Here is a 67627-nt window from a genome sequence, read left to right as displayed (position 1 = left end):
TTGATTGATGGATTGATGGATTGACGGATTGATTGATTGATGGATTGATTGATTGATTGATTGATTGATTGATTGATTGATTGATTGATTGATTGATTGATTGATTGATTGATTGAGTGATTGATTGATTAATGCAGCCCCAATAGGGAACAAGCCAGTGTCCCATTTGTGCCGGTCCCAAGCCCGGGTAAATGCAGAGGGTAGTGTAAGGAATAGATCAAAGGAAAAGACAGATATATGGATAGAAGAACTGTCATGATGATAGCATAGTTTTCTATGCATTTTAGGGATATGGAGGTATGTGAAACCCAAAAAATTATTTTCCAGACCTGCCCCCCCCCCACCCCACCCCCCCACCCCCCCGATATTCTACCTGCACCCCTTTGTGGGGCTGGCTAAATCCGGCCCTGCTGCAGAGCTAAAGGCAGCAGCGAATGGCTTATCACAGGCTCCACTTGTAACTCCTGAGTGTGGTCGCTCATGACCTCAGTTTGCTGGTCTATGATTATAAATAACATCCAGCACATCGCATCATCTCTGTGCATTTCTCCCATTTCCAATCCGGAAAAAATAAATAAATAAATCCACTCGCATTCAAATACTAGTGAAAATTGCAAATCAAGCACTGAAAGAAATGCCTTTTTACTCTGTTGCTGAAACTAGAATTCAAACAACTTTACATGGTTGCATGAATGTCTTTATTTTTTATTTTGCTGAAAACAAAAATGCTGTTGTTATTTATTACTTGAATACGAGTTTTATCAGTGTAAAACAAGAAGTAGGTTTTCGTGCGTTTGAGCTGATTTTGTAAATTCTGTACTTCCAAAAGCAATCTGCTTGATTCACGCGTGATTACCCTCAATGTTGTGTTGACTGCATCTTTCCAAAGCAGGCGAATATCATGCTGTGAATGTTTGCATTCTTGTAATTTTGACTCATGCACCATTAGATAACTCTAGGGTAGTAAAAAAAAAAAAGCATCCGAACCAATTAGGACGAGTGTTTTCCTTTATTTTAGAGAAAGTGCTCACTCAGCTACAACAGACTAACTCCAGTTGTTCACAAGAAACAAAGAATTAATGAGCTGCATGACTCTTCACGGGCAACAGAAAGGAGTCATTGTGTACGGGAAAGTCACACTGTCTTTGTACAATGTGAACTATTTTAGTTTAAAATGATGTATTTCTGATGTAGTGAATATCTGCATTTTTCTGGTGATACTCTGCTGCTGATGAAAAATGTCAACTGTGTATTTTATTGATTCATGTTCTCAGGTCCCTCTGATGCATTTGCTGTTTACTCCCTCTCCCTCCCTCTCATGTTGGTTGAAACCTGCAGCTTCACGCTCCAGTCTTACGTCAGTATTCTGCTCGGTTTGGCAGCCAGACTCGGTTCTGTCTTTGAAATGTGTTTCCCCAACTCCTCACGGCAACGGCAAAAGAACGTTTAGCGGTCCTTACCAACTGATTCCCAGCGTGGTCTGCTCAAAGAACAGGAGACCTGCATGCTCTGAGTTTTAACATCTTGATAGTGCAAATCAGCACTTAATACTGGAGCTAATTCAGTTGGTAACGCTATGTGTGCCGTCCCTGTGTGCGTATACACTCAGAAGTTGCTTCTTGATGCCAAAGATATGGGATTGCTTAGCCTTGTACTTACTTGCACTTGAGTAAAAAAAATCATCAAAGTATTGTTACTCTCGTAGGAAGATCTAGTACTCTTTCTACCTCCAAACATTTCCACATTGTGGAGAAATTTTGCTGGTGCACACAGTGCTAAGCACCGTAAAATTTGTTTTTAGAGGTATGGTGTGAATTAGCTTTTAGTTTATGTTACTTTAGGCTAGTGTTAGGAATAAGGAATAGAACACTATTGTTTAATGTTAGGGTTAGGGTTAGGCATGGTGGAGTCACTAAAATGAATGGAAGTCAATGGAGGTCCACACAAGCGTATAAATAAGTGTGTGTGTGTATGTGTGCACGTGTGCATGCACATGAGCGTGTTGTGAGCAAGCATTGTGATTTAGCACTACTTATTTGTAGCCTTCCTTGCGTAGCCAAAAAAGTAACTAAGTAACTTTTACTTTGAGTACTTTTAACTTGAACTTGAGTAAAAATGTTGGCAATTACTTATATATATATACGTGTGTGTGTGTGTGTGTGTGTGTGTGTGTGTGCGTGCGTGCGTGCACAACTCGGGTTCAGATAAGCAGAATAATCTTCTCTTCTATGTTTTATGTTTGTTGCTGTAATAAATCCCAAAAAGTGTCCAAACTAAGTCTAAAGAATGTGTAAACTTTAACTTGAGCTCAGCAAGCTGGAAGGCCATCTGAACGGGTAAAGCTGGCAAGTGTCTTCAAAATTCATGTCAGTTTAAATTAAGGAAAAAACAAAACTCAAATCTTTCATGTAAAACCAAGACTAAACCAAACATGCTTTATTTAAAGCTCATTGTGCCACACGCAAAGGAAGACTTGGATGAAATAAACATCTCCGTCTCTCTTTCCCCCACAGTTTATGTCTGTTTCAGTAAATGCTATCAGTCTAAAGTTTATCAGATACAATACTAGCAATCTAGTGTTAGGAGCAGTTTATATAGGTGTCATTTTTTGGATTTGCTGTTTGATGTGGGGAAATTGTTTAAAGGTTTACAACAAGCAGAACTGTCAGAGTGTCATTTTTTCACCAGGTTTTGGTGAAACATATAGTTGGTGGCAGTTTTAATGGTCTCCAGAAATGAAATATTACAGGAAAAGTGTATTCCCTATTGGGTAGTTTTATTTGGACCAGTGTAAAAGTATATGCGATGAATCTATACTTATTTGTTTATTTAACCTTTATTTTACCAGGACGAAAATCTCTTAAGATTAAAAGCTTTTTTCTCAAGGAAGATCTGGTCAAGATAGGCAGCAGCAACCAGTAGTGCACTATTGCCTGTTAACTTTGTTGCCAACATTTACGTTCATATAGAGAATAATGTGAAGTTAAAATCAATTAAAGCCATGGATTTGATGGATTTCCACATATGTTCTCATCATTGTGGGTTAGCAAAACTCCAGTTAGCCTCCAAAAGAAAATGAAATAACATCTAAAAATTACTTTTTTCCAAAATGTGTAAAGGTCATTGAGACACTTGATTCTGACCTTCTTTGGCTTCCCAGCAATGGGCCTGTACAAAATCCACTGGTTGTTGATAAGAACACACCCATCAATCAGACACGCCCCGGCATTTAATGATGAAAGAAGTGTTACAAACACTGCATTTGCTGCCATTAGCAGGAATACCAAATTCAAACATTTTATCGTAATACTTCAGGGCTGGCAGTCGCAAATGTCAGCACTTAAAACGGGAAAATATTATTCATACAGCAGGATATTCTGTGTTTGATGGCTTTCAGGTTGCAGTGATCTGGTGAGACACGAGCAGTTCAAAAACCTTGCAGAGTGAAAAACCAATTACATATCTGTTCCCAGAAAAGCATTAGGGTAACAGCATGGGCTTTCCCAACTGGAGAGCATGGTCTGAGTCACAACCACATGCTACTGGCAAAGGTTATGTGGCTGCATGCCACCTTGATGGCTTTATAACTGATCAGAGAGCAGGGTAAAAGGAAACCATTAAGCTTTGTTTCCTTCCCTTATGGAATAAAAACAGCAGCTCTCTCTGGGGAACCAAGTCTGAGGGAAGAAAATCCCAGCTGACTTAATTCACTCGGACCAGCTGGATTACAGATTCTAAAAATAGATAGTTTTGTAGGAATTTACTTGCAGACTTAATAGAGAAACAAAAATTGAAAACATTTTCTCATTATTCAAACTTGTTGTCTCTCAAGTATGTTCCTATCAAATTGTAAAAGTTGGTTAATTAAAGTCACCCCTAAATCAACATTCTGTTGCTGATAAACTATATAAATGTGTCTAATTGTGCTGCAGACACTTGTAGTCAATAATTTGGCACTTTAGTGCATCTTAGTTCAAATTTAAATACTCAGCCTAAAACTGTCAATGCACTGTATTTGAATTTAAAGCTACCATCGCTATCGGCTAAGAGGTACACAATGACATTAGCTGGTACATTATGATGTCACAATGTCATTGTGAGCCTGTGTGTGTATTTGTTAGCGGCTTCGCCTTCTTGGTCTGCCAGGCATTTTTCAAACAGGAAGTGGGAGTGGAGTTGGTACCACCAGAGTATTACTCCACTCCCACACACACACAGGCTCACAACGACATTGTGACATCATACGGTACCAGCTAACATCCTAGGGTACCTCCTAGCCAATAGGGATGGCAGATGTAGTGCAGAGTTTTCACCTGACAACAGCACAACACTGAGTTTTAGGCTGAAAATTTAAATTTTAGCTAAAATGCACCGGGGCAACGGTGGCACAGGAGTTAAGTGCTTGTCCCATAATCGGAAGGTTGCAGGTTCGAGCCCCGCACAGTTTGCTGCTGTCGCTGTGTCCTTGGGCAAGACACTTAACCCTCCTTGCCTGCTGGTGGTGGTCAGAGGGACCGGTGGTGCCTTTGCTCGGCAGCCTTGCCTCTGTCAGTGCGCCACAGGGCAGCTGTGGCTATATTGTAGCTCATCGCCACCGTGTGAATGTGTGTGTGAATGGGTGAATGCCTGATTGATTTGTAAAGCGCCTTGGGGAGTTTCAGGACTCTAAAAGGCGTTATATCAAATACAGGCCATTTACCATTTCACTAAAGTGCAAAACTATTGACTACACGTGTCTGCAGCACAATTAGACACGCATTTATATAGTTTATCAGAAAAAAAGGTGATTTGGGGGGTGACTTGCTCTTTAAAGATCAAACATGTTGAATATCCTTGAATAGAATGCCAGGCAGTATCTGATGGAACCATTACAGTCTCGATATTTAAGAGCAAAAAGCCTGTTTTGTATTCAGATCAGGATTTGCACTCATGGCTACAAAGGCAGAAGAGGCCCCTGATGATGGAGTTAATTCTCTCTTCTTCACTCCACTGCTGAGACATCGACTATCACACCCCCCTCAGTGGAACACTTACTGTACGAGCTGCAGGCAAACAGGCCAGAATATTAATGTACTGATACATCCTGGAGCATAAGAAAGACCACAGATCAGGTGCCTGGGCTTATTTTTTCATATATTTTTACACAGACACATCATTTATAACAGATGATGACTTCCACAGAGTCATTAGTCTCTAATAATGCTTCTTTGGCTGTGCCCTGCCACCATTAGCTTAAAGGTAGGTAATTCTAGGTATTTTACCTCATTAGGTCTGTAAAATGTATGTTGTTGCACCAAATGTGTGGCAGAAAGCTTTGAAAGCTCCTTTTGCATGAAACATGAGGCATTTTTGAATTTGTGTCACTAGAAGATCCCCAGAGTTTGGATCTTTATTCTGAAGGTGTTCTATAACCATGCATTGCTTTTGATACAGACTGTGCTGCAGAAAACTGAGGGTAAGATAATTTTCTTATAACTTTTATCACTCTGAGTAAGCATTCACACAGCTTCTCAAAATCGTTTCTATTTAATGCCCATCTCTTATCCCTCAGCAGAAATTTTTAATTTTGATTTGCTAACAGTTATAATTATATAGCAAATGCGTGATTATTATTAGATTGCATAGGGACACTATGAAGGCGCATGAGTGCTAATGCAAATTCACTCTAATTTTCATTCAGCACTCAGAACACTGAGCTCCTCATTAACTGTAGATCAGATTTTTTTCATCAGAGCGTTTGGTCTCACTCAGGCAAAACTATCAACAGATGAATCCAATTAAGTTTGTACACAAACATTCGCAGGTCACAGAAAAGCTTCAAACACATGATTCTGTGAACTTCTAATTTTATTAACATTACTCTGAGTCAGACTGGCAGTGTGCCTCATTGCACAAAAAAGTGTTTTCCTAAAAGGAACTCTGAGATTCCTCTGTGCATCTGTCCCTTCCAGTTCATCATGGGTAGCATAGAGCAGATTTCCTGGGTTTTCTCCAAGGCATCATTCATGTGGGACACTCAAACATGCTTCAACTGAAGTGGCGCAGCCTATTTACTCAGGGCCTCATTTAATCAGTCAGCACTGGAAACAGAACTTCAGCTAGCATCACTAAAAATATTGGTACCCCACAGGGCAGTGGTCTTGGCCCATCCTGTAATGAAAGTCCGCCACGTGTTTGTGTTATATGGGTTGACCTAAATAAAGGTCTGAATTCTGTAAAACACTGGGTCCGCACACGCCCGTGTGTGTGTGTATACTACGACACTATAGAAAATGGTCTCTGCTGGGGATAAACTTTCAATATTTTAACTCAGAAGCTGGGACTTGTTCAATAACTTCAGAAACCTGCTGTCAGGGCCTTAGAGATGTTGCACACCATGACTTTAACCTTGTGAGTCATAATGGTGGAAGGGACTTGCGTGGGAAGAAAATCTTAGTTTTTTTTTTTCATCCTACGAGTTTGAGCCAAAGTGTTTACTGTGTGGGATGTTTGCACTGATGAGCATCTAGAGACAACTTGTGACAGTTCTGCTGCATCACACAGAAGTTTCTCCTCCTCCCAGTCCCTGCATCTTTATACAATTTATCATTCACTGTATGCTTCCATATCTGAGAATTTTTCATCTGTGCATGAAACGATGAGAACAAAGATGGAAAAGCATCGGACAGCCATTAAAATGACTGGCTGTGGAAAATGTAAATACACAAAATGTACGATGCTTGACAAGGTGAATACATTTTCTTGTAAATCAAAGTCAAACCAAAGGGATACTTCTGGATTCTTTTCTATACCCACCGTTTATAAAACCTGGGCACAGTTGGTAGCACTGTTGCATCGAAGCACGGAGGTTTCCAGTTAGAATCCTGTCTGTGGGAAGTTAGCATGTTCTCCTGATGCATGCATGTTTTTTCTCTGGGTAATCCAGCTTCCTCCCTGGCAAGCTAGACTAAATAAATAGATATTTAGCCTGGCAACGCTCCATTGACGGTTCTCGGTTGTGGGTCAGGTTCTTCCATTGTCTCTCAAATGATCTCCGCATGCTACTGGAACACAAACAACGTACTCACCGCAACGAATGTCGGCAAACGAGGCAGTCTGCTGTTGAAGGCGAAAATACGTTTTTTTCTAAATAAAAGATTTGAATACATCTATCTGCTCCCAATTCTAATAAAACCCAAATCACAATAGTCCAAATAATCTAAAATTGATGTAAAAGCTGTTTCAAACAAGCTGTCGCCATCTTGTTCCACTCCATAGGATCATCTCGCCCAACAAACCAATAGTGCTAGGAGCATTCCACAAAACTGATAACACTGTGATTGGCCCACCATTGTGGAGAAATGACAGCGCTCTATCAGTTTGATAATATAGAGAGCTGTTTGGCCTGCCAGAATGCTGCTAGGTGTCGCAGAAGTTCCAATTGAGTGTTCCTAGACCAAATTTTGCAAAGTAAGAATTTGGTCTAGTTCACTAGGCTAGCTTCTGTCCACACCACAAACATGCATGTTGGGTTGGTAGGAAACTAATTATCCCTAGGAGTGAGTAAATAGTTGTTCGTCCCGGTGATGGACAGAATACCTGTCAAAGTTGTCTCCTGCCTCTTGCCTGATGACAGCTGGAGACAGCATGGCCCTGCAACCCTACTGAGGATGAATCAGCTTAGGCTCTGTCCACACGTAGCCCGGTATGTCTCCCTAAATGAAGACATATTTCTATGTTTCGGCCTGTCCTCCACAAGAAAATGCAAATTTACACAACAAAAACGACCAGTGAAGATTTGTGTTTTCTTCGTGTTAAGTGTTTCTGTGTGGACAGAAAGAACCAGTTTTGGGTTTTGTCTGACAAAAAAGCTAATGGCACATTTGCGACCTGTGTTTACACTACAACATGGATACCCTCAGAGCTGTGCTTGCGTTATCAATCGCCCAAGTGCTCTTGTCTGTTTTTACAAGCAGAATTGCTGCTACTTGTCAAAGACCACAGGTGAAGGACGAGGTTAAGGATGGTTATTGCCCGCCACCTTGCTTTTTCCACATCTAAGGAAGGTTTCTCAGCAAAGAAACCAATGCAGGTTTGGGGTCAGACCGGAACACACTGCAAGCTGGTGGGAAAACTTTGAGCAGGAAGACTAAATGGATAGGCTTCAGGATAACTACTATCACCTACAGGTCTTACATGCATATGAATGTGCTTAAGGCCCTTATGCCCTGTGGATGGAGAATTTTCTAAAAACGAGGTGGTGTGGACGTTTTAGTTTTTTTGGGAGAGTGGATAATCGTTTAAAAAAACTTGATAGGTGTGGACAAGGCCTTAGATAATGGATGAACATGAAAACAAGAACACAAATACAAGAATGTTATGTTAACCAATTAGTTTTAATACAAAAATTAGCATTCACATGAATTGATTTTTTCCATAAACTATAATGTCTTGTGCAGCAATTCAAGTGTAACAGTTCTTCCAGCATTAAAGATTATTTATGAAAATCACATAAAAAACACACTTTTAAGTCTCAAATTAAGGGAACAACATGATTAATATGGTACAGCAGATAGTAAGACCAAAGTGGTTGCTCTGATAATAAAAAAAAAAGTTTTTGATCTGAAATATGTACCAGTGAAAGAAACAGTTCTTATATACAGAATAAAACCAACGAGTCAACACATAAAATGTTTGACTATAGTGCAGTGAGCGTAGAAGTCAAGTACGGTGTAAGAAATGGTTGTGAGAGAAAGGGATTCACCATAATCCAGTAATGATTTAGTCCTGTACCAGTGTCTCAAACACCTGATGTTAATGTTTACCTTTCTCCATAAACTGTTGATATGTTCATAGCCTCTAAGTGTGGACTCATCATTATCCCAAGATCAAGCTGCCTAAGACCCACATGTTTACTATTCAAACCAAAGTATCAGATGAAAAAAATACACATTTGCATCAGATATGTAACTCAATACTACATGTTTTCTAATCATTAACACTGAAAAGCAATAACATCCAACTCATATAGGCTGATAAACTGGAAGACAGTTCAAAAGTATTAACTACTTAGGCTCTGCGTCTTAGCTCTGTTAAACACAAAAATAAACTTGTCTCTATACAAACAACGTATTTAGAACAGTTAGTAAATAGTTACTGTTTCTGACCAAAATTTAGAATTTATAGATGACGGAACAAAAAACATATTTCAGCGTCAACGGACAGTAAAGTGTTTAACCAGATAAGGATTAAAGGTGAATGCATTTTGAAAATGAAAAAGGTTGACCTTTTGTTGACCTTAATAAATGCTAAACTTTGGAAGAGCAATGCTGGAACCTTCAGGAAGAAGGATGTGCCATCGATTTCACCAACATCCTTATAAATTTAAGTGCTTTGCTATAAAAAATGAATAACCTTTGAAAGTGTATTTATAAGATATGTTCAATCAGCTGTGGCAAATGTGGTGCTGAACTGCATCGGACCCCAGGGCTTAATTAGTCAGGACCATCTTATTGATCAGTTCTGACATTATTAACTCTGCTTTTGATACAGAAGAGTTTCTCTTATCTGGAGGCAGTGAGGATATCAGAGCAGATATGCTGGACCTTCGTTTACTTGCAATACATTATGACGTGTATAAATTACAAACTATCATATGTTGGTAAGTGGGTTGAAAAAGAATCAGGGTGGCCACTCTGTTAGGTACACCTTACTGGTAACGAGTTGGACCACTTCTGCCTTCAGAAGTCTTAGTTGTTCAAAGATTCAACAAGATGTTTCAAACCCTCTTAAAAGGTTCTGGTGCGTGCTGACATGACAGCATCACAGCTACATGCATAACAATCTCCTGTTCAATCACACTATAAAGGTTCTGAACTGGATTGAGATCTCGTGAACTCTCGTGAGTCCAGTTTTCCTATTCTAGAAACCAGATAGAGATGATCTGAGCGGACTCCACATTCTGACCCACCCATCTGAATGTTGCAGCTGAGATCCAGACACATACGACCAGGAAAAACTTTTCCAGTTTCTTCTGGTCCAGCTCTACGAATCCTGTTTTCTTGTTTTTAGCTGACAGAAGAGACACCTGGCGTGGTCTTCTGCTGCTGGAGTTCATCTGGAGCAGCTGTTGCTCTGCAGACTTTGGTAGGATCTGGGGGTTATCTGAGCTGCTATTGTCTTTTAATAATTTAGAACCAGTCTGACCAGTCCCTTCTTACCTCTACAAGACATTTCCATCTAAACAGCTGCTGCTCAATTGATCATTTCTTTTTCAGACCTTTCTCTGTTAACCCTAGACAACCCTAGTGTGAAAATGCCCCCTAATGTTCAGTTCGAACTGCACAAAACCATCTTCAACATGTCTAGATGTTTTAATATATTGAGTTGCAGCCATTAGCTACGCATGCTGACAAGAAGTTGAACAAGTGTACTCAATAAAGTAGACATGCACCGAAATGAAAATTCTCGACCGAAACCGAAAATGAGGAAACCAAGGCCGAAAAACCGAAATAAATTATAAAATGTTTCACTGGACCCCACTCATGTACATTAAATAACATATAATTAAGAAATAATAATAATATTAAATGTACAGTCTTATAACTGAAACGCCTGCTGAGAACTAAAAAATTAACACTTTAAGCACCAAAGTTGCAATATTACGTTTAACGAGCCACAGCAGCAAATATAATCCCTCACGAAGTTATTACTTTACACCAAAAGATAGTGGAGATGTGTAACTTCAATCTGAGCAACAGTTTTTGGTGTTTCTATTGATATTTTCATAGTTTATGGAGTTTCAAAACTGCCTCAACCCCCACCCACCCCCCGTCAGAGACACACGACTGAGGAGAGGAGACGAGCGGAGCAGAGCACACAGAGGGCGAATATTATCAATTATTAGAAGAGAAACTTACAATGCTGACAGATCTGTTCACTGTTGACAAAGCTCTTTGTCTGCTAATGGCTGACTGATTCTCACCCTCTGATTAAAATGTTGTTTCCTCACCGCAGTTCACTCGTCCAGTGAAAAAGAAAGTGATGCTGCTGCTGTGCGCAACATCAGAGAATCTGCATACTTCATGTGGATCACACATGATACAAAGCTTAGTTTACCATGTTCTGGACATGGTGGTTGTAGAAGAATGGTAAAAACACCGCTAATCGCAACAGACGTAGCAGGAACGTAAAGGAAGAAGAAAAAAATCCAGGCAGACGCAGTAGATGAGAAACTAAAAAGTGTCACACAATTGAAATGAATATCCAAGCGATCTTAATTAAACAGCATTACTAAAAGGGGAGAAACTTTACTTTTGAAATCAAAATCGACTGTTGTAATGAAGCAAAGAACAAGTTGCCAAATAAGGCGGAGCGAGATAAAACAAAACGGAGTTCGCCTGACGGTCTGTTTCTACTGTGTTTTCGAGGTTTTGACTGAAAACCGAAAACTCACTTTTGGGTCATTTTCGGAGACCGAACTTTTGGTGCATCCCTACAATAACGTGGCCAGTGAGTGTATGTCACCTACTGGCTGCCCAATTAATAATAATACAACTGTGTTGGGTACTGAGTACCAATGTTCCAACATAACTCCACCTACTCGCATAGAGAAGGAAATAATATAAGCAGGTAAAGACTCAGTATTGTACACATTCTTCCAGCTAAGTGAGGTTGCAATGTTTACAGCTTGAAGTAAAACAGTGTCGGTTGTTGCGCATTATGCCCTAAAACTCCAGCTCCTCTGAAAAGGTTGGAGGGGTTTCTTGAGGTTGAAGAGCATGAGATGAGGTTTGAGTCGTGGGGTTTTCTCTGGAATGACAGCAGCTTTGCTTTCCTCAGTGGGAAATCTTTCATGGTAGACCTTTGGGTAAGACCTCTGGAACTGAAAGATGAAAAAGAAAATTATTTAACAGCAGATATATGCAAAATCATAAAAATAATACTACATACATTGTTTGGTCATTTTGATGGTCACCAGAAGACATCCCATTTAGATTTTAGTTTAGAGAGATGAACTCTAAACATTTTTGCTGTTTTAAATAAAAAAGGAGACTCTACGTGAGATGCATCTTTAAAGATAACGTAGAATCTGATTTTTTTTGTCAAATGAACCAACAAAATTTCTGTTCCAGTACAACCTTTCCAAGAGCAGACATACAGTATAACACATAAAAAAGTACAGGCTGACTGGGCATGCAGCCACTTCACAGCTCTCCCATTTGTAGCTAATGAATCGGGGGGGGGGGGGGGGGATGGGCATATTCAGACAATCACAACATAATTGAACATGAGGCAGGCGGGAGGGTGCAAGAATCCCCATGCAGCCGAGGGAGTCATCAGTTATATCTGTGCATCCTCCACTGTCCAGGAATGGGAAGGAGAGTTTAGGGGGCAAGGAGAGCGTTGATAGAATGTGTGTGTGTGTGTGTGTGTGTGTGTGTGAGTGAAATGTTGTGTGTTCATGTGTTGCATCAGTAATAAGTGACATGGTGAAAAGAACTGTTAAATTCTCTAGACTACCATTATTATAATTGTTATGATTTTCTTTGGTCAAAAAGTTGTTAAATTAAGAGTTTTTTCTACATATTAAATGTTAAACTATTAGTGAAAAATAGGGGTGGGCTTGAATAAGCTTGGCTTCCGCCCACCCCCTTTCGAACATGCCTACAACAATGTCAGCTTGATTTATTATTGATTTATCTTGTGAGGTTTATTATTGATTTATATCCTGTTGTTAATTGTGATGTTATTGGCATGTTGGAAATAAATAAATAAATGATGATGATGCGTGGTGCATCAGTAATAAGTGAGTCCGTGACCTTTCTCCCAGTTCAGTCAGTGACTCTCATAAGATGTGGTATGAGTTCATGGCGAACTGATCCAATGAGTTCACATGCCCATGTGTGGAATGGGGGAGGAAGGGGCAGAGCAAATATCCAGAGGGATTATTGAAAATCTTCAGCCTTCAAGGCCAAGATCAGGGAGCCAAATTCAGATAACAGAAATTGTTTTGGAACAGCACAGAGATGAGTTTTCCTCTACCTTCTGTCCTTTTAGCCGTCTAAAGGCTGCATCCAAACAGCCACATTTAAGGGGGTCAGTTTACAACAAGCCAAGTTGAGATTTTCTCCCAAATGGTTTCCATTCTGCATATGAATTCCAAAACCACAACCAGTTTGCTGCTCAGAAAAAAAAAAATTCAAACATTGATCCTATTCACACTATGTTCAATATCCTTTTCCCAATTTTCAAAGACATTGATAAAAGCACACTACTCATTTTTTCCTTGGAAGTCATTATTATTATGAGGTCATTATTTCCATGTTTTTCCATTTGCATGAAAATCTGCACCTGACCTGATTTTGAGTTAATATTCAGTCCTTGACTTAAAGAGGTTGTCTTTGTATCAATGAGCAGCTGTTTCAGACAAAACCACTGTATCACCATCATTATTGAATCTGCTACAGTGGTCAGGCTGACTCATACCCACTAGTAATTGAGCTACATTTGAGTTACCGGGTGAGTATGTTCTCCTCTAAAAGAATCACAACCTATTTTTATCTATTTTTGTATCTCAGACAAACTAGTAAAGCTCCTAATTTTAAACCATCACTTACCAAAGACCACTAATCAAAATCACTGCCTTAAACAATCCAGCATAACTATTTGTCACTTCCTACAAATACAGATGAAACATGGAATTATGGAATATTGTGCAAAAGTTCATTTGTTTTAGCAATTCAACTTAAAAGGTGACACTAATATATGAGATAGACCCATTCCATGCAAAACTTGATATTTCCAGACTTTCTTTGTCATAATTGTGAGGATCATGGCTTACAGCTTATGAAAACCCCAAAGTTAAAATCTCAGACAATAAGAATATTGTGAAAAGGTTGAATATTTAAGGCTCAAAGTGTCACACTCTGGTGGAACCATTAGCCCCAGAGGGCACTATTGGCAATAAAAGTGTTAAACGGTTGCACAATCAATGTACAGTTATGGTGGACAAAAACAAATGGTTTTGAATGGTTTGATTAAAAAATTCATTGAATCATTTTTGACTGATTCAAACTTTTGTTAAATGCGTGCATAACAGCTGAACTCTAATGACACATTTTACTGGTGCACAACGTGCGATCATCCGTGATCATAGTCACAGATGAGGAAGAAGGAGAAAATTTTATAAAGACAAAAAATTTTGTAAAAGGCAAAAGCGGTCCAAAGTTTGGGACCATTTCAAACTCAAAAGAAGTGAAGACACGTCAAGTGTCTCCACAGTAACACAGAGTTGTCTTACCATAACAGCACAACTTCAATCAAAGCCAATTAAACATGAAACACCCAATGTCTTCAGCCAGCCTTCAATCAATCAATCAATCAAAGCTTTATTTATAAAGCGCCTTCCGCAACCCTGTCAGGAAGCCCAAAGCGCTGAACATGGTTCAGCTGAAGGTAAATATATTGAATATATCAAAAATAAAAGCAATTCAAATTACAAAATACAAATTACAAAATAGGTGAAACATTCTAGTACAGGACAAATGTGTAAAACAATGGATTGAGTGAACCAATGAAAACTGTGAAATAAATTCAAAATAAAAGAGGGCCAAAATCAAACATGTTCTGGAAATGCCAAGCGGAGGAGGTGTGTTTTTAGGTGACTCTTAAAAACTGGCAGAGATGGGGACAGCCTAACTGAGGGTGGCAACTGGTTCCAGAGTGACGGTGCTAGGACTGAGAAAGCCCGGTCCCTGCGAGTACGACACCTAGAAAGAGGGACAGCGAGCAGGCCTTGGTCAGAGGAGCGCAGAGCGCGTGATGGGGAATGTTTGTTCAGGAGAGTGGCTAGATAGGGGGGACCACCACCCTGGAAGAAATGATAAACAAAGACGAGGATTTTGAATTGTGAGCGATAGCAAACCGGAAGCCAGTGCAGGGAGGTCAGAACCGGACTGATGTGGTCCTGTTTCCTGGTCCCAGTCAGGAACCTGGCTGCGCTGTTCTGCACAACCTGTAGGCGACGCAGTGATGACTGACACAACCCTGCATAGAGAGAGTTGCAGTAGTCAAGCCTAGAAATTACAAAGGCATGCAGTACCCACTCCAGGTGGGCTCTCGACAGCATATGCTTGATTTTTGCAAGGCGTCTCAGGTGAAAGAAACTGGACCGGATCACACAATTGATGTGAGCATCAAATTTAAGTCCAGCATCAAGTTTCACCCCCAAACTGGTAACAACTGGTTTTGAGTAGAGAGAAAGAGGGCCAAGATCAACATAAGGATCCACATTCCTGCTGTTGGGGGGTGAAAAACAATGAGCTCTGTCTTTCCCTCATTCAGATGTAGATAGTTGGCCATTAGCCAAGACTTCACCTCGTTAACACAGGACACAAAGGACTGGATAGAGTGACCTTTCTCCTGACACAATGGAGAGTAAATCTGGCAATCGTCAGCATGGAGATGGAATGATAGGCCATGTTTACGAAAGATTGACCCCAGAGGTAGCAGATAAATGGCAAACAAAAGAGGACCAAGGATCGATCCCTGCGGGACCCCCAGTGGAGCCCCTCCCAAGATTAAAAAACATCACCCAGTTTAACGCAGAATGTCCTGTTGTGGAGATATAATCTAAACCAGTCCAGAGCAGACCCTTTGATCCCAACCCATCGTTCCAAGCAATCGAGTAGAATCGCGTGGTCAACTGTGTCGAAGGCTGCTGTCAGGTCTAATAACAGAAGCAGCACAGATGTTCCCTGATCTAGTGATAGATAGATGTCATTTAGGACCCTCAGTAGAGCTGACTCTGTGCTATGGCCAGACCTGAACCCTGATTGAAAAACCTCGAACAGATCAGAATCAGCTAAAAAATGTGAGACCAGTTGCTGATAAACAACTTTCTCAAGCAGTTTTGATGTAAAAGGCAGGGTAGAGATAGGCCTGTAATTTGCGATCACAGAGACATCAGCACCAGGTTTCTTCAGGGTCGGCCGAATAACTGCTGCTTTCAAAGCAGCTGGGACAACACCTGTGCTGAGGCTCCCATTGATAATTTGGCCAAGTGATGGGCCAAGACACGGAAAGGCAGCCTTCCAGAGACGAGGCGGCAGAACGTCAAGTGGAGAGCCAGATGGCTTCTGCCTCGCAACAAGCTTACTCAGCTCAGAGTGTGAAACAGTATTGAGGGAGTTCAGGGTGGGTGGTGATGGAGGAACTGGAACAGGGTCAACAGAGTTACCAGAAATAGCTTGTCTAATGCCTGATACTTTATGAACAAAGAATCTGTGAAAATCTTCAGTTTCCAGCAGCTGTAGGAGACATGGAGCTAGGCTCTTGATACACCAGAACAGAATTAAATGTTTTGTAGAGAATCCTGGGATTCTTGGAGTTAGTTTTGATGATGTCTGCAAAATATGCAGTTCTAGCAGCCTTCACAGCATCCTGATAACCAGTGATGCACTGAACAACTCACGCGAGACCTGTAGGCCATCCTTTTTCCACTTTCTCTCAGAGGATCTACACGTCCGCCTACAAGCCCGTGTGACATCAGAGAGCCAACGCTCCCTCCTAGGCCGAGACTTGCAAAGCTTGAGAGGGGCAACCACGTCCAGGACCTGATTACAAAGTACATCAAAGTGTTGTGAATAGTGATCAATGTTAGATGGATCTGGGTTAAAGGTCTCTAACCTTACAGACATACAGTCCACAAACTTTGAAATAGTTTCTGCATCCAGGGCTCTGAACCTAGTAGCTGGAGCTTCACACACAGGGACAGGACATGGCAACGTAACATCACAGAGTATAGGAGAGTGGTCAGAGAACACAGGAGGCAAAGTCACAAGGTTCATTACAGGGAGACCAAAAGAGAGAACCAGGTCCAGGGTGTGACCCTTGGCATGAGTTGGGGATGATACCCATTGAGTCAAATTGAATGAATCTAGCAAATTCAAAAAACCTTTAGCAAGCACATTGTCAGGACAGCAGATATGGATGTTAAAATCACCAAAAAATAGGACATAGTCATATTTTAGGATGCAGTCTGCCACAAGATCACAGAAATCATTAAGGAAGTTAGAGTCAGTCTTTGGAGGGCGATAAATCAGCACAACGACACACGGGAGGATTGACACACGGGAGGTGACATTGCCTCTCCTCTATTCATTTTCAATGAGATGTGTGCAACTAAGCGATAATCATGGGTCTCCCTCCTGCTTAGCAACTCACGAAAAATGTGCACGTGAAATTTTGTGCTTGTGCATGTGCTGTGCACAGGCGAGCCAGTGATGCGATCCCAGAAAGCTGAACTGTCACTGGGACAAGGACCAATCAGCAGAGGATTCATTGACTGACCAATGAGCAGACAGGATGCTTCTCTGTACATCTCAGTGCAAACATGAAGGAAAAAGTTAATACTTGCCGTCGGATTTCCCAGAGCTTTAAAACATTTCTACATTCTGACAACTTTTTATTTATTTATTTGATGGCCACCCTTGGGCTTTTTACCACTGGGCTTAGTAAGTTTTCTGGGGGAAAACCCTGGCTACACTAGTAAATAATGGCCAATAAAACAAAGGTGCACACACGAATTAAACTAAAGAACTGAATCAACGAATAAAAGGTTCACATTGGTGAAGATAACTGCACTAATAAATGAAGAAGAAAAAAAGGACGTAAAGGGTCTATTTAATGAAGCTGGTGATCAAATACTGGTTTGGTTTGAACAGAATGTCTGAAGTGTTAATGTTTAAGGGGAAATAAATAAATGAATTAAAAAAGAGAATGATGGATGGCAGTCAAATGTGTGAAAAATCATCCAATGTGGTTGAATGCTAAAAAGAACAATGTGAAAGGTAAAAGGAGATAAAATTACCAGAAAAGGCACTTTTAGCTACAATCTCTGATTTGGAAAAAATAAAAAACTTTGTTGAACAGAGTTTGCAATGATAAAGGACAGTTACTTGAATTGATGTATAAAAATGGGTCTTATGAAAAGGTCAAAGTTATGTTTAGACAATATGAGAGCGTTGTTAATGATGCCAAGGAAGCACATGAATGTTTATTGGAGTTTTTACCCATTTCTGAAAGGGAAAAGACAGAAGTCTGATTTGAAGCAATGCTGTGTTTCTGACTGTGTTGATTCTGTAACAATATATTTGATGGGTATGGAAAAAAAAAAACACCAAAATGAGCTTGAAAATACAGATGACATGAAACCAAATGTAAGAATTTGCAAAATTTGAAAATTAACACTACAGTCTAGTTACCAAGATCTAAACATGGAACTCCCTTAACAACAGATGTGCTGCACAACAGCGCCTCAGAAGTTTAAAATAATAATAATAACAATAAAAAGTAAAGAAATGAATTATTTCACAAAGGATACAATGTATTTTTTGGAAGACATATTAAATTATGGTTTTGCAGAGTTGGTTCCTAAACGACTGTCTCAGAATCAGCTTTATTGCCAAGTACATGAGTGAGACTCATGTTACCAGAAATTTGCTTTGGTGGAATGATGCAGAAATACAGATGCCTCAAATAAGAGAGATTATGCATGATAAAAGTAGAATATTGGAGAGAAACATGGGGGGTGACTAGGTCAGGTCCGTATGGTTAAAATGGTTATCTGGTGTTCAGCAAACCTACAGCGGAGGGAAAGAAGCTGCTCTTGAGGCGTGAGGTTCTTGCACAGATTGAACTGAACGTCTTGCCCGAAGAGAGTGGTTCGAACAGACCATGACCAGGATGAGAGTTATCAACTGCAATGTCACCTGCATGCTTTATAGCCATGGAGGTCAGCAGGTAAAGAATCAATGGGAGGCTACAGCTGATCACCTTTTCCACTGAGCGTACAACACCCTGTAGTCTGTGCTTGTCCCTTTTCAGTGGCCCCCGCATAACCCACAGGGATGGCAGAGGTGAGGATTGACCAGGCCCCTACAATCCTGGGAATTTTATGAAGCCAAAAAAGTGGCTAAAATTGCAACTCCAACCTCATCTGCTAGGGGCTGACACCAGACGTGAGCAACCCTCATAGCCTCCAATGTTAAAAATGCTAATTTCACAGCAGAAATAAACATGTTTACAGCCTGGTAAAAAAAAAAAAGGTTTAAAAGATCTAGTTTAAATTCTTGAAAACTCTGAAGGGTTAAATTATTTGTAACTCTTCTAAGAGTAATAAAGTGCTTAAAATTCTGAATTATTAATGAGCATCAGAGTCACGTCAGAGCCACAGCTAGCGCTAGGAGCTAGCTCTGGGGAAAGGCCTCAGCCTGGGCCTCATGTTAACAGATGTTCTGCCATTTCCACACACTGAACTTTAGTTGCATCCTCTGTGTGTTCTTGTTTGGATGTTAATGGTGGAATTAACTGAACAAAGAGGGCAAGCTGTGGTATTTACTGCAATAACAGATCATCCAGTTTCTGCTTCATTTTTATCAGTAAGTAAAATTATATTTCTTTACTTCGTTTCGCTGGTTGAATGGGGAAGATGCTGTGTATTTAACATAACACTGCTTGGTTAAAGATGGGTTGAAATATAACGTGATGGTGGGGCTGGCTGGCTGACTGGGTACCAAAACTCGTAAGCCTTCGGGGCCTTGCTGGTCCACTGCGATCAAAGATACGTGAGGTGACCACTGCAGAGTTTTGTTGAATTTCGGTAATGTGCCTCTCCCTCTAGAAGTCTAGCTTCATCCTTGTAAAGGAAGCCCAGACAGGCAAGTGCCCGGCTTCTTCTTCTCGACCGGGAACAGCTGCTTCATGCAGGCGGCACGTTCTAGTCTCCCGAGGGGGGCCGAGATGCGCCATGCATCCGCCTGGCTTCCATGCCAGGCTGTCTTGCTACTTGCCGATGGAGCACTCTGATAAGAGATTACATACACACTATTACTCTTTGAGTTGATTTTGGAGTCACTTTACCGCATTTTTCTAGCTAAAAGCCCCTGAAAAACCTGTTAGCTTGAGTTAGCATGTAGCGACGACCGAGATGGAGCATGACCTTATGTTAGCGGACAGGGTACCCGGCTCTGATAGCAGTGGTCTGTGGCTCTGCCTTTATTTTAACAGTGCATATTATAGCTCCACATGTAACCAGCATGACTACAGCATCGCACGGAAGCCAAGCATATGTGCAGGTGGGCTACCTCGGAGCCCCTTCTTAGCTTAGCTAAGTTTGCTAGTAGCTACACGGAGTACGTTTACATGCAGCCAATATCCGGGTTATGATCGGGATAAGGTCGGTATTCGGGTTTCTGAGTTGATCAGAATAACCCGTTTACAAGCATAAACAGAAAGAGTTACCCTTAACTTGCATAACCCAATGTAAATGCGGACGTTGGGGTAGCGTCAGGACGTGTGGACTACGTCCAGACGCAATATGCGTCATTTCCGGTTCTTCTCGTTCCGGCATCCGTGAAAACAACATTTTTCCCAGTTCGGAAGAGATAGCGACCGCGTTTGTTTGCGCTTTAGTTTCCTCGTCACTCAAAGTGTGGTGCTGTGCTGCGACTCGCCATGGTGCTCCCAACTTGTTGTTTAATTACGGAGTTCTGGCACATACAAGACGTCTCGCTACTCAAAAGACCAAGATTCCTTGCGAACAGAGCATGCGCAGAACACACGCTTTGATGGGGATATCCCGGTATGCGTTTACATGACCAAACATTCGGGTTAGAAAAGGGTTACCCCAGGTGTAGTAACCGGGTTTTTAAAAAACCGGTAATGAGCATATCCGGGTTTCTGGCGGTGTTTACAAGGACCTGCGGAACCGGGTTATTGTGAATATTCGGGTTTTAAAAGGGTTACTGGCTGCATGTAAACGCACTGACTGGTTAATTTGTTCCAACCATAACAGCCCCACCCTCAGCTCCACTTCTTGTGACAGGGTCAAAATGGCGGTGGTGGGAACCTACTATTTAATATAAAAAACCTGGAATTCGAACCTATGGACAATATTTGTTCAGTATATATGTCGATGATTGACTCAATGACGGATGTGTAGAATTGGACCATCATCATGGTCGGCATTCTGAGTTTCTTTTAGCTGTCAAAGTAAGAACATCAACTGCTGGATCTTTTTGATGAGGGAGCTGATTTGAAGATGGTGGTCTCAAGAAAGTGGAAGGAGTCCACAGTTCATCAGGGTTATGTTGTCAGTGGAGTTGACACTCTATCTGCACCGGAGCGCCAGACATTCCAACTCCCTCTTCTGGCCACCTTGTCCCCATCTGAGATGAGGCCAATGAAGGTGTTGTCATCTGCAAACTTGACCAGTTTCAGAGAATGGTGGTTGGAGGTGCACCTGTTGATGTGGATGGAGAAGAGCAGAGGGGAGAGGACACAGCCTTGGGGATGCTGATGGTGGTCTGAGTGTCTGATACATTCCTTCCCAGCCTCATGTGCTGTCTCCTATTTGTCAGGAAGTGTGTGATCTACCAGCAGATGGGGCTGAGCATGTTCAGCAGGGACATCTTCTCCCGTAGGAGTGGGGCAGTCCGTGTCGAAGGCTGAACTGAAATCCACGAACATGATCTTAACATAGATTCCTGGGGGGTCCAGATGCTGCAGGGTGAATTGGAGAGCTAGGATGACTACATCGTCCACAGAATGGTTTGCTCTGCAGGCAAACTGCAGGGGGTCCAAAGGGGGAGCTTTGATGTTTTAAAGGTGGACAGAACCAGGTGCTCAAATGACTTCATGACTACTGATGTCAGGGAAATATTGGCTGCTTTGGGGACTGGGACTATAGTGCATCTGAAAACAATGCATAGTACACACTAGGGCTGCAGCTATGGAATCTTTTTGTAATCGAGTACTCTATCGAATCTTTTATCGATTAATCGAGTACTCTAATAAATGACCCTTTTGTGTTTGTAAACCATTATATCAAATAGCATGTTATAAAATATGAAAGACCTCTTAAAATGAGCAAGCAATTGCCAGTTATTCTTCAGGTTTTATTCAAAATTAGTTTTCAAAACTTCAGCACTTCAACTTTACTTCACAGTAAACAAATGCCTGTGCAAAAAAAGAAGTATACAACCTGAGCCAATTTTCCCCTCGTGCGAGAAGTAGAGCTGCGAGCGGCTGCGGCCCACACATCATCAGAACCGCTCACAGCGCATGCGCAAACATTGCTCGCCAGCTGTTTCCCTATTAACACACGTCCGTTTTAATTTCTACACTTTTTTTCTCACACAATAACAAGGATTGTGGAGAAAGCATGTTTGCCGTGGTCAGGGGCGTAGCACCAAATTCTGGGCCCTAGATACAAGTCTTCTAGGTGGGCCCCCATGCTCAATTGTTTAATATCTCTCTTACACATTTTTTGTCATGCTATAAGACAGGATAATAAATATAATCTTAGTTTAACCTCTATATTGAGCAAATACAAATGCCAGAATAATAAAAGTGAAATGCCCAGACTTCACATATAATTATTTTTATTTGCCAACAATGTGTTCAAACAAAAATCCTGGAATTTATTTTCCAGTAAATGCCCACTGACGGGTCTTCATGTTAGCAAAATCACTTATGAGATCTTTAAAGTCCAATCCAGCTTTCAATAGATCATGAATTAGGTCACCAAAATATACCTAACATGTCCTTTCAGATAAATCTGCTGCTAATGATTGCTTGTAAATTGAATAACTAAATTGTATAGTGAGCTCACCTTGTCTCATCTCCTCAGTGCTTTCTGGAGACAATGAGGGCCCTGCTGCTGCTGCTACTGCGTCTAAAGGGCCATGTGGTTCATGATGTTAAGCTTTGCTAATACAGATAGATTGCTAATACAGACAGATAGATAGATAGATAGATAGATAGATAGATAGATAGATAGATAGATAGATAGATAGATAGATAGATAGATAGATAGATAGATAGATAGATAGATAGATAGATAGATAGATGATAGATAGATAGATAGATAGATAGATAGATAGATATAGATAGATAGATATAGATATATGTGTATGTATATATATATATATATATATATATATATATATATATATATATATAAATATATATATATATATATATATTAAATACATATGACATGAAATAAACCAGGTTCTCTCTGTGAATGTAATGTACTCTAAATTGTATAATCCCTGCATTATCAGCCAAATTATAAGATTGTCCGTTTTCAAGATCAAATATAAAGAAATTTAAAATAGGCTTAAAATATCTAACCAAGTCAATAACAATCCTCTAACACCAGTGTCATCATGCTATACGAAAAACAGTGGCAGCTTCACATTCCTGAGATTACCACAAATCCATCGATACCAAGTTTGTCCTAGTCCATGACTGGGAAGGAGCTGAAATATCCACACAGAGTGAACCTGTTTTTACTGCGAGGTCCGCGAATTAATTGGCGGCGGCCGCCCGCGATAATAATTCTGATTAATATATATATATATATATATATTAATTAGTGTTTTCACTGATGACACTAATTAATTTATATTTGATCTTGATGGTGAAACTAAAGGCGTTTAACTCTGAACACCTAACATGAATGCAGCTTCTGAGAGCTGGCTAATATCAGCTAAAACTGTGTTCTGCTGCTGCTGGCAGCTGCTCACCTTCCTTCTTGAAAAACCTAGTCAATACTTGCTTCTGTTCTATTAACTTTTCCTCCTTTTCTTTTCTTTTCTGGAAGCCAGATTTCCCTTTCTTGGGAAAAGACATGACTGACTCTCTTGCCTCCAGCTCTGGCTGTCGGCATCTGCGATGTCTCATTAGCTGTACATGCAGCCGTATAGTGCAACCCCTGGTCGCAGGTGTGGACTAAACCACTTTGCACATTTTTAAGGGGTGATAGATGCCTCAGAGATTATTCAGTTATTATTTTTAAGGTGAAATTCTGTTTCTTAACCTCTTCATCCAGGTAAAGGGAAATTTATTAAGACATTAAGTAAGTTGGGGGAAAAACAACAACAATAAAACATTTTTATTCAAAGCTGTCTCAGGGCCCCTCCCTGCAGTGGGCCCTGGGTAAACGGTACCCTTCCCCCCCCCCAGTCCGACGCCCCTGGCCGTGGTTATACCAAATTATGCTGATCACAAAACATTTACTTTCTTTCGTTTTCCTCCGCCGCTCTCATAAATACCTGTGTCCAACTGCAGCAATCCCGGGGGACAACAGACATCAATAACAGCACAATAAAAAGTCTGACGTGTTGTGTAAAAACTGCTATTTTTAGCACATTTTTAGGTCCGACATGTTGCTATCAGAAGCACAGTGTGAGCTGACACTGAGTGCTACAAATGAAAAAGTTGCACAGTGTCCGCAGAATTTATAGCAGACCTTGAGTCCGCTTGCAGAAGTGACATTTACACTTGGATGTTTCCTGGTCAGGTGCTGCAGCATCGAGGATGTGGTGTTGTGGTAGGCTAAATCCATTTTAAAGTATTCACACTGGACTACGTTTTCCGCCTTACGACGTGAAAAATGGTCCCACACCTTTGACATTTTCTCTTTTTCGCACCCCACCAAGGTCCACATTGTCCGCCATGACTTAAGAGAAAGTTAAGTTACATTCGCTACTCGCGTTTGCATTCAGTGCAGTGTGTATGTGCGTCACTTATTTAAGTCCGGGTGAAACATGACCCTGGGCGGTTGCAAAGCCATGAATTAATTAAACATGAACTAAACAAAGCCTCGAGGCAGAGAATTTGACTCAAGGCTTTTTTGTACTCGAATTATTCGAGGTACTCGAGGAATGGTTTCAGCCCTATTCCACACACAACAAACACAACGACTCCCTCACAATAGAGGTTAACGACACATCAGGGTTTGGAGAGGCGGAGTACCCACAGTAGTTTTGGCTCGTTAAACAACAATAAACAGCTACAGCTTATAAACGTAACTCTCTCATATTCCAGTTAGAATTGACAAAGCTCCTCGGATGAGAAGCGAAAGTCTTCAAGAAACCAAACAAGCTCAGTTGCCTCCATTTGAACCCTTTGGATTGCCATGATTACCATGACCTGGATGACTGAGAACCTTCACCAGCATAATACATACTACATTCCACATCATGGTTTTTACCACTTATGTAAAGGAAAACTACATGAAATTTTAGATTTTGGAGCAAATTTTAGAGTAACCTTTCTGGATGACAAATTTATTCAAGATCCAAATATTTCAAATTCACTGACTGACGTACTACTAAGATTGAGTCAAGAACCACTTGCACTGATGTCTGATAATAAATCAATGTGCTATCAGGTCAGAGCTGCTGGCGAACATTACAAATACATTCTTAGGTAAGTATGGTGGCTTCATGGATTTTTACAAAAGAAGTCGCAGAGTCCAGAATGACTGTTCGTCTGACTGTTTCATCCCCAAGCTGTTCCTGTTTTACCTTAAAGGGATCCTATGCAATTTATTCCTTTTCTTGAACCAGTATGTGCTAAAATGACCCTTTACATGGTTAATAAAATGCTACTTAGACCTCTACCACCCTCTGTGGTTAGAATACAAAATTTGTACTGAACAATAGTGTGGCGGGCCGCCACCCGTGGAGCTGACTTGCCTGGTGTAGCAGTCAGTGTTGTTTTTGGTGGGCATCTTAAGCCTTTTTTCCAGGTACACTACTCAGCTTAAAACATCTCTGTTCAGCGTGGTTTGAGTCAGCCCATCTGACCCCAAAAGTCCACTATCTCTGCTCCGGCACGAACTCCACAGCAAAATCGGTCCTGTTGTAGTCAATCAGAGCTGTTCCACTACTGTGGCCGTGCGGCGCAGTGCGCTGCCCGCCGTTCCGCCATCCGGTAAAAATAGGATAGATTCTATTTTTGCCAGACGCCGGAGCACCTCCGCAGTCAATGGACAGAAATCACAACCGCTCAACAGGAAAAGGAGCAAGCACAGCTTCCGTTATTTCACAATAAATCGATGAACAAAAAGCGTTTTTTGTTTCATATGCACAGGTTTAACAACTTTTAACAACTATCAATTGTGGTTGAACTTTAAATGCACAAAAATAAGCCATAAATACAGTTTCCACTATCAAAGCAGTCGCCCTTTGTTGACCCAAACACTGCTGATCTCTCAAAACAAATGATGGGCAGATTAAACAGTTCATTTCGATGCTTCTCCCACACAACGGGTGTTTGGATCTAACTTCCGCGTTTATTGCTCGGACTGTATCACAAGATCTCGAAAATCCTGCGCATGCCTGTTTACGCACCTCAGGTCTCCGCACCGGAGCGGAGCTGTTGTAGAGCGGGTACCAGTAAAAATTGAGTTCGGAAGCGAGCGGCTGCGGAAGGCGGGGGCGGAGCGGAGGTAGTGGAATTTTGAGTGTAGTTGTGTTCCCATGCCAGTTCCATGACAAAAAGTGGGTGCGCCCCTCATTGGTGCGGGGGGAGGGGGACGGGCAATTTTTACTCGTAAAAAATAGCATGAGGGGATCAGTAAATAGTGTAAGGTAACTTGTATGCTCTACAGAAACAACCCTCAGCACAAAAATGTTGGTGTTGCAGGACATTTTGCTCAGTTTTATAGCTTTTTGTAAGACTGAACCAGAAAATGGCTGCAGGTGGTGAAACACAAGGCAAAAAATCTCCAGAGCAACCAGTGACTCTGCCCCCTAGCCAATCGGCGGCCAGAATCACGATGCCAGTCCAACTCAGTCTTGCCAGGTACCTCAACGGAGCAGGGACTAAAAATAGAGGAGAAAGTAAAGGGAAAATACTAAACTGTGCCCTTGGGAACAGTGGTCAGGCCGAGCTGCATCGGCCCGAGTTGCTCTGACTAGTGTTTCTGGACAAACAGCTTTAGTTTTAGTCTTAGTCTTGAAGATGAAAATGCATTTTAGTCTTGGTCAGTTTTTTGTCGACTAAATTTCAAAAAGGTTTTAGTCGACAAAGAATTTTGTTTTTAATTTTACAAAACATTAAACAAAGTATTATTCTCTAACAAACAAATTCATAGTTCAGACATGTAAATGAGCTACTGGAGTGAAATTCATACCCACATTATTTATTTTATGGCTATGGGACCACAATCTCAGCTGCCCCAGATTTTGTAAAACAACAATCCCATGACTGATATCATTTTTACTTTATTGATAATCATAACAGTGTATATAATTTATTGATGCAGATCTATGCATCATTCTGTAGATCTTCACAAAAGAAATTTCTGATTTTCTTTCCTTAACATAATGGACTGAAGGTTGAGGAGACATTTCAGCAGTTAGTTTAAGGTGTTAAAAAGACGAACGCACAGCGAGCATATACGTTTCATTTTCAGTTTACCACTTATAATTAATAACAGAAACTAGGGAGTGCTACAAGCAAGCAAACCTGCCAAGTGTGCCTTTAAGATTACTGTCATGAGTTTTCAAGTGAAGTTGTCCAAACCATTAACAAGAACTTTAATGTTGTACGACTGCTTAAAAAGTTTGTCTTAAGTTGAAAAGGCAATACAAACTGAGCTGTGTCACAACGGTGGATTTCCTCTGACACATTTGAATGTCATGTTCCCGAGCCGAGGTGAGTGACACCATCTCCACTCTAACCGTTATTGAGCTGATTTTCCACAGGTGAGGAGCGGAGGGGGCTGCAGCTGCAGGAGATTCCCAATCAGGAACTCTGGTTTAAAAGGAGGATGGCGACACCTCACTACGCCAGATGATTGCACCAGTTTAGGTAGCCCCAGCCACTTGTACTTGTACTCGTTTGTTCGCTTTGACTCGCTTTTGGATACTTAGATTTTGACCTCGGACTGAATTGTGGATTACGTTGTTGGATTACCCTCTTACCTCTGGTGTTTGTTTCCCTTCTCTCAGGATCCTCACACAACCTGCTTCACCCTCGCTGTTTTGAACTCTGGATTACATGCTCCACGTCCCATCCTCCTCCGTTGTTCCTGCCTGGTCCCTCTCTGCTACCTCACCCTTCCCGGATCGCTCACCCTCTACCCAGCGCTCACCTCGGCTTCCCTGCCTCCCTTGTTCACCCCGAGCGCCATATGGACATGAACTGCACCGCTCACTCCCACAGGACTTCCCTGTGCTATTTTTGTTCCCGTTTATTGAATAAAGAACTTTTCTTTTACTCAACCTGCTCGTCGAGTCTGATTCTACACGTCTTGGGTTAGGCACTTACCTTGAGTCATGACATTGGATCAGCAACACTTGGACGGTACTTCAATCAATACCAGAACAAGACAACTGAAAACATCTCGCGGTGCTTGGTTTTAATGAAGATCGACTCCCAACTGAAAGAGTCTTAGGGCTGCAATGGTGCTTGAAAAATGATCACCTTGTTTACTCTTTGAGTAATACAAAACAATTTCTCCCAGCTTATTGTTTGAAAGTTAATTTTACCCTTACTATCCCAAGACATACATACCTGTTTAAGTCTTTTCTTCTTGTCTTTAACAGGAAGTTCTTTGTCTGCAATCAGGCCTTCCAGCAGCTCCTGTAGGGGCGTCTGCGTACCGATGACCTTCTGCTCCTCACACTCAACCCGTCTGATGTGTTTACAAAAAGCCGGAGATGCGGTGAAGTCTGTATCCGACCCTGCATATTTGATCTGATTAAAGACATGAGGAAATAGTGAGTAAACCCCCCCCCATTGTTCAAGTGAAAGTTTTTTTAAAATAATTATGAGAAAACTTAGCATGAGATTTATGAAAGGAAACCTTTATTTTGAATTTACCAAACACCTGAAAACACACATGGGTAGAATATTGCCCGAGGGTCCTTAGTATCCCTTAGACTACAAAAACATTTAATATTAGAAATTAAACTAATGAGAAAAATTCTGTTTCTTTTTTCTCTAAATCCAGACTTGTTGGGACAAAAATACATCTTAAGCTGTATTTGCATGATTATCAAGCTCAACAGCTGTACTGATGAGAACAATGCTGTCAGGTTACGGACATTTCTATTACCAAAAGTAAAACTGGAGTCAACTTTATCAGCAAAAAGGTGAGAAAGATGAGAAACTATTTCCTTACATTGCATTTTCATTACTTTGGCACCAATCAGATGTACTTAGCTAGATGATGTCATAGAAGACGATAATAACATACAAGGCCACCTTCCGTGGTTCTTAAACTGAGGCTTTAGAAAGTTGTTTCTCTCTTCTATCCAACATCTGCAAATAAGGGTTGGGTGGTCAGACTGGTTTATGTCTAAGACAGGGAAGTCAAACTAAAATTCACACTGGGCCGAAATGAAAATCTGGGAAGAAGTCACAGGCCAAACTTAATATTTTTTGAAAAAGTGACTGCAAATTTGCACATTTTTTTTAATCAACATATATGCAATTTTGAACCTTTTAATTTGGAAACAAACTTATTTTTGCATTAAGACTGAATGTGTAATAACCAAATCACACACGAGCAAGTCAATTTTAAATATCAGTGGTATTCATTACTTGTGGTATATTCAGCATTTTAAAAATCTATTCAGGATTTATGTTTTCTTGTTGTTTATTCATTTTTCTTAGTTTTTATTCTCCTTTTTTTCTCCTGTAATAAGTGTCATCGCTGATGTGACATCGAGCTGTCCCCACTGAGGAACAATAAAGGGATTTTCTATTCTATTCATCTATCTGCAGCCTTTCCACTTCCTGTTTACTGTAGGTTAAATCTTTTCTCGCAGGCCAAGAACAAAATAAAAATATCATTTTATCTTAAATGAAAATGCAACATCTCACCTGTTAACTTTCAGGTTTTGGAGCAGAAAAAGAGCATAAAACCAAAATATTTAAAGCTCAGTTTGCTCCACTGGTTTACTGTGATGCTCACCTGTTCCAGCCAGATTCCTGCATCATGGGGTTGAGCTCTGAGCTGAGGAGGAGACTCCTGTTGTTTTGTTCATCTTCATCATAATAATGACGACAATAAGTGCTCACATAGGTTTATGCTGGTGAACACGTCTGAGCAGCTTGACCACGTTGTTGTGTGTCGGGGAGGAAAAATAAAAACTACAGCAGCCACAGAGTAATGCTGATTTGAGCATGTCACTGCTTGCTGGAGTTATATCAGCTCTGTCTGGAAATTAGTTGGAAAACTTTCTCTTTCAGTCATGAACACATTACTGAGTGGTTAAAATCTCCGTTTCTGGGCTTCAACGTCAAAAAATAGCTGAGTAAACTCGGCGCTGAGTGAGAGGAGTGTTTAGTTTGTCCGAGACAGCGGAGCTGCAGGCACCGGCAGCAGGCATGAAAAAACACAAAGGAGGGGGCGTATGGGCTCTGCGCCAATGCCACAAAGCATCATGGGAGTTGTAGTCTTTGCGGTAAAATCGGCCAGCAGGTCAGTTTTAATATAGTTTTGATATTTATCTCGCGGGCCACATAAAAATGCTATGCGGGCCACATCTGGCCCACAGGCCTTGTGTCTGACACATGTGGTCTAAGACTTGAGGAATCAATCACAACTGCCTGCAGGGTGAGATGTCACAGCTAATACGTAGAAACAATATAAAACAAATTAGGTGATTAGCTAAAATTAAACTCTGAGGGGCTTAGCAGGTCAAATCAAACAGCCTGACTGGAAATTATATGCAGAAAGGCTGCCAGCCCCAGATGGTGGGTGACTTCAATGTAGCGGGGCAAAAAAAAAAAAAAAAAAAAAAAAAAAAAAAAAAAAAAAAAAAAAAAAAAAAATCCAAATATACAGAATAATCTTTATGAGCAAAATGATTCCTCTGTGTCACCTTATTAGTTTCATGACTGCTGAGGCATTTGGCCTTAGTATAGCGATGGCTAATTTTTCTTAAGACTGAAAAATAAACATCTGCCTTTTGGGTTGTTTAAATCTAACGTTGGCAACCAAAGTCACACATGTTCAGTCTTTTCCTAACCATAAATACACTTTAGGGCTTTTCAATATTACTCTGCACAATTTGAACCCACAGTGAATTCTCTAGGACACTTTTCACTTTTTAATTTAATTCAGTTTATTTATACAGCACCAAACCACGACAAGAGTCGTCTCAAGGCACAACGAAACATTCCCACACAGGTCAGTTCATTAAGCAAATCAGTAAAAAGTTTCCTGTGTAAGGAACCCAGTAGATTGCATCAAGTCACTGACTGGTGTCAGAGTCTTTGCAGCAATCTTCATACTAAGCAAGCATGCAGTGACAGTGGGGAGGATAACTCTCTTTTAGGTTACTATATAGTTATATTTTATATTCATGTATTTAAAATTACTTCAAAACCTTTTCAAAACTGCTTCTTTAACATCGGTACTGATGTTTTTGTCTTAGTGGAGTGTTAAAGGAGCTCACGTTGACATGTGGAAAGTTAATATAACGGTAACGACTACTAATGCTGTTTACGCTGCTACTTACAACAGAAATAATATCAGACTTGTCTTCCTCGTCTGCTGCCTCTTCCTTTTTGGTTTTGTTAAATAAATAATCTAAGTTTGTTACTTATTATGGCTTTATTAACCTACGTTTAACACCATGAAAGAACCAGTGGATTAATTTTACACTCGGAGGTTCACTTGTGGTTTTTGCTGTAAAACTTAAGTCTTCCTGACCTGTTGCCAGTAGAGGAAAAAAGCAGTGTTGGTGACATCAATGGCTTAGTGTATTTTTGATAGTCACCCTATTGTTGGATTACCCAAAATTCAACACATCAGTACAAAAAAGGAGACTCGAATGAAACTAAAGCTCTAAAAGCACCACCTATCGCTTACTGACGTTGGCAAAAAGAGCAAATGCATTATCTTGAAGAAAATTGCCATGTTCTGTGTCTAAAATGTCACTAAACTAAAGGCCTCCGCATGTTTTACTCAGAGAGCATCAGGCATTTCTATACTCCAAATAGGGCTGCTCGATTATGGCAAAAATAATAATCACGATTATTGTGACTGAAATTGAGATCTCGATTATTTAAGACGATTTTTCAATTTATGTTGATTTAATTTGTTTTTATTCAGTCATAAAATTGCTCAAGGCACAATCAGGACAAAAATAAATAAGAAACAAGATGATCACTAAAATAACTCCTGATTCCCAGTGTAAAAAGACCAATATACTTATAGCTCATAGTTTATGACCCAAGGGCCATAGTTAATTCTTTGCAGCTGCTACAGCAGCCCTCTCAGAGGTGTAATTCCTCTTCTCTGTGCAGCTAATCAAGTCCTTGCGTGTCTATTTTCTGTAAAACCGCATGGAGTGCAGAAGAAAGTCACGATCCAATTATCATTTTAATAACTTGTAATACAGGCGCTTAGAAATTTAAAGTACTTGAATCTGCCTTGAAGAAGATGAAGTAAATTGTAATGAAGAAAAGCAATGACTTTTCATAGCAACAGATAACAAAACTACAGAAAAGACCTACTGACCAAGTGACCAGTGGGACTTTGATTAATGACAAATGAAAATCTGCTGAGTTCTACTGTGGTTCATCTCTTTTTTTTTAAACTTTATTTAACACTTTACTTTTTTTAAGTGATCAATGATCACGATCATTGTGATCCTGTTCCAACCACATTTGTTCTTTAAGGACTGTGGTTCCGCGCTTCATTTCTGTTTTTAATAATGAAGTTCTTAATCCAAATTTAGTAGTTCCTGCAATGTGCTCAGATGTCTAGTCTGTCATGCCAATTACCAGAACCTTCTTAACCAGACTAATTGTCATGATTCCAGCCCTTCGGCCATCCATTTTAAACCAGAACATACCTGAGACGCCGGTATTCGCCTCTCCACATCACACTCACCCTGAGGAAGGCCACAACAACAATCATGGTTCAGGGTGTTTCTCGAACAGTGCATTTACATGCAGCCAGTAACCCTTTTAAAACCCGAATATTCACAATAACCCAGTTCCGCAGGTCCATGTAAACACCGCCAAAAACCCGGATATGCTCATAACCGGGTTTTTTAAAACCCGGTACTACGCCTGGGGTAACCCTTTTCTAACCTGAATGTTTGGTCGTGTAAACGCATATCGGGATATCCCCATCAAAGCGTGTGTTCTGCGCATGCTCTGTTCGCAAAGAATCTTGGTCTTTTGAGTAGCGAGACGTCTTGTATGCGCCAGAACTCCGGAAGTAAACAACAAGTTGGGGGCAAAATGGCGAGTCGCGGCACAGCACCACACTTTGAGTGACGAGGAAACTAAAGCGCAAACAAACGCGGTCACTATCTCTTCCGAACTGGGAAACATGTTGTTGTTTTCACGGATACCGGAACAAGAAGAACCGGAAATTACGCATATTGCGTCTGGACGTAGTCCATACGTCCTGACGCTACCCCAACGTCCGCATTTAAATCGGGTTATGCAAGTTAGAGGTAACTCTTTTTATTTATGCTTGTAAACGGGTTATTCTGATAAACTCAGAAACCCGAATACCGACCTTAACCCGATCATAACCCGGTTATTGGCTGCATGTAAACGTAGTCACCGTCTAAGAACCTTGCCTTGATCCTACCCCGGTTGTCTAGGAAATACGACATCAGGAACTGCCAAGGCATGTTCCGATGTCCATGTGCTACAGAGGCGTCTGTCCTCCATTTGTCTGTTGTTTAGCTAACTGGCTAATAGGGCTGCACATTATATCGAAAAATTATCGTCATTGTTTGGTTCAAACATCCATGTCATACATCAACTTTTTGTAATCCAGCTCTGATTTTACGTGGAAGTTTTATTTGACCAATCAAATGTAGCCCTTCTGATATGCGACCAATCAGATGGGTCCGTTCACGTAATACGCCCGCCCCCTACGTAGACCCTTAGGATGGGTGGAACGCAACACCCTAACTGAGTTAGCGGCACCGTTCCCTTATTCGTCATGCTGGCTCAGATGAACGAACGCACTTTGTGCTGAGGTTTCTGGAATCAGCGCTGCTTTCAAACATGAACGTGAGTCTGCTCGGTGTCGTTAAGCAGCTGATAACCGGGCTGACTCCGACACGTGCCGGTGAACGAACCCACCTTCATGTCGCTAGTGTTCTACCGGGTGGTGATGTTAGCCCCAGGCTCCGGTTAGCTTCCAGCTAAAAGGCTACAGCACTCTCCTCCCAGTCCCACCCTGCTAAAGAGGGCCTGGAGAAATCCCCCCACACATCAAAGGGATTTTTCATATATGAGCTTTTATAACCTTGTTAATCAGGATAGTTGATTTGCTGCTGCACATAAACTGTCAGTCAGAAGCTCTGCTAGCCGGTTATCTTAAGAGGAGCTAGTTCAATTTGTTAGCTTGTTATCAGAATCATAGTTGCAGTTTCATCATCTGAGCTGCTTTTTAAGATCTAGGTAAACTTGTTCAATTTGGGGTTAAAAACAAATGTTTTCACATATTTTCCATGTAGTTTTTTGCCAGTTCCTCTTCTGAAAGGTAGACAATTGTTTTTCTCTTTCCCTCAGAAAATCCAAATTTTCTCCTAGTTTGGCCCAGCACAGTTCACTTCCCAATTACAGCAACAGCCCATATCATAACCACATAAGTGGAGAAAATGCTCAGTAGCAATGAGAGAATTTGCTGTTGCATTTAAGTGATGTTAAATATTATTTAACATTTAAACTTATTTTCTGATTTTTTTTATTTATTCAAAAACTCTGGTAAGGGATGTTTTTCTGTATTTGGAGCATCAGAAAAAGTTTTATGGTGGAGGTGATGTTTTACAGTCACTGAGAAACTGCATGCATGCAGTTTGTTGATTTGCTGCTAATACAGTAGCAGGTGCAGCTGCATATTTTTGCAATAAAAATGTTATGTTGTAATGGAATTCATGCATTAGTTTTTGTTTACTTTGAACCCAGAGCAGACGTCACACGCCAGACGACATCAACACTGCATACTTTAGTATTTGTTCATTTATCGTGAGTAATATCGATATCGGAATATTAAGCACGGTTATCGAATATCGTAGGTTTTCCTAATATCGTGCAGTCCTACTGGCTAAGGATATATGGGAGGTGCCTTGTTGCCTTCCTTTCAAAAGGATATCGGATCAGGGGCCGGCAGCAGCTACTACATTTCCAGTTTAAATAAACTAACTGTAGCTATGGGGCTTATATCTAAAATGTTTTATAGATCCAAAGCAGCTATCTATGGTTGGTTAGTTGCTTAGTAGTTGCAGCTTTGGGGCTTCCTTCAAGGCCTGTGCCGGCATTTCTAGATTAACTGCATGATAGACGTCTCCCATCGCTAACACTTCAGTGTTTGGGTCTTGCCATACACTACAGCTCTCATCACTGCTCACCCCACTGGGCCAAGATGAGGAGCACTGACAGGATGACTGAGCATCTTTTTGTTTTTTTTATTTATTTTTTACCGTGTCCTGTCTGGCTGTGAAGCAATCAGAATTGATGTCTGAAAGCCAAAGACAAGCCTTGCAGTTTTACTCACAGGTGGAGCGTAATAGCGTCTGCTGTCCATGCCTGATACCAGAACTTCATTAGAATTATTTTCCATCAATCCATCCATCTTCCAGTTATCCAGAGTTGGGCCGCAGCGGCAACAGCCTAAGTTGAGAGGCACAGATGTCCCTCCCCCTGCCACTTGGGCCAGCTCCTCCGTGGGAATCCCAATGCGTTCCGTGGCCAGGCGAGAAATTAAGGGTGTTTCTCAATGCCAAGGAACCTCGCCTTGATGCCTAGGAGATACGTCATAAGAAACCGCCAAGATGTGTTCCAAAGTTCATGTTCTACCGAGGCGTGTGTTCTCCGTTTGTTAGCCGTTTGGTTAGCTGAGCAAGGATACACGGGAGATGTCTTGTAGCCTAACCTTGGTCAAAAATTTCCCAGAATACACCGCTGTATTTTCAAAAGGATGGCGGATCAGAAGCTGGCAGCTACTTTGGGGGCAAATTTCAAGTTTAAAAGTAAGTCATGTAATTGAAAATGTTTTTTTTTTTAGATCCAAAGAAGTTATCTATGGCTGGTTAGTTGCTTAGTAGTTGCAGCTTCGATGGCTAGCGGGTAGTAACTGACTTATATAATAAATTTAACAAATATATACACAATTTAAAAGTAAAAGGCTCATTATATATTTAAATTGAAACTAATACGTATAAAATATGTTATCTCCCATGTCAAGTAATGTTACGTGACCACCGTGGAAGCTGCAGTCATGTGATGCAAGTCTGTTCCATAAGGGAGGGTAGGAACGTACATCAACCTGTAAATCGAGAGCTTCGCCTTCTGGCTCAGCTCCTTTCACCACGGCAGACAGGTAGCATACCTGCATCACCAATCCCCTTATCAATCTCGCGCTCCATCTTTCTCTCACTCGTGAGAGATACTTAAACTCCTCCACTCGAGGCAGGAACTCATCTCTGACCTGAAGTAGGCCTTCTACCCTAAAATGCCCCTTATGCACAGACTTGCTGCCTCCCAGTTATTTTCCTGCAGAGTTATACCTGTAGAAGATCTAACCTGAGCTCTTTTGAGGTGAGACAGGTGCTCCTCCACCTGGCGGCGCAATTTGACATTCACTTGGAAGATGGTGTTGTGGTGCTCCATCATGAACGTCACTAGTTTGGTAGCAAGTAACTCGTCCAAGTCCATGTCATCAGCTGATCCCAGAACAGAAGGAGAGAACATCTGCACCATCTGGATGGAAAACACAGCGAAAGATGAATAAACCATTAACTTCAACAGCAGCAATGGTGAGACAATATGAAAAACAGTTGTGACGTGTTATCGAGGCAAAAGGTGATCTTGAAACGCATTAAATGTTTCAAATGAGATACTTTTATTTAGTGTGTGTCCCCCCCCCCCCAACTGCAAACCAAGAAGTGTACACAACAGGGTCATACTTTCTAATTAGATTTCTTTCACCAACTCCTAATGCACAAAAGCTCAGAAAGTTTCCCAACGTGAATAAACTTTGGTAACTGCTGCATTCCACAAGAAAAGGAAACTTCAGTCCTTTAACTATGAGTAGGAGACGTGAAACTTATTCAGGCGAATACATAAATGGACCCAAATCGTGTTGTCAAGGCGAAGAACGACCTCTCACACTTAATTATTAATATTCAGTTTTAACAAACCACAGTGTCCATGAATTCTTTTATCTTAACACTGAGGTAAAACACACAATATATCCATAATTTTCTGAAGTATTTTGATTTCATACTTTCTTGACAGCAATTATCCAAGTTTGACTTTTCTTATAATTTGAATGGATTTAGTGGTGCCAACTTTTACTGCTAAAGTTATAAAGAGTTTTCTGGTGTGTCATAATGTTTTAGAGTAAAAGTCTAAAAGTTGTTATTGCAGAAAAGTTTACTGTGGCAGGTTTTTTCCTTCTACGAACACATTATGAAAAACCTTTACTTTTTTATAAGATACCAAATGTTGCTGAGTAAAGGCAAAACAGTAAGAAAAACAACAGATGGCACAAACGTGTACGAAACCAAACAATAAACACTAAACATTCATTAAATTAACTCAATCTCTTTACTTTTGGGTCATTCTTGTATAAATATTGCAGCTTTAAATCTGAGCCACACAATCTATTAAAATCCTAATTATGATATTGATCAATACTGAAATCATGAATATTCAAAGGTGCAGCATGTTAGCTTGGCCTGTCAGACTCCTCCTCTGTTTAATTCTGCACAAAGAGTCTGGGAACTCTCCTATTCAAATAACCCCACCCCGTAACAATTCTAACCGGGCCACTCAGCGCTGAGTATCGTACATCACACACCACAACGCCGAATTTGTCATAAACATGGTGACTGAAGTGGAGTTCGCTGTGGCTCTTTCCTTTGTTCTAAATGATTTGAACGTGTCTTTAAAACCACAAGTAGAAGCGCTAAAAGCCTTCCTTCTAAAGATGTTTGCGCTGTCGTGAGCAGATGTCACACACAGCGACGCTCAGTTTCTCATAAATAACGAAGACAGCGGCGGAGTTCGCTGCGACTCTTTCCTCTGTTCTAAATGACTCGAATGTCTTTAAAACCACAAGTAGAAGCGCTAAAAGCATTTCTTTAAATAAATAAATAAATAAAAGATGTTTGCGCTGTTGCCAGACGCTATTTTTTTTTTACTACAACTAGAAAACTACAGCGTCGTGCGGTACAGTCGGGATTTCTGTCTTTTTTCTGATTGACCATTTTTGAGCTGCCTAGTCCCGCCCCTCAAGTGCCTCTCTGCCTGTGAGTTACCAGACTCTTTCTCTGTGCAGAATTAAACAGAGGACGAGTCTGGCAGGCCAGGCTAGCAGCATGTAAAAGTGAAGCAAGAATGAATTCCTGTGGTCAAAGTTGGTTACTACAGGTCATTTTTCCAAGCACAGCGTTACTAACTCAGTACCGTTGCATCAGTTTCATGGCTGTTGCCAGTTATGGATCAGCACCAGAAGATTCTAGATGACAAGTGAAGGTGGGTCATTAACAGTAACCTGATAAGTACAAAAATACATTGTCATATCTGGTGTTAGCACTCGGGTGTTTTACTGCACTCAAAATCTACAGCATTAGAGGAAGTGTGGCTGTTTGCCATCTTGCTGTTAGAATAGAGCGTTATTGATCCCACAATGGGGGAAATTAGCTTGCTGTTAATAGTTCTGAATGACTTGCTAAAGGAAGTTAAATGTCAGGATTGACTCATTATTCACTTGACACATACATTTCACTGTAACATCTAGTTGTTGGCGATTGAACAAGTTGTTTGAGATATTTTTAGAGCCGACTATTTGCTTCTAATTCACCATCGTTAACTCAACATTAGCATTTAGTCTGTTTCACCAGACGGTAAAACAAAAAGATGCCGTGGCTTCTTAGGGGTACAAGGCATATCTTCTGGGTCGCTCCCGTTTACTGCCTTCGGTTCTTTTAACTCTGGATCTTTTTGGCTGCCTGTGTCAAATTGCAAATGCCAAGACTCGACAACCTCATGGGCTCACAGATTGTAAACAGTTACTACATCCCTTTCGTGTTTGAAAGGAGAAAAACTGACAACCCCCATTTTCAGAAATGAGCAGAATGCCACATCAGAGGAGAGCTTGGCAGGATTAGGAGCTTTATTTCCTGATATTTGGGACATCTCACCTCTGATTGGATAACAGCAACGCAAGTCTAACCACGGACTTTGCTAGCTTGATGGTTTATCTCCACAAATACCTCAAGCCTGGAGATGCAGTGTTTCCCCTACATAGGTCCAGCTGTGGCACTGCACCATGGCTGAAATTCCAGCGTCCTGCCTACGAGACGTGACCCGCCTCGCGGACGACGCACAGCTACAAAATCTTCCCGCCACGGCTGGGAAAATCTCTAGGGGAAACACTGAGGTGTTCTGCTGTGCATTTGCTAATGCTTACGGTTAGCTTCTACTAGCCAAGACATTCTCAGCTTCTAAGCTGAGTCCCATTCTGTCCCGCTGTGAACTTGAGATCATTATCCACACCTTCATCTTCTCACGCTTGGACTACTGCCACTACCTTTTCACGTGTTTGAGCAGAACCTCCCTGAACCGTCTGCAGGTGGTTCAGAATGCCTGTGCTCGGCTTCTGACCAAGTCCTCCAAACACACTCACATCACCCCGCTTCTCCTCCAGCTTCACTGGCTGCCAGTCAACTTCAGGGTTCATTTCAAGATCCTGGTTCTGGTCTATAGGGCCTTACATGGACAAGCACCATCTTACATTGGTGATCTTCTTAGTCCCTACACCCCCAGCAGGTCCCTGAGGTCCAGTGACCAAAGCCTACTGGTTGTGCAGCGCACCAGGCTAAAGACCAAAGGTGACAGATCATTTGCTGCTGTGGCCCCCAGACTCTGGAACTCTCTCCCCCTGAGCCTGAGATCAGTGGACTCAGTGGTCTCCTTTAAAAGCAGCTGAAAACGCACCTGTTCAGGCTGGCTATTAGGTGACCTTCAACATCACCCTCTCCTTATTCTGCCACTCCCGAGATCCACTGATTTCCCTCTTTCCTATTAATTTTCTCTCTCCCTTTCCTTACATTTTTTTTTATCAAAATCTTTATTTTTTTCTCATTTTAAACATATTTAAAAAAAATTGAAATCTATTTATACTTTAAAAATTAATTTTAGTTTTTGTGAAGCACCTTGTGATTTTTTATGTTGAGAGGCGCTATATAGTTCTTTCTTTTGCTGGACGCCAAACCAACAGCAGCATTCCCTCTCGTGACTCAAGATGGGCGAGTCCATGAACGTTAAGTGACTGTTTAATGTAGATCTGTCAGGCTTTATAAATCCTAGAGTTTCACCGTCTATTTTCTATCAGAAGCAAATGCAGGAGACAGGTTTAAGATTTAGGAGACTATTTTTATGTTAACCTCAGAGTGACCAGTTATAATAAGAAATAAGATTTTTTTTTTCTTCAGTGACCCACACCTTTAATAAAAATGATGAAATTATAAAAATAACTCTGTGTTACTGATGTTCAATACTGTTGAATACTGCAAGTATAGGAACATGTTGATTGTTGGATATTTTCTGAACCATTTAACTCAGTCAAGATAAAGATGATGAGAAACTTTATAAAATGGAAAAAACTGCAAGACTAAGTACCAAAGTGCGGGTGGCAATAGCCTCATTAAGCTGAGGCAGCTGGGCGTTCTGGCAGACCCGGGCCATAAGACGCAGTAAAAGCTGGAGCTGTCTTCGGTTGGGTGGTGGCAGCAGGAGGCAGCTGACTTGAAGAGCCTCAGTAGCTGCACTGGGATCATGAAGCAAGCCTGCAATTATACGAGAGAGGAGTGCTGGTCTCTGAGGGCAAACATAGACTGAATGATGAACACGGACAAATGTCTTCCTGATGCAGAGTCCAAATACTGTAGTGGATCTTCAAAGTGAAGCACTCACTGAGAATGTTGACAAAGACCTCATAAAGATGGAAGGTCAGCAGGGGCTCTTTGAGTCTCTGGTAATAATCTGCTACTGTTCTCAGAACGTCTCTCTCAAAACCCGGGTACACGGGTTGTTTGGTGTCACTGCCATGAGGCCCTGTGGAAAGGTCAAAGAAAAGTTGTATTTGTTGCAATAAATTAAAAATAACACAACAGAATAACAGCAACAGATAATTAAACACGGCTGTCCCTGATATTAAGGCTTTTATATGTTATTTTATGAGACAAGACATTATAAACATATCAATTTCCCTCTATGGTATGTTACAAAATACCCCCGATCTCCAGCACAAAGTTTTCCTTGAGGTGTTTCAACATTTCTGGTTTCTACAGACACTGAACCACAGCTGAAGTAAACCAAGGTTTTATTTCTTTTCTGTTTTATTCTAAAGTACATTTATTCATCCACACTTACAGTTTGAAAGGCATTTCATTGCCGATATCACCCAATAAGGCATGTCCTCTAAGGATAGAAAAGAAACAAACAAAAAAAAAAACATTAAAGTCTTTAAAACAGGGGGTGTAAATGGTGGAAAGTGTCCAACGTACCAGCTTTGTTCTCCAGTACAACTATGCCTGCTTTATTAACATTGAAAACATTGTGGACAATGTGTTTGCCATTCACATGCGCTGGATTCAAAACTCCATCCAACGTCTCCAGACCCAAAGCTCTCTGTAAGCTAACGACAGGAGGGTGAGCATCAGAAAAAGCGCTTACATGAAAGAAGCACACGCCAGTAAAACGTACTGAGCAATGGTCATTGATTTCCAGATGTGGTCCACTTGCTTGGAAGTGACTTCCTTCCTGCGGATGAGCTTGCATTCGTGCACATCTCCGATAGCAACGCTGTGTCTTTTATTCCAGAGATCGGAAGTCTGATTAAAATGGAGACATGAATGGATGAGTTTCTTTTTAATTCACAGAGTGTGTAAATGTTTAGTGAGCTTGTGTCTCAGTGAGAAACCATTATAATGGGATTATATATTAATACAAAATTTATTTTTATGCAGCACCTCCTTTTGTTAATCCTATAGGCAACATCAAGACAAAAGCAATGAAAAATCCTTATTTTTTTGTATTTTATTAATTAGTTAAAATGTCATGTTATGTTGTCTTTTGTAATCATTTGTTTTTTTCAATACGCTTTTGGTGGAAAAAAGCTCCGACGCTCTTGTTTCAGGGGGAATGTGTTAGGGGCTCGACACACGGGAGGCGACAAACGACCGCGATCAGCGAAATTCGTCGCTGTCGCTTTTATTACCTGACACACAGGAGGCGATGCGCGGCAGCGGCAAAGCAGTCTTTAAGCGTTCTGTTCCATGGTGAAATCGAAACTTCCGTTGTTTTGCTTGGCTGTGTCAGGTTGGAGGGAATTAAGGTTATTTAAGCGGTTCAGAGTTTAAAAAGTGGTAGATATGATGTTACACAAGGTGCTGCTAGAGTTGTGTGAAATCTTACTTCTGATGTTAATATATAAAACATAATAACAATCAACTTCTCCTTCATGTTTGCTCAGAAGTGTACGGAGCATTCTGTCCGCTCATTGGTCAGTGAATGAAACCTCCGTTGATTGGTCCTCGTCTGAGCGACAGCGATGAAAGTTGAAAATATTTCAACTTTCTGGGATCACGTCGCTGGGTCGCCTGTGCACGACACACATGCAAAATTTCACACGCACATTTTTCGCGTTTCGCTTAGTAGGAGGGAGACCCGCGATTATCGCGCATGTCTCATTGAAAATAAATGGAGGAGAGGTGATGTCGCCTCCCGTGTGTCAAGCTCATTAGTCGGAGAAGTGGGGAGAAATGACAGGATTACAAGTGTTATACATTATTATTGATATGCAAACATCTCACCTCTGATTGGCTAACAACAACGTGACTCTTCCATTGCCTTTGCTTGCTTGTTTCTTGGGTAAAGAAGAATGAAACGTTGATGTTTTACCTCCACAAATAACACAACCCGAGAAATGTTCTGCCATGTTGTGGAGATGTTGTTGCTAACGGTTAGCCTTGATTATGTTTTATTTTTTTATGTGGGACTCTAGAAGTAGGGCTGCAACAAACGATTATTTGGATAATCGATGAATCGGATGGGGTCTCGACACGATTAATTGATTAATCGGATTACATAGGGACATTTTTAAAAACTGCTAGGGAAACGTTATTTTTCTCCTTCCTTCACTTTATTAAACACAACATTATTAGAAAACAGTTCAATAGCAGAAAAACAACATGCCATCACCTAAATTGTCTTATAAGGTGTATAGACAGAGACCCTAAGCTACACCTATCTGTGACCTAAAATGCTTGGTCCAAGTTAAACTAGCCTAGTGAACTAGACCAAATTCTTGCTTTGCAAAGAATGGTCTAGGCATGCTCCATTGGAACCTCAGCAGCTCCTACCAGGACTCTGGCTAGCCAATCACAGCTCTCTAGAGGGGTTTCAAACACATAAAGAGCTGTGATTGGTCCATAATGGTGGGCCAATCATAGTGCTGTATCTGCTTAGTGAACAAATCACAGAGCTTTATCCGCTTTGTGGGCCAATCAGGGCACTCTATATGCCTGGTGGGTGGGATGATGCAACAGAGTGAAACAAGAGTATGTCACATTCATTGTCCAGTGGAATGCGGAGATCATTTGAAAGACAACGGTAGAACCCGCCCCACAACCGAGAGCCGTCAATGGAGCATGGCCAGACTAAATAATACATTTATTGGCTTGCCAGGCTAAAGTTAAACAGCTTAAAGAGCAAGTCAACCCCTACCAGAGTCTAACTCCACTCCCACTTCATGTTTGAAAAATGCAACACATGCTGTTGCCTGGCAGACCGAGAGGGCGGAGCCGCTAACAAACACACACTCAGGCTCACGACAGCATTGTGAGATCATAATGTGCCAGTTTACATCATAGCATACTTCTTAGCCAATAGAGGTGGCAGATTTAAATTAAAATACAGTGCAGAGTTTTTACCTGACAACGGCACAACACTGCCAGTTTTAGGCAGAATATTTAAATTTTAACTAAGATGCACTGAAGTGCCAAATTATTGACGACACGTAACTGCAGCACGATTAGACACTCGTTTATTTAGTTTATCAGCAAAAAAAGTTTATTTGGGGGCGACTTGCTCTTTAAGGGCAATTCGCATCCGTTTTGTTTGATCTCATCTGTAGACATTTATTATAACTGGGGATGTCAAACAACTAATTCTTAAATGTAATTAAACATAGGCTGTGAATTAATCAAAATTAATCACTATTTCCAAAAATGACTGAAAAGATACCAAATAAAACAAAAGTAAATGAATGCCATCCTCCTTGCGATGATGCCCTGGGCAACTGCCATAAAGTCACATCAAGAAATGCTGCTGATCATTCCAATGATCCCAAATAGACTCACATTAGGCCACATGAAAGCAACTGAACCCAAAAATACATTAACCAGTATATAACTGCACTCTCACAACACGCCTGCAGCAACAGTTAGGACTCCTCCCTCCCTTTTAAAAGCGTTTTAGCTTCTGAGGACATTGTGGTTGTAAAGCCACATGCTAGTAGTCTGGCCCCGGTGTGATCAACCAGTTTCTGCGGGAATGTGACGGCGGAACCGGTTCGCAGCGGCGCGAACCGGTTCCGCCGCCTATTTAATAGCGTTGCGCATAAGCTTTTATAGACTTTTTTTTAACGAGCTTAGGGCATGTTTAGCCTGTGTAATAATCCGGGGCTTGGGTGAATCACTTTTGAAAAGTTTTTAACTTACCCGGACACCGAGCTCTCTCCTTCCTCGCTGATGATTCTGACATGCTTGCGTTTAACACGCTGCATCATCACTGCAGCACTCCCGTGCCATGCTAAGTCTGACCTACAAACGTTGCAGGTAACGAATGTGTTCGCCTGATTTAACTGAAAATGCTCCCAAACTTTAGAAGTTTTTACTTTTTGGGGTCTCGCTGCTTCTGCCATGTTCCTTTTTCCAAACACCTGCCGGCTCTCCGGTCTGCGCGCAACGGCGGGCGGGAGGGGAGGGGGCTTTTGGAAGAGTTGTGCAACACAACGAATCGATGACGCAATTCGTTGCCAACGCTTTTAGTAATCGATTTTCATCGAATTTATCGATTCGTTGTTGCAGCCCTATCTAGAAGAGTTACAACTCTTTTATTGAAACCCCGTTTTAGGGTAAGTATGCTAGCTTACTAACAAGGTTAGCTTCTTCTAGCAGAGACATGCTCCGCTTTCCTTCCTGTGGGTAATAACAAGCCAAAGACCTTGACTACAAATTTTCCTTGTGACATAAAAGAACCATCCTTTTCTGACCTGACTGTTTTCCCATCCATTTCCTTTCTGCAGCTAATAATAGTGATGGGGTTTGAAGACTTTTTTCCACAATCTGCGTGCAAGAGAATCTCAGTGACCGATCATATTACAAAAAGCATGTATGACATAGTTTGTCAGTAAACGAGACACCTGATGTTTTCTAAAAAGAAACATAATGGAAAAAAATCTTAAGTGTCGGACCACATAGGTAAAAAATCTCTAAGATTATAGTCATTTTTCTTTACATTGCCTAGGCTCACACTACATCCCTGAAAACTCAGGGACTTCTGTGTTTTTCTCACCATTATTGAAGATTTCGGATGTGCCACATTTTCCTGCAGGGGCAGTTCCTCATAGTCATCCCAGCGGATGAGTCTGGGCAGGTCACTGCTGTCTCTCAACAAATGCCTTGTTGGAACAGACTTGAGAGGAGAAAGTGTGGGAAACCTGGACAGAAAAACAGCAACGACGGGGGCAGAACCTCAGCTGAGCTGTGAATGCGGAGCTAAATGCTAATGGGGCAGGATGAAGCCGCCAAAACAATAAAAACATCTGGAAAAGCAGTTTCAAAAACAATATATTCAACATCAAAATAATGTCTGTTTTAAAAACCGTTTCTTCTTACAGAACAAAACAATCTGGAAAAAATCCAAAAGTAGCCAGGTTGTTATTTACCTGTACAGATGGCCGTTGTCTTCAAAGTCCTCTGTCCCATGCCGTCCTTTGACATCTTCAACCACATGGACCTTCAAAAACTTCCTGAGCAGCTGCAGCGTCTGGTAGCGGGTCACCTCGGGCCCAAAGTTGTAGTTACGTCTGAGCAGCTCATGCAGATAATCCACAGCCTCTGACCCGGTGAAGCTGCCGTCATAGCAACGGAAGTGCGCCCAGTGTCGTCTCAGTGGCATTCCTCCACGAAACAGTTTAATGGTTTCATTCCACTACGGATAAAAATCACAAAATGGGGTTTGAGAAGTGTAGAATGTAAAAACATACCTTTTAAAAACCTGATCATTGCTTCGCTTGAATTACCTCTGCATATGAGAATGTGCTATACAAATAAAGCTGCCTTGCCTCAGCACAACATCAGCAAACCTGCCTCATTTGTAATTAGTCTAAAAAGATTAAGCCCCCTACTTATTTATACTTTCAAACATATTTCTGCAAAATAAATGAAAACTAAATTTGCATCAATACACAGAGACAGCAAACTATTTCAGTTTTACTATATTGTACTGAATCGTTGTGCATACTGATGACAAGTTATGCAGCACATTATGTTGATTTGGTTTCAAATAATACAGATTAGGGCTGGACAATATACGAAAAAAGCATATCAATAAACATGCTACATATTGATCGATATAAATGATTATTGATAACTAGGGCTACACAATATATCGCATATATATTGTTATCACGATATCAGCATGGGCAATATGCATATCGCAAAGAACAAATAAATATGGCAATGCATGGTTAGGTCAAATGTTTGCTAGACATAATGTATTCTGTCAAACAGAAGCATAATGTTTTTTTTTAACAAATCAAATAGAGCTCTTCACCCACTTGGCCAATTGGGTGGGTTCGCATAGGTTATATGCCCGCCCTCGAGGCGGACGGCACAATTTTGATGGTTTGCAAACACCCGAGTTAGCTTTGTTCTGTTCTTTCTGCTGATTCTGGTTTTCCCGGGATCCACTGTTTGCTTTTTCTTGTTCATTTTCTTTTTCCCTTTCCTTACGTCTTTAGCTTTTCCCATTTTAATTTAATTTTTATTTCTTTGTTTTGGATTATTTTTGTTCCTGAGTAAAATTTTTATTTATCGCAAGTAATATCGTCATCGCAATATTAATCACTGTTATCGCATATTGCAAGTTTTCCTAATATCATGCAGCCCTATTGATAACTATACAAAAATGTAGAAAATATATATTAAGTGGAGCCCTGGTCATTAATTTATGATAAAACTAGTTGGTTGTGTAACAAGAGTTGGCTTTTATCAATTCTCTGCAAATTTTGTAAACTACGTTAGTTTGTTACTTGTCAGAATTGTAAAAATCTAAAATATAAATAAGAAATACTGACATGCAGCTGAACTGACACATTTTTCCTGGGTACGGTAATTTCCTCCACTGCTACTTGCTGCGACATCTTGTTTGAGTCACAACTGAGAGGACGGCTTGGTGTCGGAGCGTGCCTGGGTCTGTGTTTTTGATTGATTGGGAGTAAGTAATGACTCTAGTATTAAGCTACCTAAAAGGCAATAATTAAAAGAGAAAGGAAACTTTTTATTGACTAATTTTTATTCTACCACATCACACATCTATCTACAGATATGTATTGTTACTGAATTATTGTCCAACCTAAATAAAGACAGATCATATTTTCTTTAAAAGTCAAAAATCAAGAGTAAGGCCGTGAAACTGCTGATCTACAATGAAGCATCCAATAAGTTTCAAAACAAGTCTAAAAAGTATATTATTAAACATAAAAGGAGATAAAACTGAACAAACAAAAACTAAAAACAGTATGCTTTTTATGTTGCACAGGACTTGATTGATCACATATCAGAGTTAATCAGATAGGTGAAGAGAATTCAATAAAATTAAAGAAGTAGATAAAACAAGGCAGACAGAATGGACACAATCAGACTTTGAGCTAGGAGAGTCCCAAACGTTGTTAAGGCAACAGCTTTGATCGTCGAGTCATGAAAAGAAGTGAACATGCCCTGTGAAAGAAAAACTCCTTCACTCAAATTAAAGCCAAGAAGTTGTCCTTGAAACAATTGGAAAAAGCAATATAATCAATATAAATGTGATCTGCAGAGACAAAGTGGTTTAATCTGCAATCCCCCTCCCTCTGGACTCATGAGAGATGGCAGGTTCCTTACAGAAGAAACAGCACTAATTTCATTAAACTCAGCATTACTCTCAAGTATACAAACAACTGAAAACATTAATCGTTTAAATAAATAGCAGAAACACACCATAGAAGGCTAATGAAGCTCAAACTTTACTCAGCACAAGGTCATCTGGTTATTAAAACAAAAATAACATATGTAAATATTAAAATGAGTAACTTTTCAAAATCTTCCCGTTTCCATTTCCTATCTCCTTACACACAGGAGGTATAACATGTCAATGACAGTTTAGTAAACGCATCAGTATCAAGCAACCATGACGTCTAATGTCTGGAAGTCAGTGCAGAGGGTGAGTGAGTTAAGTCAAAACACACCACATGGAACATTTTCATGTAGTCTGCTGGAGTGAAAAGTAGTTAAAAACTACAACTCACCGCTAGAATTTCCATTCAAAATTAATGCAACATGGTAGAAAGAACTGATGATACAAAATACTTTGAAAGCAGCTCAAGATGTAAATACGTAGAAACAGATACACATATACATATTTTTAACAAACAAGATGGAAATTAATGACAGCTGCGGATCTAGGAAAAACTGTTGGCAAAACTCGTACTGTAATTTTAAAATAAGCAGCTATCACACACATCTCAAGCTAGCTCATGTAAACAAGAGCACGTCGTTAGCTTATTGTTTATTTACTACCACTCAGCGGTAGGAACTGTCAGGAACTACTTAAAACGTCGACAGTTCCAATTGTGTTAATTTATATGAGTTTAGCAGGAGTAAATAACCAACTCGGGTAATGCCGTATGTTAGCTTAAAACTAAAATGTTGGCATAGATTAAAACTTCCAAAGGGACTCACCAGTTTAGTCGCTCGGTATGGTCCAGGTCCGATAACTTTGCCTTCCATTCCGCTATAGCAACTTATTTTCACTTTGATGAAAACATGAGACTGTGAGACTTCAAAATGACTTAAAAAGTTATTTAAATGTGTCCCTAAAGTCGCGGAGGAGTCCTCCTGGACGGAGACGTTGATGCCAACTTTGAATCCTGTGCGTCATCGAATTTAAACGATGTGATTTGACAGAGATTAGATCACGTGACCAGAAATAGCTAGCCCGAGGACACACCGGTTTATGCTGTTACCCCGTTGATAACAAGCTGTTTAACTCCGTTTTTTTCAGTAGCAATCGGTGTTAAAACAAAGAAGTGATACGCAATTTTTTTTATTCCCATTTGTTGATTGTAGAAAATAAATATCTAGAAAGCTGAATATTGTGACTGAAACTGATTTATCTTGTGTTCAGCTACCTGCAAAACAGGTTCACACATCCAACTGGTTATAAATACATATTCAGGTGTGTTTTATTCTCCTGCATCAACACTTTTGTACTTAAGCTGGGAAAACATGCACTGATGCATTGACAAAGACAATGTGGAGCTAAGAACTAAAAACTGTGTGTGTGTGTGTGTGTGTGTGTGTGTGTGTGTGTGTGTGTGTGTGTGTTTTCACAAAAGAATAAAAGCTGCAATGTAATGTGATTTACTGTGCTGCTTTTATGACAAGCAGCTGGTGATATGATATTCTAATCAAAGCCTCATCCATGTTTGAAATTGACTGCAGACATTTTTAGAAGCTAAAAATATGCATATAATTGCAGTGGTGACCTTCTGTAGCTCTGAAAAGGACTCTGAGGTAAATAACTGAAGCTGCACAGTATGTACAACATCCCTTAAATCATTGGCACATAAAGAAAAAAAGAATTACCTGGGGCAGTTGGAGAGTTTCTGTCTTTGTGCTAATCAGATAATCATTGAGAATTGAAGATGTTGTTTGCTGAAGGTCTAACCAGAAAGTCTGTTTGTCCAAAATAAAAAATATTTCTGACGTAAAAAAGGAAAGTCAACGGAAGTTTATAAATCGCTGCCACCAGATTCACATTATATGGCTATTTGGGCAGAAATGTCATTTACTGTAAACCAGACTCCTGGATGAACTGGAAATGTTACATTTAACTGCTGTTGGCATTTATGTTTGTTAACAACTGTAGAATTCCATGTGAATTTTTGTCATGTAAAACTTGACATAAATCTTAAAGTTTATTTAATAAAATGCTACAAACCACCTCAACTGAGTCAGCCAATCTTCACCACCTCCATATTTTACACCAGTCAACATCTTCTCCCCCCATCACCAACCCTCCTCAGCACCACACCCTCTCTTACTCCCACCTATCAGTTACATCTGACCTGGTGTGGAGAGAACTGAGGCTGCTTAAGAGCAGGAAAGCTGCAGATCCTGAGGGAATCAGCCCCAGACTGCTCAAAGACAGTCCTGAAAATCTTTGTGAAGTGGTCACACACATGTTCAACCTGAGCCTTCGTCTAGAGCAGGTCCCCATCCTGTGGAAGACCTCATGTGTGGTTCCAGTTCTCCAAACATCAGATCCCCAAGAGCCAGACCATTACAGACCAGTTGCCTTGACCTCCCATCGGATGAAGACTATGGAGAGACTCGTCTTCACCCATCTACGTTCAGTGGTGAGCCCGGAAATAGACCTACTGCAATTTGCATATAAACCAAACATGGGGTGGAGGATGCCCTCATCCACCTGCAGCGCCGAATTCCGAGTCACCTCTAGATGCAAAAAAGCATAAAACAATGCAAAAGTGAGAGTTCTTTGACTAGTATTTTGTATTATCATGACTTCTGAGACTGGGAGAGCAGGGTTCAAATTGGGTCATACCAAAGACTTTAAAAATTGGGACCCAGTGCCTCCTTGCTTGACACTCAGCATTAAGGGGTTGAATTGTGGGGTTAAACCACTAAATGGTTTCTGAGCGTGGCTGTGTCTGCAGTTCACTGCTTCCCCAGGTGATGGGTCAAATGCAGAGAACTAATTTTTTACACACATCAGTGTGTGTGACAACTAATGGAACTTCAACTTTTAACTTCTCAAGTGCCTTCAACACAATCCAGTTGTGTCTACTACAGCAGAAGGTAAGGGTGCAAGTGTAGATGAATGTCTGACTGCATGGACCACCAGCTACCTCACCAAAAGGCCACAGTACGCGAGGCTACACAACTGTTCGTCTGAGTTTGTTGTGCGCATACAGAGTATGGTGCTCTCTCCCTTTCTCTTCACCTTCAACACCTCAGACTTCGCCTACAACACCAGCAGCTATCAGCTCCAGAGGATCTCTGATGACTCGGCCATTGTCGGCTCGGTGTCTGAGGGGAATGACCTGGAGTACAGGTACATCATGAACGTTGTGTGTTGGTGTGAGCGTAACAACCTTCACATGAACACAAGTAAGACAAAATAAATGGTGACTGACTTCCAGAGAAACACTCCTCCCTCACTAGTAAACATCCAGGGAGCAGACATTGAGGTGGTGGATACCTTTAAGTACCTGGGTGTTCATCTCAACAGTAAACTTAACTGGTCCCACAACACAGATGCTCTTTGTAGGAGGGGCCAACACCGCCTCCACCTCCTAAGGTGGCTGAGGTCCTTCTGAGTTAGACTGAACAAACATAAAGACAACATTTTTGTTTTTGCTCTCATTTTTCATGAGCTAAACTCAAACATCTGAAACTTTTTCTACATGCACAAAACACATGAAATCTGTCTACTTGTGTGTAAGTGAGCACCTTTCTTTTACCAAGGAAATCCATCCTACCTCACAGGTGTGGCATACCAAGGAACTGATTAGAGAGCATGAATAATGTTCAGGTGTATGTTTGTACCTAAAAAACATCAACAGCTCTCTTGTTTCCTCCGGCCCGCATTGCGAGTCTCCAGTTCCGGCAGAAGCATCTCAGGTAAGATACCTAAGTGGAGGGGTGAGTGTTCTGTCACCATGTTAGCGCTCAAATATAGTTTGCTCTGTAGATTTGCTATAACAGCTTTAACTTGATTCATATTGGCAAAAAGCAAGTGAAATGAAGCCAGGTGAATGTGGCAAGTGGATTCCAGCACATGTCAGCATTCTGAAATCACACAAATGATCTAACATATCTTTCAACCACTTATATATGCTATAAACCTTTTATTTCAACAATATTGAAAATTACAACACACATTGAAATGTTCTGGGTCTATCAAACATAGACTGAATATTTCCAAGACACTGTAGGAATGTCACGATTCTGCTGATTCTAATATTGTGACATTGCGGTCCACTGGTTTTAACTAACAGGTAGTAATGGCTGTTCGTTGTGCCATTTTCTGCCATTTTGTTAGCTGCAATAATGAGACAACGACAGATGTCACATCAGCAGGGTCAGAGCACAAAGCTGCTTAAAAAACTCCTGTCGGACTGGCTAAAAGAGATAGCTGCGTGGCACCTTGAAATGAACTCAGACAGTGAAAATGCTCTATTGATATTCATGAGATGCCATAATAATCATCGTCTCTGGCTCACCGCAAATTTGAACAATTGTAAATAGGATAACTGAGATAAAATGCTGCAGTCAGACGGCATGTTTCAGGGTATTTCACTCAAAACTCTTTTTCATAATATTTTATAATATTTTTCATAATGGAATTAAAACTCTCAATAAACAAAAATACTTTACATCCAAAGGTGAACAAGAATGTATTTTTGTGATTAGAAGTCTTAGCTGACAGATTGGTATAGAATTATTGTTTGAAACCATTAATGTATCTTGTTTAAAAGGAGGAGGAAATTTAGGATATTCAGAATTACTGTCAAGCTTCCCTGTGTGGTAAGACTAATTAAATAAGAAATCTCTTCCAAAATGTCCCAACACAATAACTCCAGTGACAGCCCCATCTGGTACATACTTTATTGAATGCTTCTCACATGTGTCTCTTTTGCACAGCCTTAACTTGTATCTCTGCATTAATTTTCCAAGTAAAGCTAAATGAAATAACAGCAAGAGGCACAGTTAAGATACTAGAGACGTAGCTAACAAGATAAGCGACAGGAAATGCAATGAGAGGAAACAGAACAGGCTACTTCATGTAACTGGTTCTGGTTGAAGAACCTTCCAGTGGGACCAGACTGAAACTGAGGATATCCATGACCCATACCTCTTAAGAACATTGTGACTTACACACTGGCTTTAATCTTCAGAGGATTAAACACCCTACTTCAGCTTGAGGCAGCATTGCTCCTTGTATACAATCTTGTTTCTAGTGTTCATGCATGTAGATGGATAGTAAGGTGAAACAGGGTCATCAGTCAGATACCTGAACCACCTCAACTGATCAGGAAAAGCAGTAGCTCCATTCCAAGCTCCCTATAGGTCAGGACTATTCAATTCTGGTCCTGGAGGGCCACTGCCCAGCCCTCAGAGACCAGGCTTGCATAGCCCTACCCTTTCCCTAGATGATGGAGCTCATCATCTTATCACTAAAAGCTGATCCTGGCCACCTCACAGAGGAAAGCCTCTTCAGCCTCTTGTATCCATAGCCATTGGTGAGGGTTGGAATGAAAATAGACCAGTAAATCAAGAGCTGTGCCTTTAAGTTGGGCTTTTAATTTACCATAACGGTCCATATATCATCATCATAATCAAATCATGGTTCACCTCTAATTTCCTCAAACTCAACGGCAATAAAACTGAACTTCTTCTAGTTGGCACTAACTCCACCCTCTCAACATCTGACAGCTTTTCTTTAACTATTGACAGTGCCACAGTCTCCCCCTCACCTCATGTCAAGAGTCTGGGTGTCATTCTCGACAGCTCCCTTTCTTTTCAGGCTCACATTAATAACTTAATTCGGTCAGCATACTTCCATCTACGTTCCATAAACCGTCTTCGTCCCTCACTGACCCCTCACACTGCCGCCATTCTCGTCCACAGCCTCGTCACCTCCCGTCTCGACTATTGCAATTCACTTCTTTATGGTCTCCCCAACAAACTCCTTCATAAACTGCAACTGGTCCAGAATTCAGCAGCCCGTATTATCACCAGAACCCCTTCCTTTCACCACATCACGCCGGTTCTCCAGCAGCTCCACTGGCTCCCAGTTAAATTCAGGTCAATCTTCAAAATTCTCCTCCATACCTTCAAAGCAATCCACAACCTCTCTCCTCCATATATCTCAGACCTTATAAGTATTCACACCCCGTCCCGTTCACTCAGATCTTCTTCTTCCATCCATCTTGCGGTTCCTTCTGCCCGTCTCGCTACCATGGGGAGCAGAGCTTTCAGCCGCTCTGCTCCTCGACTCTGGAACTCACTTCCCCCAGACATCAGGAACATCGACAGTTTTACCCTTTTCCAATCAAAACTCAAAACACATATGTTTAAATCTGCCTACAACCTCTGATTTTATTGAAATGTTTCTCTCTGTTTTTTCTTCTTTGGGTTTTATTATTGTTTTATTGTATTTTATTACGTGTTTTGTGTAAAGTGACCTTGGGTGTCCTGAAAGGCGCTTTGAAATAAAATGTATTATTATTATTATTATTATTATATATAATGCCCTCATTACTGAAGATGCCTGATATACCAGTCCATCTCTCATGCCATCCTACCATCACACATAAAAAACACACCAAAATGTTTCTGTGTCAAGCAAAGACTCACGCTCACCTTTAAGGAAGGAGAATAGTGGTTTCAGAGTGGCTGATCCCACACACTTAAACTAATCCTGTAGATTCTGCAGGTCATGGTTTGAAAAGTCCACAAGAACCACAGATGCACGTTGAGATCCTGTGCTTTTTATCTGTCTTCATCATGTCTCTTCTGTGTCATCTGTGCTTGTTTGCTTTGAAAACTGTTCGTTTTGGGCGCTGTTTTGTCTTCACCAGGGGCAGCAGTAGCTCAACAGGTTGAGCGGGTTGTCCAGTAATTGGTAGGTTGCAGGTTCGATCCCGGCTCCGGACAGAGAATGCTGCTGTTGTGTGCTTGGGCAAGACACTTAACCCACCTTACCTGCTGGTGGTGGTCGGAGGGACCGGTGGTGCCTGTGCTCAGCAGCCTCGCCTCTGTCAGTGCGCCCCAGGGCAGCTGTGGCTCCATCGTAGCTCATCACCATCGGTGTGTGAATGTGTGTGTGAATGGATGAATGATACACTGTAGTGTAAAGCGTTTTGGAGTCCTTACTCTGAGAGGCGCTATACAAGTGCAGGTCATTTATCATTTAACATATTTATGAGTGAAAAGGGGACATTCAGCCCAGCTCTCTTTGATGAGGGGATTTTTACTCCGCTTCTTGATCTGGTAGCTTGATTTGGTTCCATTGTTTGCAGGTTTGCACATTTGCATCCGTTTGGATCACCTGAATGCTAATCTGGTATTAAAACCATAAAGCATTTTGAAGAGCAATCAAATAAATTAGTCTTATCAACTAAAGGAGTTCACTTGGTTCAAGTATCTTCCCTGTAATCTGTAATAATTGTTAAGTTTATTGCAGGAAGACAGGAGTGCTGATGAAGCATGTTGCTCAGCACGACTTCCTGCATTGTTTAAGTTGTTGCAGTTCATCTGTGTTGTTCAAAGGCTTTTTTCTGCCTGCAAACTGACATCATTTAATATTAGTGAAAGAAAAAAGGCTGAAGATCAAAGTTGTTTCTTGCTTTATGCAGACTACGTAAATTCACGAGCCCACCCAAAGCTAAATGTTCAACCTCATATTTATTTTTACATCAGATATGCACAAGGCCTGCAAACCACATCCATTTTATTTACATAGCTACGTAAGTCATAACCAGAAGAAAAAAACCAAGAATGCACAGCACCTCCCTCTGTTGTGTTTGTATCTGACTCCTGCTTAAAGAGCAAGTTCCCCTCTACTGGAGTCTTATTCCACCCACACTTGTTTGAATAATGCACCAAAAGGAGGTGTCACCTGGTGGGCCAAGAGAGTAGTGCTGAGGCAGTGACTGACAGCTAACAACCTCACACTCGCAGACGCATGCAGGCACACACACACTTGGTTGCAGTGCAGTGTAGCCACTTAATATGATACCATATCAGTAACATATCAGGCTATGTCTTAGCCATTAGCTATGGCTGATTTAACTGTCTGGAGTCAATCCACATGCCGGCGTGTGATGGCGCGCTGGTTGCATTACTCCCATTATTATGCAACCAGGAAACCACTTAGCGTCATTACTCCAGTTTATTCCAACAAAGGGGTCTAAAAAGTAATTAACAGCTGTGATTTAACATGTTCATCCAAGTTAAAGAAATACATTTAAGGTACATAATTCATATCAAGATGAAGGCGCTTTGCGCTTTCCATTTGTGGCAGATAAAAACCACAATCCAGAGCTCTCTGCCAGCTCTTGCTGCTTTTCACCGTAAGCTAGGACTCAGGAGTCAGTAGGATAAACAAGACCAAGCTCTTCCTATAGGCTGAAAAATTAACCACATCACCCAGTCACAAAATCACTTATATTTAGTTCACCCAATCACAAAATCATGCGTAAATAGTTGCTAGGTGCAGGCAGGGAAGACTTTCTGCTTCAGGATATTGTGCTCATTGCTGCTTCCAGGTGGACAAAGTCAGGAAGGACATCCACATAAAATGTGGCTTCTGGTCATGACATCTTCTTTGTAAATATATGTATATAATGTAAATGTTAATACATAATTTTGTGGCTTGCTAAACCTGATCCTGAGGTCAGGTAAGTGTGTGGAACACCATTTTCAAAATAACAGCAATTTAACATGAAAAACACCTGAGATGTCTTTATGCAAAAAAACTTGCATTTAACAATTGCTTTTTGTATTTTATTTACGTCCTATAGTTTCATTCTGAGTGCTGAAAATGGTTTGTTACAAATGTTTGTGGTTTTCACTGCAAAAAATATGCAATTTTCCTATTCAAATTTAGATTTGTTTTGGTGTATATTTAGGTTCAGTGCGCTAATAGTGTATTAAAATGAAGAAATTACTCTAAATTCACATAGGTGAGGTTGTGCTGAAAAGAATTATACCAAACAAAGCATGGCCAATAAAATACAGAGTGAAATATAAAGGTGAACACTAAAACTTGTGAAAACGGCTAATTATACCACTGACTCCAGAAGGTTACAGTTAATGTAGTGCAGATTTCTAACCTGAAGATGGTGCAATAATGATGGTTTTAACCCTCTCAGGCTCAAAATAAGTTTTGATAAAAGGACGAACAACTAAGTCCTTCAGGGGTACTTCTGAGTTAAAAAAATGCTCATGAAATATGTATGTGGAGTCACTAGGTAGGTAGGTTTTAACGTCGCTATTCAGGTATTTAAGTCTTAAATAAAGTTAAAGTCCCAGCTGCACTCAGAAACTATTTGGTGGTTTAACCCCCCAACCTAACCCCTTAGGCTGAGTGTCAAGCAGGGAGGCATTGGGTCCCATTTTTAAAGTCTCATGTATGACCCAACCAGAATTTGAGCATCTAAAACAAAGACTGTGCAGAAACTTTCCGGAGCTTCAGACACAAACTGCTCCACAGCCAGTGTGAATGCTCTGATTGGGCTCAATGATTTTTGATTTATATGGAAACCATACGGAAGCCGGACCGCATCTGTTCCCCACTCAATGTGAAAGAAGCTTTAGACACTCAATTATTTTGGGAGAGACTTTAAGCTGCATCTCTGAACTGGACACAGGTGAGAAGCCACTGAAGGTCTTTGGTGTGACCAAATGTAAAAGAAAAACTAATCTGAGCTCTGTTGAAGATTTCATGAATGTAGTTCATGGACTCAGGGTTTTTACTCACAAAAATGTACAACGGGTATGAGAGTAAATGGCACCATCAGCAACTCTATAACAACTAGTTTGGATAATCTTAAATGTCCATGAGGTTTATCACAGGTGAGAAAAACTACAAGAGCAATACAAAAGAGAAATGGACAACACATTTGCTGCATTGCTGGTTGTGTAGGTGGTGTAGTGAAATATAGATCGTATATTTATACTCTGTAATTGGATCTAGATATTATAATCAGAAGTGGTTGTTTTTATCATCAGGGAGTTTACTTAAACACTTTGTATTGACTGAGAGACAAGAAAAGAGAGAGTTGGGATTGTTTAAGAATCTTTAATTTCTATAATTATAAATTCTTACAATCTACCAGGACTAACTCTGTGATGGATGCATATGGATTAGAATGTTATCGTGTTGGTGTGTGTGTGTGTGTGTGTGTGTGTGTGTCCAGAATCTCTAGGCTGACGTAGGCGGATCTGGTTGTTATGACTACAAATCACGAGGCTTCAGAAGCTTATGACATGAGCCGCCATCTTGTGCCGTGACTACGTACCTATGGAGTCTCCCGCGGTCAGATCAGGAGTGTCATGTCCTAGAACCCCCTTGGTGCTGGGCTGATGAAACAGTGGTGCAGCACGACAAACCAGTCTACGGACAGCTCCGGCAGTAGCAGCAGATTTAGGCGGGTTCAGCTCTTATTGTGAAGGAACCGTCGTCTTGTTGTTCAAACGACAGAAATTTCCAGCTTGACAGTTCTCAGCTTAAAGTAGAAAGTGCATCTGGCCAGGCTGCACCTCTCTTTTGTGGTGATGGATCGAGAGCTGGTTGAAAACTACGTTGAGAGTATGATGTAACTCCTTTGGAACTCAGATCGAACAGAGCTGAGGTTAAAATGGAACTGAGGATAAAATGGCGTTGCCTTGTTTTATATCCCCTAGTTGTTTATAAATCTTAGTAAACCGGATTGGACAACTTTAGTAAACAGCCCAGATTCTGCCCTACGACAGACGAAAGTTCTGATTGGCTGAGAACAATGTGTCATGCGTTTCCATGTTAATGTAGATGTCTGTCTGGTGCAGTCCTGTTTATTCATTAAACACATAACTCATGACATCTTTATTTCACAGATCATTCACCTGATTATTATTGATCAACATATGTTTCAATTAGCTTTATAAAAAGTACTTTGATTAATTAAAAGCGTTCTTCTTCTCTTCTTCTGGCTCTTCTCCTGGAATGTAAACATTCAGAAACCAGCACCCGACCTTGGTGATTCTTACACGTTGTTACTGTGTAAAGGGGCAGCTGTTAAGGGCAGACAATTATAATATTCATAACGCTACAGTGGTGTCCTGAAAACAACGTGGGCTACATTGATAATTGGAAAACTTTTTGGGGAAATCCTGGTCTGATGCAAAGAGATGGCGTCCATCCCTCTTTGGATGGAGCAGCTCTTCTTTCTAAGAACATGTCCAATTTTGTTAGTCCTCCATGACAACCCAGGGTCCAGACCAAGAAGCAGAGTCTTGTTTGTAGTTTAGTGTTGTCCACCAGGCCCTTACTCTGAGTTTTTGGATGAGATCTCTGATATTTTTATCAGATTTTGTTCTAAATACGGATACAGTCATTGTAGTGGGGGATTTTAACATTCATGTGGACATTGAAAATGACAGTCTCAGTGTAGCCTTTAGTAACATCTTAGACTCATTTGGGTTTACCCAAATAATACACAGTTCCACCCACTCCTGCCATCATGCATTATACCTTGTGCTTACTTTTGTAATAGAGTGTGAGGAAATAACAATACTTCCACATAATCCAGTCCTCTCTGACCACTTTTTGATAGTTCATAATGTTACTTCTTCTTTAGGTGTGGCATTAGAAGATGTTGCCCCTTTAAAAAAGAAGGTAATTAAGCACAGGAAGTTGGAAACGTTTGAAATAGGGGGACCACCACTAAGGTCTGTCCATGAAATATTGCAGAGCCACATCATCCTATACAGCACCTCAACATCCAGAGCCTTAGGGACTCTGCAAGATCATCCAATGGACCAGTATTCCTTCCATCCAGGGGCTCTAAAAAAAACCAGGGAATGGCCATGCTAAAGATGAAAGCTCCCTTTCCATGGGCATCTCATTTTAACCCATTCAATTATTGGCTCCGTAGCATAGAATTCTGTTGCTTCCCTCCTAGCTGTTGGATTATGATACTCGTTAGTCAGAGTTTCTGGATAGGGAGCCTAAGCCACGCCTATCTACTCAGATGAATGGAAAAATGAATGCAAGTCAGTGGGGCTAAAAACACTATTTTCTAAATCTAATTGTTTTGTGACATGGATTTCACATTTGATGTCCGCGAATTTTAAAGATGCATTTTGATACCAAGAACGTACGTATTTTTGAATGGGGGGAAACGTTATTTTAGGTTTTGCATGAAAATAAGTCCAAGACTACAAATGCACATCATAAAAGGGACATCATCAAACCAGACACGGAGAAAACCTTGGAAAACAGATGTAAGTTCAGTGAACTTCAAATCCTTCCTTCAGGAAGAAAGAACCACCATAAATCTGGCCATTTGACAAGTAGCAGCTAGGCTAGAGGAGAGGGGATTCTGTGGTGATGTCATATATACAACGTGCATTTGTAGTGATGCTAATTATGAACTTTTACAAGCTGATAAATCTCAAAGTATGTGACTAGCGTGGTCGAAATACATATAATTACTTTTAATATAAAAAGAAGTACAACATATGTGCGATTCAGGGTGTAAGGCAAAGCGGATAAGAAAATAACTCTTAGTCCCGTTGACTTGCGTTCATTTTTTTGTTCTTCCGCAGACCCATGAGTGGGCCGGAAGGGAAGAGACTTAGGCTCCCTATTTTGTTTTCACTTGTTTGGTAACTAGTGTATTTGAAAAAAAAAAAAAGGTTATAGAGGGTTCAGGGAGGTTTTGTTCAGACACGTGAAAAGAGAGTTACAGTAGTCTAAACATGAGGAGATGAAGTTGTGGATAACTGTCTCAAGTTCAGAGCGGGACAGAATGGGACTCAGCTTAGAAATGTTCCTGAGATGGAAGAAGGAAGAGCGAACAAGAGAACTGACATGAGAATCCTTGGTGTCGTACCCGTGGGGACCGGGCTTTCTCAGTCCTAGCACCGTCACTCTGGAACCAGTTGTCACCCTCAGTTAGGCTGTCCCCTTCTCTGCCAGTCTTTAAGAATAACCTAAAAACACACCTCCTCCGCTTGGCGTTTCCAGAACATGTTTGATTTTGCCCCTCTATTATGTTGAACCCATTCCACAGTTTTCATTGGTACACTCAATCCATCCACTCAATCCAAATGTGTTTCACACATTTGTCCTTTACCAGAATGTTTCATCTATCTTGTAATTTCCATTTTGTATTTTGTAATTTGAATTTCTTTTATTGTTGATTTATTCAATATATTTACATACAACTGTACAATGTTCAGCGCTTTGGGCTTCCTGACAGGGTTGCGGAAGGCGCTTTATAAATAAAGCTTTGATTGATTGATTGATTGATTGATTGATTGATTGAATCCAGGGTGAGAGCTGGGTCAAAGGTCACACCAAGATTCCTGACAGAGGGTTTGATCCAGGTTTTAATTTAGTCTAAGCAGGAGTATAATCTGAACATAAAAGACATTATGTCTGATTTCCGTTAATTTTCTGCTATGACTTGATGACAGTCAAAGAGGCTATAGACTCATTAGAAACTAATGTAAATTGTTATTTTTAGGACATCAAAAACTTGTTTACAAACATGTGCTTACAGAACTGATGGGTGGTTCACAAACCTTCTCAAATTGAATCTTGAGGCTATGCCTTTGTTTAACTGAAAGCGTATTTAGAGCTGAATGTTTTATGAGCTGCTACTTCGAGAATGGATGTTCCTCACATCAGACATTCCTACTGATACACTGTATGTATCAATTCAGTTTCACCAAACTCCATATCATATCAAACATACGGTAAATGCATCATTTCATAAGAAATTGCAGCACTTTTAGCTCCCTCTGATTAACCCTTTCATAAAACATGGTTATCTTCATTCTTCTTTTAGAACCAGGAGTAAAAGATCAATATGATCTCCTGCCTGTAAAATAAATGTCAAGATGGAGCTAACAAACACCAGACAATTAGATTAGCCGCTTACTTCTTCCCCAGAGTCACTGCACGTTCTGTTTGTTAATACGGTTTTATCCTTACCCTTTTGCATCACATAAACCAGCAGGTTATTATTACCATGCTAAATACCAGCATATTTCTTTCTGCTCCTTATTGTGAGTGGCTGTACATAAATGAAGAATCTGTCTGAAACTTTCACCTCCAGTTAAGATAGGGTTAGGGTTAGGTCTCCACTCTGGATTAAGAGGCTTTCCACAACTTGGCTGGCTGTAACACGACTTGATGGAAAATTCATAAAAACGTCATCAGTGTGAAAATAAACATGATGCCCTCACTTGGAACGTACTAGATGGTTTCCTGCTTTCTCACCACATCAGCAATATGTTTCGTCGTTTTCAGGGGTTAAACAGGTGAAACTCAAAATAATTTAAATACCATACTAAAGTTCAATTATTAACAGTAATTCAAGTTAAAAGGTGAAACTAATGAGATAGACTCACTATGCAAAGCCAGATATTTCAAGCCTTTTTTTTATTGTAGTTTTGTTGAAAATTAGACTAATAAACAACATCAATAAAACAAGTATTATTAAGAAAGATAAATCAATACCTCTCCTCCTTGAACCGTCACCTTATCGTGGTGGAGGAGTTTGAGTGCCCTAATGATCCTAGGAGCTATGTTGTCTGGGGCACTTAGTGCCCCTGGTAGGGTCTCCCATGACAAATTGGTCTTAGGTGAAGGGTGAGACAAAGAACGGTTCGAAGGATCTTTTATGGCGGTTAAAACGAAGAGTCGGAGTACCCGGCCCGGAGGGTTACCGGGGTCCCACCCTGGAGCCAGGCCTGGGGTTGGGGCCCGTGAGCGAGCGCCTGGTGGCCGGGCTTTCGCCCATGGGGCCCGGCCGGGCCCAGCCCGAACCGGATACATGGGCTCGTCCAACTGTGGACCCACCACCCGCAGGAGGAACATGAAGGGTCTGGTGCAATGCGAATCGGGTGGCAGACCAAGGCGGGAGCCTTGGCGGTCCAATCCCCGGACAAGAAAACTAGTTTTTGGGACATGGAACGTCACCTCGCTGGCGGGGAAGGAGCCGGAGCTTGTGGCAGAGGTTGAGCGGTACCGGCTAGATATAGTCGGACTCACCTCGACACATAGCATTGGCTCTGGAACCCGAGACCTGGAGAGGGGTTGGACACTCTACTTTGCTGGAGTTGCTCCGGGTGAGAGGCGGAGGGCTGGGGTTGGCTTTTTGTTAGCCCCGAGACTCTCTGCCTGTGTGTTGGGGTTTACCTCGGGGGACAAGAGGGTAGCTTCCTTGCGCCTTCGGGTCGGGGAACGGGTCCTGACTGTTGTTTGTGCTTATGGGCCAAATATCAGTTCAGAGTACCCACCCTTTTTGGAGTCCCTGGGACGAGTGCTAGATAGTGCTCCATCAGGGGACTCCATTGTCCTGCTGGGGGACTTCAATGCTCACGTGGGCAATGACAGCTTGACCTGGAGGGGTGTGATTGGGAGGAACGGCCCACCTAATCTGAACTCGAGCGGTGTTTTGTTATTGGACTTCTGTGCAAGCCGCAGTTTGGCCATAACGAACACCATGTTCGAACATAAGGATGCCCACCGGTACACTTGGTACCAGGGCAGCCTAGGTCACAGGTCGATGATAGATTTTGTAGTCGTATCATCTGACCTGCGGCCGTATGTTTTGGACACCCGAGTGAAGAGAGGGGCGGAGCTGTCAACTGATCACCACCTGGTGGTGAGTTGGATCAGATGGCAAGGGAACATGCCGCGTAGACCTGGCAGACCCATACGCATAGTGAGGGTCTGCTGGGAACGCCTGGCAGAAGAACCTGTCAAGACGGTCTTCAACTCCCACCTCCGGCAGAGCTTTGACCACGTCCCGAGAGCAGTGGGGGACATTGAGTCCGAGTGGGCCTTGTTCCACTCTGCGATTGTCGAGGCGGCTGTTGCTAGCTGTGGTCGTAAGGTGGCCGGTGCCAGTCGTGGTGGCAACCCCCGTACCCGCTGGTGGACACCAGAGGTTCGGGGAGCCGTCAGGCTGAAGAAGGAGGCCTACAGGGTGTGGCTGGTCTGTGGGTCTCCGGAGGCAGCAGACAGGTACCGGATAGCCAAGCGGGGTGCAGCAGTGGCAGTTGCCGAGGCAAAATCTCGGGCGTGGGAGGAGTTTGGTGAGGCCATGGAGAAAGACTATCGATCGGCTCCAAAGAGGTTCTGGCAAACTGTCCGGCGCCTCAGGAGAGGAAGGCAGCAACTCGCTCACACTGTTTACAGTGGGGATGGGGAGCTGCTGACGTCAACTGAGGCTATAGTCGGACGGTGGAAGGAATACTTTGAGGAGCTCCTCAATCCCACCAATGCGCATTCCGAGGAGGAACCAGAGCTGGGAGGCCTGGGGATGGACGGTCCGATCTCGGGGGCAGAAGTTGCTGAGGTAGTCAAACATCTACACAGCGGCGGAGCCCCGGGGGCGGATGAGGTTCGTCCTGGGTATCTCAAGGCTATGGATGTTGTAGGGCTGTCATGGTTGACACGTCTCTACAACATTGCGTGGTCATCGGGGACAGTTCCTAGGGAGTGGCAGACCGGGGTGGTGGTCCCCATCTTTAAGAAGGGTGACCTGAGGGTGTGTTCCAACTATAGGGGGATCACACTCCTCAGCCTCCCTGGAAAGGTCTACGCCAAGGTACTGGAGAGGAGGGTCCGATCGATAGTTGAATCTCAGATAGAGGAGGAGCAATGTGGTTTTTGTCCTGGCCGTGGAACTGTGGACCAGCTCTATACCCTTGCAAGGGTGATGGAGGGGGCATGGGAGTTTGCCCAACCAATCCACATGTGCTTTGTGGATTTGGAGAAGGCTTATGACCGTGTCCCCAGGGGCACCCTGTGGGGGACGCTCCAGGAGTATGGGGTGGGTGGCTTTCTGTTAAGGGACATTCAGTCCCTTTACCAGAGGAGCGTGAGTTTGGTCCGCATAGCCCGTAGTAAGTCGGACCTGTTCCCAGTGAGGGTTGGACTCCGCCAGGGCTGCCCTTTGTCACCGGTTCTGTTCATCACTTTTATGGACAGAATTTCTAGACGCAGCCGTGGTGTGGAGTGTGTCGAGTTTGGTGGCAGGAGAATCTCGTCTCTGCTTTTTGCGGATGATGTGGTCCTCCTAGCTTCATCCAGCTCTGACCTTCAGCTCTTGCTGGGTAGGTTCGCGGCCGAATGTGAAGCGGCTGGGATGAGGATCAGCACCTCCAAATCTGAGACCATGGTTCTCGACCGGAAAAGGGTGGCTTGCCACCTCCGGGTCGGGGGAGAGGTCCTACCTCAAGTGGAGGAGTTTAAGTATCTCGGGGTCTTGTTCACGAGTGAGGGTAGGAGGGATCGGGAGATCGACAGGCGGATTGGTTCGGCGTCTGCAGTGATGCGGACGCTGAGCCGATCTGTCGTGGGGAAGAGGGAGCTGAGCCAGAAAGCCAGGCTCTCGATTTACCGGTCGATCTACGTCCCAATCCTCACCTATGGTCATGAGCTTTGGGTAATGACCGAAAGAACGAGATCGCGGATACAAGTCGCCGAAATGAGTTTCCTCCGTAGGGTGGCCGGGCTCAGCCTTAGAGATAGGGTGAGGAGCTCGGACATTCGGGAGGGACTCGGAGTAGAACCGCTGCTCCTCCGGATCGAAAGGAGCCAGTTGAGGTGGTTTGGGCATCTGGTCAGGATGCCTCCTGGACGCCTCCCCGGGGAGGTGTTTCGGGCATGTCCTGCCGGCAGAAGGCCCCCGGGTCGACCCAGGACACGTTGGAGAGGTTACATCTCCAATCTGGTCCGGGAACGCCTTGGGGTCCTGCCGGAGGAGCTGGTGGACAAGGCCGGGGAGAGGACGGCCTGGAGCTCCCTAATTGGGATGCTGCCCCCGCGACCCGGACCCGGATAAGCGGAGGAAGACGAAGACGAAGACGAAGAAATCAATACCTGATTAAGTATAATCATGCGCATTTACCTAGTTTGGGCCACTTTTAAAATAAATTAATTTTTGCAAGATATTCAGAGTTTTCAAGTTTCACATGTACTATCAGGGAATAACTGCCTCAAAAAGAATTAATGAAGAAGAAAGGAAGTTAAAAGTTTATTATTAAATGGGTTCAAGATAGTTTTCATTGGTCTCAGTACTTAAAAAAAATAAAAAATAAAACGTGAGTCTGCTGTGGTTTCTGTTGTGAATGTTTGCCCTGTGGGTATTTGTGGGAAGAAAAGGCTCTGGGGCTCGTGCATCAGGGGGTAGAAGTTTGTCGGAGGAGTTGGGGGAGAAAAATGGCAGGAATGTGACTCTTACTGACTAATATTCATGATATTCACATGTATCTCCTCTGGTTGGGTAACAACAGCACAACTCTTCTGCTGCTTTCATTCATTCTTCTGTATCGGGCAAAAAAATTCAACATTGATATTTTATCTTCACAAATATCACAAGCCTGAACATGTTCCACCATGTTGTGGAGTTGCTAATGCTAAAGGTTAGCTTAGACTTGCCAAGATGTGCGTTGCTCTCTTTTGACTGCAAAATCAACACAGTCTTATACGGTTGCAAGGTGGGTGAGTTAATGAATACTGATGCTGATGTAGAGCTGTGTGGCTTTTGCTAGAACATTTCCCATCTAATTCTTTTCTGTAGCTAATGCTGGTGATGGAGGTGGTTGAAATATTTCACATTTGGCATGCATGCATGCAAAAGTTTCTTATCATATTTCAAAAACAGTAGCTGTTACATGTTTTCTCAGTGAGCCTCAACTTATTTGTTTTTGCAGACAGGCTGTTGTTGGTAAAAATCGAACACAAGATCCATCCAAAGGAACATGGATGACTTGAAGAAAGCTTCACAGATATTATCAGGAAATTAGTTTCCTCAGTAATGTTTATGAGCCAAGTATTTTCTGTAACAAGGGGAGAACAAACCATGCATGATGAAACATGGGAATAAATAAAAGGAAAACCTTGAAATGGACAAAGTCTATGAAATAAAACTTTTTGCATCAAAACATGTTAAGTAGAAGCAGGTCAGTATAACTGGAACCATTTGTGGTATAACAGAAGAGGGACCTTAAGATTTGAACATATAATTAAAATCAGATAGCTACCTGTCACTCTCTAAGCTCCTTGTGTTTTGAAAGCAGGACATTGGTGGTGGTACGTTTCAAATTCCACAGGATAAATGGAAAAATTCTCTCAGAGCACAACATATTGGGATTTGAGGGTAAATCTTGTAATTTGATCTCGTGCTGTGTTGTGATAGCAGCCCCACTGGTGAGCTGATGAGGTCGGATCTTGGGAAGGAATTTTTTTTCCAGGCAGCCACAAGAGGACCGTTTGTTCACAGGTGGTTCACAGAGACGTTTAGATGAAATCAATTATACTGAAGAGGAAAACTTTCTCCAAGAAGCTAAAAAACAGAGACGTTAAAAAGCTTAAAGAGCAAGTCACCACCCTACCAGAGACAGGCTCCAAACTTGCTGTTAGAAAAATGTAAAAATCAGAGACACTGCCTGGAGGACTGAGAGGGGAGTGCTGCTGTACCCTCTACCACCCACCTGCTTGGAGGTACCCCATCTACCAATACACACACACCAACACACACACACTCTGCTCTGACGGAGAAACAGCAGTTCATAATCAAGTCAAAGTCATTTATTGTCATTTCTACCACATGTGCAGGACATACAGAGAAACGAAATTGAGTTTCAGTACACACAATTCAAAGATCAGACATACATGGGTAAGACACATGACAAGAATTGGTGACTGC

The 67627-nt window shown here is 41.5% G+C and overlaps 1 protein-coding gene across 1 annotated transcript; it reads right to left on the bottom strand.

Annotated features, from left to right (window-relative positions):
• Positions 1–8356: 8356 nt before the first annotated feature.
• Positions 8357–49062, bottom strand: LOC107378930 (DEP domain-containing protein 1B). Its single transcript, XM_015949422.3, has 11 exons — positions 48846–49062; positions 45791–46056; positions 45418–45562; positions 41545–41672; positions 41346–41476; positions 41212–41259; positions 40753–40893; positions 40459–40625; positions 36355–36531; positions 28357–28539; positions 8357–11863 (listed from the first exon to the last, which is right to left on the bottom strand). Exons 1-11 carry the CDS (start codon positions 48891–48893, stop codon positions 11699–11701), a joined length of 1599 nt encoding a protein of 532 aa, XP_015804908.1. The 5' UTR covers positions 48894–49062; the 3' UTR covers positions 8357–11698.
• Positions 49063–67627: the final 18565 nt, after the last annotated feature.

Source organism: Nothobranchius furzeri, chromosome 5 (genome assembly GCF_043380555.1).
Source record: "Nothobranchius furzeri strain GRZ-AD chromosome 5, NfurGRZ-RIMD1, whole genome shotgun sequence".
NCBI classification, from domain to species: Eukaryota; Metazoa; Chordata; class Actinopteri; order Cyprinodontiformes; family Nothobranchiidae; genus Nothobranchius; species Nothobranchius furzeri.
This window is presented reverse-complemented; position numbering and strand designations above follow the sequence as displayed.

Coding starts and splice junctions, on each gene's coding strand:
- LOC107378930 (XM_015949422.3), bottom strand. CDS start 48,893: ATGGAAGGCAAAGTTATCGGACCTGGACCATACCGAGCGACTAAACTG. Junction 45,563..45,790: donor GACAACGGCCATCTGTACAG/GTAAATAACAAC, acceptor TTTTCTGTCCAG/GTTTCCCACACTTTCTCCTC. Junction 28,540..36,354: donor CTCACCTCAAAAGAGCTCAG/GTTAGATCTTCT, acceptor GTCTTTAATCAG/ATCAAATATGCAGGGTCGGA.